At 40.1% G+C, this 72089-nt stretch overlaps 1 pseudogene; it reads right to left on the bottom strand.

Moving 5' to 3' along the window:
• Positions 1–39998: 39998 nt before the first annotated feature.
• Positions 39999–69655, bottom strand: LOC143680939 (myb-related protein B pseudogene; annotated as a pseudogene).
• Positions 69656–72089: the final 2434 nt, after the last annotated feature.

Here is a 72089-nt window from a genome sequence, read left to right as displayed (position 1 = left end):
CAGCTTGAGGGGACCCTGTGGCTCCTTTATTAATTCCCCTATTGGTGTTTGGTTGGACCCAGTCCCTGCCACTGTTGGAAATTCCCTCCTCTCCCTGGAAGGGTGTCAGTCGCCGGCTGCCGCGGCCTGGGGAATTCGCCACTGGACCAGGAAGCCACCCGCGGTGGAGGGGCGCTGGTTGCTGGCCACTGTGGCTTGGGTAGCCCTCTGATCCGAGACTCGTAGCCCGTCCAGGAAGCTGCCCGCAAAAGAGGGGTGCCGGCCGCCGCGGCTTGGGAAACTTGCCTCTCCGAGACTCTCAGCCGGCCCGGGAAGGAGGGAGGGAGGAGCTCCAGCCGCCACAGCTGCCGCGGCTCGGGGAATCGTGTGCCACTCGGGGATCTCACCGCAGCAGAGTCTCGCAGTCAGACTAGCCAGTCCAGACTGGGGTACGCTGTGTGTCCATTCCCTGCCGTGGCCCCGGGAGCTGTTCTGCACTGTTTCTGTTCACCTACTAGTTTCTCTGGAGGAGGAACTAAGACACACGTACCTTACTAAGCTGCCATCTTGGCCCCTCCCCTGGCCTGAGGTTTCTTGACTTCAGACCCCAGCTGCCACGGTTCTGCCTTGGTTCAAGAAGGCTGATGAAGATCAGGGTTCCTCTCTACAACGGGAAAGCCATATGGAGAACATGGTGATATCTGATTGCTTTCTCTCCAGGCCTCTCATTTCATGAAGCTCTCCTGGAGGCATATTCCTTCTTCACTTCTAAAGGTCTCTGGTTGCATAGGCTCTGGCTCTCGTCATTCTCAAAAAATGTCCCTTAACTTAAAAATTTTTTTTTGCATTGAGAAATCTTCACACACATATATTCCATACATGGTGTACAATAGTGGCTCACAATATCATCACATAGTTGTGCATTCATCACCATGATCTTTTTTTTTTAAGAACATTCGCATCGCTCCAGAAAAAGAAATAAAAAGAAAAAGAAAAAACTCATATATACCATACATCTTACTCTTCCCTCTTATTGACCACTAGTATTTCCATCTACCCATTTTTTTTTACCCTTTGTAAAAAGGGTACCTTTTTTTTCACCCTCTACTACCTATTTATTCTTTAACCCATATTTTTTTACTCATCTGCCCATACCCTGGATAAAAGGAGCATCAGACACAAGGTTTTCACAATCGCAGTCACATTATAAATGTTATATCTTTTAACATTAATCATGTTCAAGAATCAAGGCTACTGGAATATAGCTCAGCAGTTTCAGGTACTTCCTCCAACCACTCTAATACACCATAAACTAAAAAGAGATATCTATATAATACATAAGAACCTCCAGGATAATCTCTCGACTCTGTTTGAAATCTCTCAGTCACTGAAAATTTATTTTGTCTCATTTCTCTTTTCCCCCATTTGGTCAAGAAGGCTTTCTTAATCCCTTGATGCCAGGCCCCGACTCATCCCAGGATTTCTGTCTCATGTTAGCAGGGAGATTTACATCCCTGGGAGTCATGTCTCATGTAGGAGGGAGGGCAGTGAGTTCAGCTACCGAGTTGGCTTAGAGAGAGAGGCCACATCTGAGCAACAAAAGAGGTTCTCTGGGGGTAACTCTTAGGCCTGGTTTTAACTAGGCTTAGCCTATCTTTTGCAAGAATAAGTTCCATAGGGGTGACCCCCAAGATTGAGGGCTCGGCCTATTGATTTGGTTGTCTCCACTGCTTGTGAGAATATCAAAAATTCTCCAAATGGGAAAGTTGAATATTTCCTCTTTCCTCCCTAACTCCCTTTACTTTTGAAGATACATCTCATTTTTAAAATATTTTTGGTGACAAAACAACATACAAACACAAATATTTTTAACATATGAACATTCCATACTTGGTATACAATCAATGGCTCACAATATCATCACATAGTTGTATATTCATCACCATGATCATTTCTTAGAACATTTGCATTATTCCAGAAAAAGATATAAAAAGAAAAAAGAAAAAATGCATACATACCATACCCCTTACCCCTCCCTCTCATTGACCTCTAGTATTTCCATCTACCCAATGTATTTTAACTTTTGTTCCCCCATTATTTGTTTTTTTAGTCCATGTTTTTTACTCATCTGTTCATACTGTAAATAAAAGGAGCATCAGACACAAGGTTTTGACAATCATACAGTCACATTGCCAAAGCTATATCATAATACAATCATCTTCAAGAAATATGGCTACTGGAACACAGCTCTACAGTTTCAGGCACTTCCCTCTAGCCACTCTAATACACCTTAAACTAAAAAGGGATTATCTATATAATGCATACAAATAACCTCCAGGATAACCTCTTAACTTTGTTGGAAATCTCTCAGCCACTGACACCTTATTTTGTCTCATTTCTTTCTTCCCCTTTTCAGTCAACAACATTTTCTCAATTCCTTGATGCTGAGTCCCAGCTTATTCTAAGATTTCTGTCCCACATTACCAGGGACGTTTATACCGTTGGGAGTCATGTCTCACATAGACAGGGGGTGGGCAGTGAGTTTGCTTTCCATGTCAGCTGAGAGAGAGGCTGCATCTGAGCAACAAAAGAGGTTCTCTGGTGGTGACTCTTAGGCCTAATTTTAATTAGGTTTAGCCTATCCTTTGCAGGGATAGGTTGCATAGGAAAAAACCCCAAGACTGAACTTGGCCTATTGTTATGATTATCCCCAATATATCTCATTTTTGATCACATTAAAAAATAATTAGAAGGCTGATGTCTTTCAAATATTTAATGACCACTAGCAATTAATTTTATGTTATGCTTTATTGGTTCACGACATTCTTTTAAAAGATGATTTTGCTTACATGAAAAAGGAGGCTAAGTAATTTGGACCAACTATTCCGCTAAAGCCAATGAGAAAATAAGCCAAAACTATCTCAGCATCAGAAAGCTAATAATGCAGTGTGACACTGGGCCAGGATTCAGCACACGAGTACAGCTGACTAGGTGAGCCTGGCATTTAGGTGTCTCTATCTCAGAAGGTGTTTGCTGGTTCCAGAAGGGACAGCTAAGGGACTGAGTTGCATTTTGAACAGCCTCATAGGGATAAAGGATCCAAGAGCTTTAAGAGGAAAGGGGAATCTTCTGAGAGTAAGGGTGAATCTGATGAAACACTTGCTATTTTCCCTTCCTTCCTTCCTTCCTTCCTTCCCTCCTTCCTTCTCTTCTTCCTTTCCTCCTTCCTTCCCTCCCTCCCTCCTTCCCTCCTTCCCTCCTTCCTTCCCTCCCTCCCTCCTTCCTTCCTTCTTTCCTTTTTTGGCTTAAACATCAGGTATTTATTGGCTCATGGTTTGGAGGCTGAAGTCCAATATCAAGGTCAAACAGCCTGTGCTTTTCACTTAGTCTGTAGCATTCCAGTGCCGGCTTGCCAGAGGTCCTTGAGGCTCCCCAGCCTGTAGATGCATCTCTCTCTCCCTCTTTCGCTTCTCCTCAACCTCTCACTTTTAATTGAAATGATGAAAAACTGATTCCAAGCAGTGTACTAAAAACATCAGTAGGTCTTCCTGGGAACTGCATTGCAGCTGGGAATCACCTCAATTACTGACATTGGATTAAGGTCATCTCAAGGTGCCAGTGCCTCCAAGTGTCTAGCAAAAACAAATGAAGTCCTGGCACGCTCCCAGCCCTGGGAGGGTGTGCGGCGGGGACCGGACCACAGGCCTGGGGCCCTGTCCCGGGGCGACGTGGGACCTGGAGGGCACAGCCGACCTCGTGGCCCAGCCTGGCCCTGGCAAGATGACAATTATGTGTAATAAGAAGACACTAAAGACTCTACAAAAAAGCAATTAGAACTAATGAGTGTGATCAGAAAGGAATGGGAGACAAGGCCAAGGTGACAAACAACACCTGGAAACTGAAGTGTGAAGGAAACCATTCGATCTGTATCAGCAACCGAAACATGAGATTTAACAAATGCCAGTACACGTAACAGGACATAAGACCTGTATGCTGAAAACTGCGCATCGCTGTTGGGAAAAATTAAAGGAGACCTTGCTAAATAGCGGTCCACGCTTCCTGGATGGGAAGACATTGTTAAATCATTGGTTCTCCCCAAGCCAATCTATAGACTCAATGGATTCTCAAACACGATCCCAGACTTTTTAAAAATTTAATAAGCCAACTCTAAAATGTATACCGAAATGCATGGGAAGAACAAATAAGCACATTCATAGTTGATTTTCACACTTACTTGTGGAGCTCGTTTTCAAGAGCGTAAGGGAGGCATGAGGATAGGTAACGTAGTGAATCAGAACAGAGAGCACTGCATGCTGCCAGCGAAATCCACACGGGCAGGTACAGTCTTCAACAGACGCTCTGGAAAAACTGCATGTACCTACGGGACAGCGGACCCCAGCCCTTACCTAACACCTTGTGCAAATACAAACTTGAAATGCACCATGGATCTAAAACTATAAAACCGGGAGAAAACAGAATCTTTATGAATTTGAGGGAGGCAAGAATTTCTGAGATATAAGGACAACAAGGGAGCAGTAATCATAAAAGGAAAAAATAAAGGACAGATTGGACATCATCAAAATCTAAAACCTCTGCTCTTTTAAAGGCACCATTAAGAATGGGGCAATACTCAGCTCATGTATCTCACAAGGAACTTAGAACCCAATACCAAAGAAAAACAACCTGTTTTAGTTAGTAAAAGCTGCCAGAATGCAGCATACCAAAAATGGAATGGCTTTTTCAAAAGGGAATTTATTAAGTTGCAGGTTTACAGTTCTAAGGTTGTGAAAATGTCCAAATTAAGGCAAGTCTATAAAAATGTCCAGACTAAGGCATCCAGGGAAAGGTACCTTGGTTCAAGAAGGCTGATGATGTGCATGGTTTCTTTCTCAGCAGGGAAGGCACATGGTGACATCTGATAGCCTTCTCTCAAGGCTTCTCCAATGGCTTCCCTGGGGACGTTTCTTTATGCATCTCTAAAGGTCTCTGGCTGTGTGAAGTCTCTTGGCTCTGTTGGTTCTAAAGCTTTTTCCAAAACAGTTCCCTCATAAAGCTCCTCAGGAGGTCCATTTGACCTGAGCACCAGAAGTCCCTAGCATGGCCTTCTTGACAAATGCCCTTGTATTGATGATCCCTCTTTTCCTGTTTCATTCCTCCTATCCTTCATTTCTGCTTCCTGGGATCACTTTCCAAACAAAAAGTACCAGCATGCAAGCCTTTGTCTCCAGCTCTCCTTTAGGGGAAATTTAAACTAAGACAGTTGGTATCAAAAGGAACCATAGAAAGCAGATACAGAGTTTGGAATTCTACAGCTGGATCACTCACTGTTTGAATGGAAACAAGGGCATAATTTCTGGTTGTGAGTAGAATGTTGACTAGCCCTGACATGCATAGTTAATATGACCATTCTCCATGAGAGATTGCACTGAGGTGATTGGAAAGGGAAATATTGGGTTATGTTGTAGCTACAGCACTTGGATTGTATAAGGAATATGATAATTAAAATCTGGCTTTTGTTAACTGCATTGAAAGCCTTGAAAAATAAAAAGACATGCTCAATTTGAAAGACACTATGAAACTTCAAGGATTTATGAGGCAGTATTTGTGCAATTTATATCCTACAGTCACAAGGGCTCAGCTGCAAAAAAGAACAAATGAATGAATGCTCAGCCTTAAAGGTCTTAAAAGATACAGTGAGTGTCTTGATAGGAATATAGTGGAATCTGGGACATGGGATGGTGATATTTATATGAATGACCTTAGAACCTGGGCCCCCAGAAGGAGTATTCTTTCCCTCTTGGCTAGAGGGGAACAGACTCAATTTGCTTCTACAGTCTTACAAAGATCTCACCTGAGAGTTGCCTCTCAAGATGACATTTGTCTGCTCTTAGATCCAATCCCATCACCCTTCATGCCCTTCAAAATTATTATAAAATCTTGTCACAGTCTGAGCAGAGAAATCTAATCCCTGCTCTATGAGGAAATGATTTATAGACAAAAAGAATTTCCTCTGAGTTATAGATACTGTCCAGAACTGAGAGAACACCTGTGGAGTGGATTGTGAGAAAGTATACTGGTAGAGATGGCAGAATATAATGCTAAATGGAGGAAAATTCATTTGCATGACAGCACTCACCCATGACTTAGGTTCAACGACCTTTCAAGGACAACTGCAGCCAATCCTTATATTATCCTGGGAACTTGGATAGAACAAATGAGATGGAGTTGCCAAAACTGCATCAGCATAGCACTGAGGAAGGAAGTAGAAGATTCAAGGAGATGGAAAGGATAGTGAATTCATTGTATACAACCAGAGTACCTAGGAACTTACTAGGCTTTCCCGGAGGGACTTGAAGACATCCGCTTCACCTGGGCAAGGAGGAATATTCTGTGAGTGGATGAAGAAACATCTTTGAAAATCTTTGTGATGCTTACTTATCTTGTGTATGCTGCCACAGAGTGAGGCTCTGTAGTATCAGTAGGGATGAGAGTATTGTGGAATGGCACAGTCAGGTGTTGGCACTTAGCCACAAGAGGCAAGCTGACTATTGCTACTGTAATTACGGTTTTTGGAATCAATGCTGGGGTGCAATTTAGGGTGTCCTGCTTGCCAGGATGTGTTTTGATAAGTAAAAAAGGTGAACAGCTTTCTAGGATGTTGCTTGACTTTCCCCAAACTAGAAACGATCCCACATATCCATCAAACATCAAATGGATAAATAATTTGTGGTACAATCATATAATGGTATTCTATTCAGCAATGAAAATGAACATAGCAGCTATATGTGATATGACGAATGAATCTCACAAACTTAATATTGAGTAAAAGAAGCCAGACACAAAGAGTAATTATTACATGATTCCACGTATATAAAGTTAAAAAAATAAAGCTAAACTGTAACAAAATAAAGAAGAAACATCATACAATCATCTTTATAAATGTGAAAACAATGGATGAAATTCAATATTTCTTAGCATACTAGAAACAAAATGGATTCCAACTCAACGAACATGTATATTAGTAAAATACCAAAAATTTTCTTTTTAAATTGGAAACTAGACAAAGTGACCACTACTGGAAGTCCCTAGTCAATGCAATAAACAAGATAAATAAATAAAATATGTAAGGATTGGAAGAGAGGAAGTAAAACTGGCATTATTTGCAGACAGCGCTATTGTGAATATAGAAAATTTTACAAATTTACAGGTAAACTGTGAAAATTAATGAGTGAATTTAGCAAGATTTTTGGCTACAAAACAAAAATTTACTTATATATATATATATATATATCAGGAAAAATTTAAAAATGAAATTGAAAGTGATGCTATTCATAATAGCATCATAAAACATCAAATACCTAGGTATAAATGTAATATAAAATGCACAATTCCATCTTAATTTCACAGCTGCTGTGACAAATATCACACAATGGGTTGGTTTAAGCAATGGGGATATATTGGCTCAGGGTTTTAGAAGTTAGAAGACTTGCTTCCTTCTGGGGTTGATAGTGCAAAGATATGCTCAGCAGCCATCTCCCAGCCCTCTCCTATCCTCTTTTTCTTTGTGGGAAGATGTTGAAATATGTTTCCATTTTCCAGCTCACGAGAGACATTAGGTCTAATGAAATAGCCTGGCTGTACCATGAGCCCAAAACTGCCCTGCTCATCATGGTGGGAACTCTGCACAGAAGTTGCTTGATATAAGCTTTTTGCTCAGTGGCAAGGCCCTCTCCCTTGGGGTATAAAAACCTAATTCTTGGGAGCTCGGTTTAGTCTCTTTAATGTGAAGAGGGGAATGTGGAGCTGCCATACACTGAGTTATTGGCCTCCCTGGTCTTTTGGCTTATTGTGCTGTGTAACTAATAAAGTGGTCATTTTCTCAAAGACTTGGTCACGTTTTGGCCTGCGTTACCATGATGCACTGTATAGCAACTTGCTCCACAGGTTGCATTTTGGTTGTCAGGAAATCCCTGGGTGGTTTCCTTGGCTTTCCCATCACATGGCAATGTCCTCTCCTTTTTCTTCCAGGTTGCATTGACTTTGGCTTCCTGCCCCTTCCCGTGGCTTTCTTTCCATGTCCTTTGCATGTAAGGACTCCAGTCTTATTGGATTAAGGTCCACCCTCTTTGAGTTTGGGCACATCTTAACTAAATAACATCTTCGAGGTCTTACTTACAAATGGATTCACATCCACAGGACCATGCCATTTATAGAGGACATGATTCAATCCCCAACCCTTTCAATACTGTAAACTTTAAAACACATTAAGAAAAGCAAAAAGAAACAAGAAATGGTAGCTAGAAAAATTAAAGAAAACCTATGCAAATAAAGGTACATGCCTTGTTCTTGGATTGGAAGTTTCAATATTATGAAGATGCCAATTTTCTGGGAATTGATTCAATTGATACAATCCTTATAAAAAAACAGCAGGTGTTGTATCTCTGCATATGTATTAATTATGCTAGAGTTAGTAAAATACTGCATTGGTGCTATTGATACAAGGATAGACAAATAGAGCGAGTGATCTGTGTACAGAGTTCAGAAACAGGCCTACATATATACTGTAATTTGATTCATGACAAAGATACTTTTGTGGAACAATGGGGAAAAGACAAGTGATAAAACAATGCTCTATCAGGTATATAGTTATAAGAAAAAGACTGCATCTTAATCCTTAATTTACACTCTGCACAAAAAGAACATGCCGATAAATTATAGATTTAAATGTGAAAAGTAAATCAAATTTTCTAATAGATAACAGGAGAATTTTTATGTCTTTAGGGTTAGGGAAAGTTTTCTAGGTTCCTTAAGCAGACCATAATAAAGGTATCAACCATTAAGAAAAAAGATGATTTTAGATTCTCTCTAAAATGCGGTTTTAATAGACTGTATTAAAACTAAGACATATTAAGTGAATGAAAAGGTAAGCCACTGAGCCGGAGAAGATATTTGCAACATATACAACTGACAAAGATCTTGCATCAAAAAATAAAGAATTCTTAAAAATCCGTACAAAAATGGCAAACAACTTAACAAAAAAAAATGCACAAGAGATTTTAATAGGAACTTCACCAAGAGCATTTACATATTATGATCAATAAACTTGTGGAAAGTACTCATATTCAGTCATCTAGGAAATGCAAATGAAAACCACAATGATGTTATCCTTCACAGAATGGGCAAAATTAAACTGGCTAGCAATATCAAGTACCTACAATCTCTAATTCACTGCTGGAAGGAGTATAAACTGGTGCGGTCACTTTGGGAAACGATTCCCATCATTTACTAAAGCAGAATTTATGTATTCTTTAAGTCCCTGCATTTCCACTTCCAGGTTTAACTCAACCCAATAGCAGTGCATAAATATGTCAAAAGATGTGTTCAACAATGTTCATAGTAGCATTACTTTTAAGAGCCAGAAGCTGACAATAAATCAGAATTCCATAAACATTATGGAACATTAGGATGATTAAATAAGTTCATACAATGACATACTGTGTGGCTGAACATATTGCCACAATATATAGTGAGTGAAATAAGCCAGTCACATGTAAGGTATGCTGTGCGATGCCATTATATGCAGGTCAAATACAGATAAATCTAACCCATGATATTAGAAATTGGGATAATGGTTGCCTTTGGAGATAAGCAGAGGAGCAGCAACTGCAAAAGGATTAAAGGGGGGTGTCTGGCATGCTGGCATGTTCTAACTCTTGACCTGGGTTCCAGTTTCATAATGTGTTCCTTTGTGATAATTCACCATGTTGTGGCCTTCCAAACTCTACTTTTCTGAGTATATGTTATTGTTCAATAAATATGTCCTTTAGGAAGAAAAGAGGTAATTGACCGATACAGAAAACTTAAACTGTCAGGGAAAGAACAACAAGCTCAACCTTATCTTGTTGCTAATAAATCCTTATCAAATATGCAATTGTAATATTGGCAGCGGTGTTAGGATGAGGAGTCAAGATTTGGCTCATTTATGCAGCCGTTTCTCCCATCTTGGTCTTCCTTGCTTCCAGCTCACACTTCGTGGGAAACCTCATCCAAGCCTACAGAGTTAACTACATCCATATGGCTAAGTCTGTACCATGTGTATCGATTGAGCAGTTAGAACAATTCTTTTAGTCCTATAATCACATCTAGTCAAGATAACACTTTCTACCTTACGGGAAATCACTTGGTGTATTCCACATGAAATTTCATAAGAGCTACTGTTTGGATTATCCGTGGCCTCACGAAGTGCAATTTGGTTGTGATGAACTCTGCCCACTGCCTCTCAGTATCAGTCATAGATATTCCTATAACCATTTAAGGATCATTCTAGGGATTTAGTGTCTGGGCTACGGTTTCAAGAATGTTTGTGTAGCAAATAGCTTGAGAGGCTAGAGAAAGTTTTTTTTTTAACCTCTGGAGCAGTGAGCAGATTTATTTGCTGTCCAGTGTGATAAAGATAATGTTTCCCTCTGAAGTGGTCTTTCTAAAATGCAGAAGTGACCATGTCATTCTTCTCCTTACAGATTTCAGTGACTCTTCATCAGTCATAAGTTAAAGTGACTTTTAGCAGATCATTTAATGTCCTTCACAGTCTAGGTCCAATTTGTTTCCAGCCAGCCTCTTCTCCTGACCGCACCCCCCCAACCCTGCACTGTACCCCACAGTTCATGCCCAGTGTCCCTGAACCTTTTCTCCTAACCAGCCAATTCCATGCCTCTGTGGCTTTATTCTATTGCTGGATGCTGTGCTCTCCCTTCCTCAGTTACAAACTATCACGGAAGACCCTTTAAGGCTCAAATCAAATGTTACATCTCATCTAGGCAGTCCCTGTCACCCCCAAGGAAGAAGAAGTTGCTCCAATCCTTTAGTCTCCCTTGAAACTTTGCATTTCCTTCTAGCAAAGCATACGTCACATAGCATTGTTGTAATTTGCAATTGTTTGTATCACGATTTGTTTGTTTCCCTCTAGTCCACAGTCTGTGTCCTAGGAAGAAGTTTGTGTTTCTTGTTCCTAAGGTATAACTTTGTTTTTATACAAAAATTTTAATCAGGTATCATAATGTCACTTAATAAATGTTACCTGGCAGGTTTATTTTTCAATCATTCTTCTGCCACTTAATAGGTCTATAACTTGGTCAAGTTCTCTCAGATGTCTGGGTATATGGTTTGCTCATCTCTAAAAATAGCTACCTAGATAAACAAATGGGTAAACTATTGTAGGGCATCTAGTCCTGGGCTTGATAAATCAAGGGAAGCCACAGAAGCTATGTTAGAATTCAAGTTTGTAGTCAGAAGGAAAATTGTAAGAGTTTGAATGATGAATGAAGTACAAAGTATGGCCAGAAGCATGGGTGGAGGTAAAGGAAGATGCTGAAATTGCCTAGGGGCAATGGCAGAATGCAGAGCAAGAAAAAGCAAACAAGCAAAAATAATTAAAAATTGGGTCTTTTTTTGGTGTGTGTGGTGCCCCTAGCCTCCATCACCTCGTGTTGCCCTCCGGCTCCGGGGCCAGGAGGCCCTGAGGACCGGACACTGCGGCGGACCCCGCTGGCTTGGTGGGGCGGTGGGCTGCCTTTCCCTTCTGTCCAATAAAGCTGTTCATAGGAAAAAAAAAAAAAAATTGGGTCTTTTCAGTGTCTGGATGCATATCCAAGAGACCAAAAGTTTTTAATGCACTTATGTCTCTGCCAAAAATTGGTAGTTTCAAAAAAATGCTGTTTTCCTTCACTTAATTTTCATTAACATGTATCTTCATTGTTTCAGTTTCAACTTACTCTTTAACATAAACTAAATTATTAACCGTGTTTATTTTGAAATCGATGGTTTGTGAATGACACAAGCAATTTCTTTTGCAGAATTAGATAATCTTGCACTTATATGTAGTCAGATTTTGTTACACAATTATAAGGCATAGAAGTGTAAAAACTGATGGTAGATTTTGTAAGAAATAGCAAATCATGTTGAAGTTACAGGTGCATGGAATTAAAATAAATAATGTTATATATTTTATTATTCTTTGTAAATTATGTACAGCACATCCTTTGTATTTGTAAAATTTCTAATTAGCATTTGTAAATATATACCCGTAAACATTTTCATTCCTGAAGAGCTGGCTGCTAAACATCCCAGCACACCACTGCTTTGGGCCCTGAGTAGACCTCTCCAAAAAAACACACAATAGGCCACCTATAAAAGCTCATTTCTCTACGTAGCGCTACCTCAAGGACATTTTGCAAGCATGAGCTCCATAATCTGATTCTTGCTTTCTGTAGACCTCTGAGGACAGTCCATGTTGCCTTACTCCACACACTCTAAAGTTCATTTGCTTTAAATCCGTAGGGACCACCAAGCACTACCCTCTCCTGGGTCCTGCCTAAGCCCAACCAGCTAGGAGTAGAAGGAGGTCAAATTCCTTTTCTGTTTCTTGATCTGAGAATCCAAAGTTCCTTCTCCTAAACTGGTAGTGTGCAACATGACACTCTGAGTTCAAATAAAATTTACATGTGCAGTGAACAAAAAATAAATGGGAACCAAGTTGCTCTGGTTGATGTGGAGAGGAGTGGATTTCCACTCTCTTAGCACAACTTTACCTAAGGGTGGCAGTCCCCAAAGTGACTCTGTAGAACCCCAAAATGCCCCTGTGAATGGTGGAATCATCATGCTTCCTATTGAGCACTCTCTGAAGCTCTTTAAGTTTAGAGATGGTATCTAATGGGCTATGGAGTTCACTCTGCTATACTCGCTGACTGACAAACCTGTTCCAAGCTTCAGTTTCCTTATCTGTACAATATGGGTAAAAGTATCTAGTTTGCAGAATTATTGCCAGGATGATAAAGAGGATAATGTATGAAAATTTTTTAGGACTGTGCATGACACATAAAATGGTCATAGTAAGTATTAACTATTATTATAATTCTGTTTTGAAGGTTTGTGTTTTATATTCACTGGGAAGTTATCAAAAATAATTTTACCATCATACGAATATGAATATAATGTTGAGGAAATCATTCAACCTGATTCTTTTTTATTGTGAAAAATAGGATATATACAAAAAAACAATACATTTCAAAGCACACCACAACAACTAGTTATAGAACAGATTTCAGAGTTTGGTATGGGTTACAGTTCCACAATTTTAGGTTTTTCCTTCTAGCTGCTCCAAGACACTGGAGACTAAAAGAAATATCAAAATAATGATTCAGCAATCATACTGATTTGGTGAATCCTTTCTTCTCTGTTATAGCTCCACCTTCTCCTTTGAGCTTTCTCCCAATCTTTAGGGATATTTGGGCTATGCCTATTATAACTTTTTCACGTTAGAAAGGCATGTCGACAATATAGGATTGGGGGCTGGAACTAGTTGATGCTCTGGAGAGGCTGGTGCCCCCTGGGTTTCAGGACTTATATGACCTAGGAAACATCTGGAGGTTGTAGGTATCTGGAAAGCAATCATAGTGCATGGATCCTTATAGAATCTCAGATAGAGCCCTAGGTATTCTTTAGGGTTGGCAGGAATGGTTTACTTACAGAGTGGACTTAGAGAGAGAGAGGTCACATCTGAGCAGCAAAAGAGGTTCTCTGGAAGTAACTCTTAGACATAACTGTAGGTAGGCTAAGTTTCTCCACTACATAAATAAGCTTCACGAAAACAAGCCTCAAGATCAAGGGCTTCAACCTCATTTTAAATTCCTCTACCAGAATTTTCAATTTTTTAAAAAATTATATAACTCATCTGGAAAACATCTGAACACAAGCCCAATACATGACTGTATATTTAATTATAAACCACATGGATATTCTACTTAAATACATGCATTATAAAACATAAGTAGAAATAAGAATTAAAGCCAATAAGACAAAAATGGAATAATATTTTAGATTAATATGAAAATGTTATTTCCTAACAATAAAAATCAACCTTTTGGCTTTCATCCCAGTTACTGGTAGCACTTTCCTCCAAACACCAATCTATCCTATCCTACACACTCTTCCTACCGGTAATGCTGACACTGCATCTATGAGAGGGGGAATCTGTGTTCTCTCTTCTTGAGTCTGGTAGACCTTGACTGTACCATAAGGAATGCTGTGTGACTTTCAAGACTAGGTCTTAAAAGATCACAGAGCTTCCATTCTGCGCTCTCTTAGGAAATATGTCTTGGAAGCCCTAAGGTGATATGTAAATTGTCTGCCAATATGCTGGTAAGACTACACGGAAAGCCACATAGGAAAGCCAGCATCACACATCAGAAATATAAATAAATGAACTCTCAGATCATTTCCATCGCCAGCCTTTGAGCCACCAAAGCTAATATGGAGCATAGCAAAAATGAGCTGTCCCCATGAAGCCTTGTCAAATTGCAGATTTGTGAGCAGAGTGAATGTTGTTATAGACACTAAGGGTTGTTGTGAGCTGCTATGCATGGATAGATAACCAATGCAACCCTCCATAATTATATATAGAGAGAGAGATGTGACATTTGAGCCATGACCTGCTCATGCCTTCCACCCAGCAGCTCAGCATGATGGAGGCTCCACTCTGGGTGAGCGTGGCCAAGAAAAAAGGGCCTCTTTTCCCATCAGCTCCCAGTCAAAGGTTATGGCATCTTTGTGGGAGGGGCAGGCTGCCAGCTCACTGTTGCAGAGGCTCTATGCAGGCAAAAGCAGTGAGAGGTCTGGGGCTCTTTCTCTTCCTCTACCCAGACCCTACTCACAGGGCAGTAGCTTTAGCATGGGCCAAGAATACTAGGATTCCAGTTATCCTTAGTCCATCTCATAAGGTAAAGGTTCCATGCAGGAACAGGCAAGGTGAGGAGGCCAGAGGCTGTTGACCCAACCCAATATCCTGTTCATGAAGCAGGGATGACTCTCTCAAAGGGGCCACTGTCCCAGTCCCTAAGTCCAAGCAATGGCATGGAGGTTTTGCCCATAGGAAATGTAGTCCATAAAACAGAGAGCTTTGGAACTTTAATTAAGGGAATGGCTTTATTTGGAACAGAGTGTGAAATTTCAAGTTCTTGAAAACAATGGAGATTGTAGTGGTAAGCAATTAAGAGGAAGGTAGTAGCTCCATGAGGGCAAGTACACTATAAACAATGAAGAAGTTTATCAGAGAAAGCCAGTAAAGGAAACAGCTAAAATTATCCCTCCTGGGGGCCAATGAATGTCCCAAAGTGATGTCAAATATTACTACTGCAGAAACTTTGTGTATGAAGGGATAGGAAAATCTCTGTACTTTCTATGCAATTTTTTTGTAAACCTAAATTGCTCTAAAAAATAAAGCTTATTATTAAAAGACTTTCTTCAACCTAAGATTTCATATATACATGTATATGTGTGTGTGTGTGCATAGAATCTCTGCAAAGGGACCCATATTTAACTGGATCCACGCAATTTATGCCCTAAGGAAGCACTCAGCCAAAAATTAATGGAAGCTATTATAAATATGTTCAAAGAACTAAAAGAAGCCATGCTAAAAAATAAAAGAAGGTGTAATGTCAATACACCATCAAATGGAGGATATCAAATTATTAAAAAAACAACTAAGTAGATATTCTGGAGTTGAAAATACAATCATTGAAATAAAAATTCACTTCATGGACTCAATGGTATATTTCAGTTGGCAGATGAGTTGATGGATTTGAAGATAGAAAGTGAATGAGATTATCTGAATAACAGAGGAAAAAAAGAATGAATAAAATGAACATAGCCTCAGAGAGGGTAAGACACCTTTATGCACACCATTATGCATAATGGGAGTGCCAGAAGGAAAAAATATTCAAAGAAGTAATGTTTGAAAACCGTTCATAAGCTTTCCTTTTCAAAAGACATTTTAAAGAAAATGAAAAGACAAGCCATCACTGGAGGAAAAATTTCTAAAAGCACATACATGGTAAAATACCTGCATCTAGAATATATAAAGAATAACTTACAATTTGATAACAAGGGACAAAACAACAACCTAATTTTCTAAATGGGTAAAGATTTGGACACTGCACTAAATAGTATATATGAATGGTGAGTAAGTAAACAAAAGGATGCTGAATATCATCCATCATTAAAGAAATACAAATTAAGTTCACAGCTACTACATACATATTAGGTTACCCAATATAAAAAGCATCATCAATGACAATTGCTGACAAGAATGTGGAGCAACTGGGACTCTCATACATTGTTTATGGAAAGAGAGTTTGGGAAACAATTTGGCAGTTTCTTACAAAGTTAATATGGTTAGCATATGACCCAGGAAACTGTATTCTAGGTATTTACTCAAGAGAAATAAAACATATATCTACAAAAGGCTGTGTATAGTCATGTTTGCTTTAGTTTTATTCATGTTTGTACCAAACTGGAAACAACCCAAATATTTTCCCAGTGGTGAATGGATAAACAACTTGAAGCACAACCATCAATGTACTCAGTAATAAAAATAAAGGAATATTCCAAGAAGTTACAGAAGATGGATTTTAAATTTTTGAAATGTTGTATTTTGTTTCCTTTTCATATCACATATGTATTTTAATTTTACTACTGCCAACTTGTTATGGTATTAATTATATGTATGTGTTTATATATGCATATAATATATGTATATGTATATGAAGAATAAAGCTAAGATTTGGTCAAACTGCATTTTCCCACTCAAGTACAAAAAACGTTTTTAAGACTGCGGGAAGTATACAGTTGTTAAACAAGTTGTAAGTAAAGACTTGCATAAAAAAGGAATACTAATACAAGCAACAACAAGAATAAATTTCAAAACAGTATGCTAATGGTTAAGCCAGACACAAAAGATTATATAGTCTATGATTTATATCATATGATCCCATTTATATCACATTCTGGAATGGGCACTATTTTAGGGACAGAAATCAAATTGGTGGTTTCCAGAGGCTGGGACAGTGGGCGAAGAATTATTGCAAAATGAGCATGACGGAGATTTCTGGTGCAATGAAATATTCTATATATTGATCATAAGGATGGTGTATTAGTTAGGGTTCTCTAGAGAAACAAAACCAACAGGGAACACTTGCAAATATAAAATTTATGAAAGTGTCTCACGTGACCGTAGGAACGCAGAGTCCAAAATCCACAGGGCAGGCTGCGAAGTCGACAACTCCAATGGATGGCCTGGATGAACTCCACAGGAGAGGCTCACCAGCCAAAGCAGGAATGGAACCTGTCTCCTCTGAGTCCTCCTTAAAAGGCTTCCCATGATTGGATTTAGCATCACTAATTGCAGGAGACACTCCCCTTTGGCTGATTACAAATGGAATCAGCTGTGGATGTAGCTGACGTGATCATGACCTAATCCTATGAAATGTCCTCATTGCAACAGACAGGCCAGCGCTTGCCCAATCATATGAACAGGTACCACAACTTGGCCAAGTTGACACCTGTCCCTAACCATGACAGTCCACCCCTTGTCAACTTGGCACATATATATATATATGTATATATATCACCTTAGACCATACTTAATTTCCAAATGAAAACAAATAAGCACACATTTTTTCTTTTACCTGACAATACTCAACTGTCCTGCATATAACTGGAAACACATTAAATCTCTCCAGAATAGCTTGCAAATCCTTGGGCAACATTCATCCTTAAACTTGATATCTTACAACTTAAATAGTATAACAAAAACAAAACAGCATTACAGTCCTAGTTTCTGTAACTGATCACGTGGTCGAAGTTCATATTTATCACTACCTTCTTCCACTACCCATTCCATGTTCCCTTTCCCCTCAGCAAGCACTTCAGCTGGCCGTGGTTCTTTGCCTGGTGGGGTGACCCAAACCTTCATTCCTGAAGTCTCAGAGCCATTAGTGGTCCTGCCTGGATTGTGTTGTTGCAGTTTTCCATTGATTTTAATCACAGGGCATGGTAGTACTAATAGATGCCCCAGGGGATCTCCTATATTCCAAGAAAACTCTTCTTTACTTCCATTATGTAGCTGCAGTCCTACTTCCTTCTGATAGTCAGGGTCAATTACCCCAGACAATAATGTAATCCCCTTCTTGGTGTGTTGATCCAAAGGCATAAGTAGCCCAAAGTGGCCAGGTGGCAATCTTAACTTCCAGTTCAGTGGTATCACTGTTGTTTCTCCTGGAGAAAGCACACCCCGTTTTGGAACTAAAACCTGTAGACCAGCAGAACTCAGGGTAGCAGGGACAGGAAGCAAAAATTTTCCTAGTGGATCACTAGGAGTAATAGTGAGTGGCACCACACCCATTTCCACTCCTTGGTTCCTGGACCCATGGATCCTGGCTATGGGAGAAACAGCACCATACAGTGGACGCTGATTCAGAGCATACACAGCTTCCTGGAGAACATTACCCCAGCCTTTCAAGTTTTTGCCACCTAGTTGGCACCGTAATTGAGTTTTCAAAAGGCCATTCCACCGTTCTATCAATCCAGCAGCTTCTGGATGATGGGGAACATGGTAAGACCAGAGAATTCCATGAGCATGTGCCCATTCCCGCACTTCATTTGCTGTGAAGTGTGTTCCTTGATCCGAAGCAATGCTATGTGGAATACCATGACGATGGATAAGGCATTCTGTAAGCCCACGAATAGTAGTTTTGGCAGAAGCATTGCGTGCAGGGAAAGCAAACCCATATCCAGAGTATGTGTCTATTCCAGTTAGAACAAATCGCTGCCCCTTCCATGAAGGGAGTGGTCCAATGTAATCAACCTGCCACCATGTAGCTGGCTGGTCACCTCGGGGAATGGTGCCATATAGGGGGCTGAGTGTGGGTCTCTGCTGCTGGCAGATTGGGCACTCAGCAGTGGCTGTAGCCAGGTCAGCCTTGGTGAGTGGAAGTCCATGTTGCTGAGCCCATGCATAACCTCCATCCCTACCACCATGACCACTTTGTTCATGAGCCCATTGGGCAACAACAGGAGTTGCTGGGGAAACAGGCTGACTGGTATCCATAGAACGGGTCATCTTATCCACTTGATTATTAAAATCTTCCTCTGCTGAAGTCACCCTCTGGTGTGCATTCACATGGGACACAAATATCTTCATGTTTTTAGCCCACTCAGAAAGGTCTATCCACATACTTCTTCCCCAGACCTCTTTGTCACCAATTTTCCAATTATGGTCTTTCCAAGTCCCTGACCATTCAGCCAAACCATTAGCAACAGCCCATGAGTCAGTATACAAACGCACCTCTGGCCAGTTTTCCTTCCAAGCAAAATGAACAACCAGGTGCACTGCTCGAAGTTGTGCCCACTGGGAGGATTTCCCCTCACCACTGTCCTTCAAGGACACCCCAGAAAGGGGTTGTAATGCTGCAGCTGTCCACTTTCGGGTGGTACCTGCATATCGTGCTGAACCATCTGTAAACCAGGCCCGAGTTTTCTCTTCCTCAGTCAATTCACTGTAAGGAACTCCCCAAGAGGCCATAGCTCTGGTCTGGGAAAGAGAAGGTAATGTGGCAGCAGGAGTGGAAACCATGGGCATTTGTGCCACTTCTTCATGTAACTTACTTGTGCCTTCAGGACCTGCTCTGGCTCTATCTTGTATATACCATTTCCACTTTACAATAGAGTGCTGCTGTGCACGCCCAACTTTATGGCTTGGTGGGTCAGACAACACCCAACTCATGATAGGCAACTCAGGTCTCATGGTAACTTGGTGGCCCATGGTTAAGCGTTCAGTCTCTACTAAGGCCCAGTAGCAGGCCAAAAGCTGTTTCTCAAAAGGAGAGTAGTTATCTGCAGCAGATGGTAAGGCTTTGCTCCAAAATCCTAAAGGTCTGCGTTGTGATTCTCCTATAGGGGCCTGCCAAAGGCTCCAGACAGCATCTCTATTTGCCACTGACACTTCCAGCACCATTGGATCTGCTGGATCATATGGCCCAAGTGGCAGAGCAGCTTGCACAGCAGCCTGGACCTGTCGCAGAGCCTCCTCTTGTTCAGGTCCCCACTCAAAATTAGCAGCTTTTCTGGTCACTCGATAAATGGGCCGGAGTAGCACACCCAAATGAGGAATATGTTGTCGCCAAAATCCAAAAAGACCCACTAGGCGTTGTGCCTCTTTTTTGGTTGTGGGAGGGGCCAGATGCAGCAATTTATCCTTCACCTTAGAAGGGATATCTCGACATGCCCCACACCACTGGACACCTAGAAATTTTACTGAGGTGGAAGGCCCCTGTATTTTTGTTGGATTTATCTCCCATCCTCTGACACGCAAATGCCTTACCAGTAAATCTAGAGTAGTTGCTACTTCTTGCTCACTAGGTCCAATCAACATGATATCATCAATATAATGGACCAGTGTGATGTCTTGTGGGAGGGAGAAACGATCAAGTTCTCTGCAAACAAGATTATGACATAGGGCTGGAGAGTTGATATACCCCTGAGGTAAGACAGTGAAAGTATATTGCTGACCTTGCCAGCTGAAAGCAAACTGTTTCTGGTGGTCCTTACTAATAGCTATTGAGAAAAAAGCATTTGCCAGATCAATAGCTGCATACCAGGTACCAGGGGATGTATTGATTTGCTCAAGCAATGATACTACATCTGGAACAGCAGCTGCAATTGGAGTTACCACCTGGTTGAGTTTACGATAATCCACTGTCATTCTCCAAGACCCATCTGTTTTCTGCACAGGCCAAATAGGAGAGTTGAATGGGGATGTGGTGGGAATCACCACCCCTGCATCTTTCAAGTCCTTAAGAGTGGCAGTAATCTCTGCAATCCCTCCAGGAATACGGTATTGCTTTTGATTTACTATTTTGCTTGGTAGGGGCAGTTCTAGTGGCTTCCATTTGGCCTTTCCCACCATAATAGCCCTCACTGCACGAGTTAGAGAACCAACGTGGGGATTCTGCCAGTTGCTCAGTATGTCTATGCCAATTATACATTCCGGAACTGGGGAAATAACTACAGGATGGGTCCGGGGGCCCACTGGACCCACTGTGAGACGGACCTGAGCTAAAACTCCATTGATCACCTGGCCTCCATAAGCCCCCACTCTGACTGGTGGTCCAGAGTGACGTTTTGGGTCCCCTGGAATTAATGTCACTTCTGAACCAGTGTCTAATAATCCCCGAAATATCTGATCATTTCCTTTTCCCCAATGCACAGTTACCCTGGTAAAAGGCCGTCGGTCTCCTTGGGGAAGACTTAGAGGAAGGTTAACAGTATAAATTTGTGGCAGTGTAACAGGTTTCTTCCCCATAGGGACCTGGCCTCCCCTTCATTCAAGGGGCTCAGGGTCTGTAAACTGTTTCAAGTCTGGAAATTGGTTAAGGGGCCGTGACTCTGTGTTTTTGTAATTCAGGTTAGACTTCTGTTCCCTTGACCTAGAACTCTTTTGTTTATACAGCTCCAACAAGAATTTAGTAGGCTGCCCTTCTATTGTATTTCTAGGCACCCCATGATTTACTAGCCAATGCCACAAATCTCTGCGTGTCATATAATTTTGATGCCTCCTTTGAGTTTGTTGTCTATTATAATACCCACGTCTACCCTGTCTTTGGTGATTAAGTGCTGCCACCTGGCTTCTGCCAACTCGGGATCCTGTCATCCCCATTGTGTTTAAGGATTCCAGCTCAGTGACAGCAGTTCCTACAGTAATATCTGACCTACAGAGAAGTGCAACCACAGAGCTCTTGAGGGATGATGGTGCTAGTCTCACAAATTTATTTCTCACTGTTCTGGTAAAAGGTGCATCCTCTGGACATTCCTGGGGTGTAAGAGCAGGCTTTGCATGATAAATCCACTCTAACTTCCCAATCTCTCTAAGCCTCTGGATCCCCTCATCTACATTATACCAGGGCAGTTCTGGCATTTCAACCTCAGGTGATGTTGGCCACCTTTTGATCCATGTTTCAACCAACCACCCAAACAAGCTGTTAACACCTTTTCTAACTGCTCTAGCTATAACATTGAATGCAGAATCTCTGCTTAGTGGGCCCATATCAATAAATTCAGCCTGATCCAGCCTTATATTCCTCCCACCATTATCCCACACTCTTAAAATCCATTGCCACACATATTCCCCTGATTTCTGTCTATATAAATTGGAAAACTCACACAGTTCTTTTGGAGTATAACGTACCTCCTCATGTGTGATACTTTGTACCTCACCTTTAGGGGCCTGTTGGGACTTTAGTCTAGTTATAGGTCTAGAAGAAATGAGGGGTGGTGGGGGTGGGTCATGAAAAGAATTAGAAATATCTTCCAAGCCATTTGCTTCAGGGCTTTCATTTGCAGTTTCATCTGGTGAAACAGGATTAATAACTCTAGGGCTAATCCCTTCAGGAGGAGGTTGGGTGGCCAATTCCTCAAGGCAAGCTGGAGGTGGGGCGGCTATGTCCTCAGGGCAGACTATTACAGGGTTATCTAAAGAAGGCTCAGCATGGTCTAGGGTTTCAACCTCACCCCCAACATCATTATCAATCCATATGTCACCATCCCATTTTTCAGGGTCCCACTCCTTTCCAATCAATGCCCTCACTTTAACAGCAGACACCATGCAAGACTGAGATTTCAATTTACGTTGTAAAGTTGCTACTCTAACAATAAGATTCTGAGTCTGATTTTCAGAGATCTCAAGTCTACGGCTACAGGAAATAAAATTTTCCTTCAGGATACTCATAGAAACCTCTACATCTTTCAGACGGCACTTAAGCTTCTTGTTTGAAGCCTTAAGCCCATCCCTTTCATCCTTTAATGTAGACAGTGTATCTAACAACAACCAACCAACATCTCTATAACTCTTATTTCTACAAAACTCTGTAAAGGTGTCAAAAAGATTATCCCCCAGAGTCTGGCTTCGTACAAGCGAAGCATTAGGAGAATCGAATGATGATATTTTGACTATCTCCTTTGCCAACTCAGTCCATGGATTGGGAGTGTCATTCTGATTACAGGAATCAGAGTCCTTAGTGTCTCTGAGCCCAGTCAGAGTAGAAAACCATTCATAAAAACCCATTTTTAAGATTCTGTTCCTTAAGAACCATTCCCGGTACCAAGATGTATTAGTTAGGGTTCTCTAGAGAAACAGAACCAACAGGGAACACTTGCAAATATAAAATTTATGAAAGTGTCTCACGTGACCATAGGAACGCAGAGTCCAAAATCCACAGGGCAGGCTGCGAAGCCGACGACTCCAATGGATGGCCTGGATGAACTCCACAGGAGAGGCTCACCAGCCAAAGCAGGAATGGAACCTGTCTCCTCTGAGTCCTCCTTAAAAGGCTTCCCATGATTGGATTTAGCATCACTAATTGCAGGAGACACTCCCCTTTGGCTGATTACAAATGGAATCAGCTGTGGATGTAGCTGACGTGATCATGACCTAATCCTATGAAATGTCCTCATTGCAACAGACAGGCCAGTGCTTGCCCAATCATATGAACAGGTACTACAACTTGGCCAAGTTGACACCTGTCCCTAACCATGACAGATGGTTACATGATCAAAACTCCATTTAGAAGTTTTTGAAAAATAAATTTTACCTGTAGGAACAATTTTAGATTTACATAAAAATTGTGAAGCTAGTACAAATGGTTCCCATATATCCTGTATCCAGTGTCCTCTATTATTGACAGTTTACATTAAAATGGCACTTTGTTATGATTAATGAACTGATTATTATACATCATCATTATATTATATATCAGGTATTATTATTAATTATCACAAATAATTGTTAATTATTAACAACATTATTAATAGATTATGATACTATTGTTAATAACTAAACTATACATTTTATTCATAGTTACTTAATTTTTACCTCATATACTTTTCTGTTTCAGTATTCCAGCCAGGATGCCACATTTAATTTATTTATTATTTCTCACTAAATCCCTCTTGGCTGCAACCACTATTAGAAGTTTTCTTAAACAAGTAATACATTGTTTCCAAGGTTTAAACTATTGTGACATGATTATTTTAACAGATAGCACATTTTCAGAAAAATTTGTAACAATAGCAATATGTGCAAGAATTCCCTGTTCTTAGTGTTGCACAAGCTTCATAAGATAGCTTTTCATTCATTTAAAAAATGTCACTTTTTCTTGAATGAGCTGGTTTGTATATACTTTTTTAATTATTGAGTAGACAGCATGCCACTTACAACTATTTATTTAAAAATGCTAGCGATACATAACTAATTGCAAATATGCAGTTTTTAGAAATACATTGGCATGAGGTAACTAGCTCATATCTGTGTTGTGTAAACATTTTTATTGTCTCTCTTCATATAATTATATAACAATGTAAAGATTCTTCTATAGACTAAAGGTCTAATTTTTATAAAAATGATACCCTTCTTGGTATCTTATCAAATTTTATGTATTTCTGGATACAATTAGTTTGCTGCAATACTTTGCTTAAAAAGGAAGTAATTAATGCATTTCATGAATGATATTATTTCTATAACCTTACCCTGCGATCCTTTTTTTTAATTCTAGTAAAACAAGTAGCTACTAATACTGGTTATATCATAAAGATTTTTCATAAAATATTGTTTTTTGTTTTTTTTTTTTTTGTTTTTTTTTTGCATGGGCAGGCACAGGGAAACAATCCCAGGTCTCTGGTATGAGCCACTGTGGCCCAAAATATTATGTATTAGCTAAGATTCTCTAGAGAAACAGAATCAGTAGGAAATATCCATAAATATAAAATTCATAAAAGTGTCTCATGTAACTGTGGGAACCTAGAGTCTAAAATCTGTAGGGCAGGATGTGAAGCTGACGATTCTGATGAAGGGTCTGGAAGAACTCCACAGGAGAGGTTTGCCAGCTGAAGCAGAAAGAGAAACTGTCTCTTCTGAATCCTCCTTAAAAGGCTTCCAGTGATTAGATTAAACATCACTCAAGCAGAAGACACTCCTCTTGACTGATGACAAATTCAAGCAGCTATGGATATAGCTGACATGGTCATGATTTAATTCTATGAAATGTTCTCATAGCAACAGACTAGCACTTGTCCAACCAGACAAATGGGTACCACCACCTGACCAAGTTGACACATGAACCTGACCATGACAGTCCACCCTTTGTCAACTTGGCAGCTATACACATCACCTTAAACCATACTTAATCTCTGAATAGAAAACAATAAAAGACACATTTTTTCCTTACCTAACAATATTCAACTGTCCCATGTACAACTGGAAATGCATTAAATCTCCTCAGAATAGGATGCAAGCCTTTGGATAATATTCATTCTTAAACCTGAATGTAACAGCTTAAATACTACAACATAAGCAAAACAGCATTACAGTCTTCATTTCTATAACAATAACATGGCTGTAGTTCATATTTATAACTACCTTCTTCCGCTACCCATTCCATTCTCCATTTACCCTCACTCAGCAAGAACTTCATCTGGCCATGGTTCTTTGCCTGGTGGGGTGACCCAAACCTTCATTCCTGAAGTTTCAGATCCATTGGTAGTCCTGCCTGGATTGGGTTGTTGCAGTTTTCCATTGATTTTAATCATGGGGCATGGTAGTACTGTAAGACATCCTACAGGATCTCCTATATTCCAGGAAAACACTTCTTCACCTCCAGTGTGTAGTTGCAGTCCTATTTTCCCCTGATAGTCAGGGTCAATCACCCCAGCCAGTAAAATAATCCCCTTCTTAGTTTGTTGATCCAGGGGCATGAGTAGCCCAAAGTGAACAGGTGGCAGCCTTAGATCCCAGTTCGTTGGAATCATTGTTGTTTCTCCTGGTGGAAGCACTCTCCTTTTTGGAACTAAAACCTGTAGACCAGCAGAGTTCAAGGTCGCAGGGACAGGAAGCAAAAATTTTCTAGTGGATGCCTAGGGGTAATAGTGATTGGTGCCACTCCCATTGCCACCCCTTGGTTCCTGGACCCATGGATCCTCACCATGGCAGAAACAACACCATACAGTGGACACTGATTCAGAGCATATACAGCTTCCTGGAGAACATCACCCCAGCCCTGCAAGGTATTGCCACCTAATTGGCACCATAATTGAGTTTTCAAAAGGCCATTTCACCATTCTGTCAATCAGCTGCCTCAGGAGGATGGGGAACATGGTAAGACCAGAAAATTCCCTCAGCATGTGCCCATTCCCGCACTTCATTTGCTGTAAAGTGTTTTCCTTGATCAGAAACAATGCAGTGTGGAATACCATGATGATGGATAAGGTATTCTGTAAGTCCACAGATGGTAGTTTTGACAGAAGCATTGTATGCAGGGAAAGCAAACCCATATCCAGAGTCTGTATCTATTCCAGTTAGAACAAATAATTGCCCCTTCATGAAGGAAGTGGTCCAATGTAATCTACCTGCCACCATGTAACCAGCTGGTTACCTCTGGGTCAGGTCAAGCCAGGTCAGCCTTGGTGACCTTGGTGAGTGGAAGCCCATGTTGCTGAGCCTGTACATAACGTCCACTCCTACCATCATGACCACTTTGTTCTTGAACCCATTGGGCAATGACAGGAGTTGCTGGGTAAAGAGCCTGACTGGTATCCATGGAAGGGTCACCTTATCCACTTGATTATTAAAATCTTCCTCTGCTGAAGTCACCTTCTGGTGTGCATTCACATGGGACACAAATATCTTCATGTTTTTAGCCCACTCAGAAAAGTCTATCCACATACCTCTTCCCCAGACCTCTTTGTCATTAATTTTCCAGTTACAGTCTTTCGAAGTCCCTGCTCATCCAGCCAAAACATTAGCAATAGCCCGTGAGTCAGTATACAACACATTTCTGGCCAGTTCTCCTTCTAAACAAAATGAACAATCAGGGGAACTGCTCAAAATTCTGCCCACTGGGAGGATTTCCCCTCATCACTGTCCTTCAGAGACATCCCAGAAAGGGGTTGTAGTGCTGCAGCTGTCCACTTTCAGGTGGTACCTGCATATCATGCAGAACCATCTTTAAATCAGGCCTGAATTTTCTCTTCTTCAGTCAATTCACTGTAAGAAACTCCCCAAGAGGCAATAGCTCTGGTTTGGGAAAGAGAAAGTAGTGTGACAGGAGTGGGGGCCATACATTTGGGCATTTGGGCCACTTCCTCAAGTAACTTACTTGTGCCTTCAGGACCTGCTCTGACCCCATCTCATATATACCATTTGCATTTTATGATGGAGTGCTGCTGTGCACACCCAATTTTATGGCTTGGTGGGTCAAACAACATTCAGCTGATGATAGACAACTCAAGTGTCATGGTAACTTGGTGGCCCATGATTAAGCATTCAGTCTCTATTAAGGCCCAGTAGCAGACCTAAAGCTGTTTCTCAAAAGGGGAACAGTTATCTGCAGCTGATGGTAAGGCTTTGCTCCAAAATCCTAAGGGTCTGCATTGTGAGTTTTCTATAGGGGCCTGTCAAAGGCTCCAGACAGCATCTCTATTTGCCACTGACACTTTCGGCACCATTGGATCTGCTGGATCATATCGTCCAAGTGGCAGAGCAGCTTATACAGCAGCCTGGACCTGTCACAGAGCTTCTTCTTGCTCAGGTCCCCACTCAAAATTAGCAGCTTTTCTGTTCATTCGATAAATGGGCTGGAGCAGCACATCCAAATGAGGAATATACTGTCACCAAAATCCAAAGAGACCGACTAGGCATTGTGCCTCTTTTTTGGTCATAGGAGGGGCCAGATGCACCAACATATCCTTCACCTTAGAAGAGATATCTTGACATGCCCCACACCACTGAACACCTAGAAATTTCACTGAGGTGGAAGGCCCCTGTATTTTTGTTAGATTTATCTCCCATCTTCTGAAACACAAATGCATTACCAATAAGTCTAGAGTAGTTGCTACTTCTTGCTGTCTAGGTCCAATCAACATGGTATCGTCAATATAATGGACCAGTGTGATGTCTTGTGGGAGGGAGAAATGAGCAAGTTCCCTGCTGACAAGATTATGACGTAGGACTGGAGAGTTTATATACCACTGAGGTAGGACAATGAAAGTATATTGCTGACCTTACCAGCTAAAAGCAAACTGTTTCTGGTGTTCTTTCTAACAGCTATAGAGAAAAAAGCATTTGCTAGATCAAACGCTGCATACCAGGTACCAGGGGATATACTAACTTGCTCAAGCAATGATACCACATCCAGAACAGCAGCTGCAATTGAAGTTACCATTGGGTTGAGCTTACAATAATCCACTGTCATCCTCAAGACCCATCTGTTTTCTGTACAGGCTACATAGGAGAGTTGAATGGGGATGTGGAGGGAATCACCACCCTTGCATTCTTCAAGTCCTTAAGAGTGGCAGTAATCTCTGCAATGCCTCCAGAAATCTGGTATTGTTTCTGATTTACTATTTTGCTAGATAGGAGCAGTTCTAGTGGCTTTCACTTGGCATTTCCCACATAATAGCCCTCACTCCATGAATTAGAGAACCAATGTGGGGATTCTGCCAGTTGCTCAGTATGTCTATTCCAATAATGCATTCTGGAACTGGGGAAATAACTGCAGAATGGGTCCAGGGACCCACTAGACTCACTGTAAGATGAACCCCAGCTAAAACTCCATTGATTCCCTGACCTCCATAAGTCCCCATTCTGACTGGTAGACCAGAGTGATGTTTTGGGTCCCCTGGAATTAATGTCACTTCTGAACCAGTGTCTAATAACTCCCAAAATATCTGATTATTTCCTTTTCCCCAATGTACAGTTACCCTGGTAAAAGGTTGTCAGTCTCCTTGGGGAAGGCTTGGAGGAAGATTAACCATATAAATTTATGGCAGTATAACAGGGTCCTCCCCCAAAGGGACCCAGCCTGCCCCTCATTCAAGGGGCTCTGTGTCTGTACACTGTCTCAAGTCTGGAAATTTATTAAGTGGCCATGACTCTCTGTTTTTATAATTCAAGTTATACTTCTGTTCACTTGACCTAGAACTCTTTTGTTTATACAGCTCAAACAAGAATTTAGTAGACTGCCCATCTATTATACTTCTAGGTACCCCATGATTTACTAGCCAACACCACAAGTCTCTGTATGTCAGATTATTTTGACTCCTGCTTTAAGTCTGCTGTCTATTATGATAGCCACATCCACCTTGTCTTTGGCGATTAAGTGCTGCCACCTGGCTTCTGCCAACTTGAGATCCAGTCATCCCAATCATGTTTAAGGATTCCAGCTCAGTGACAGCAGTTCCCACAGCCAAATCTGACCTACAGAGAGGCGAAAGTACAGAGCTCTTCAGGGATGATGGTGCTAATCTCACAAATTTATTTCTCACAGTTATGGTAAAAGGTCACAGAAATTCCTGGGGTGTAACAGCAGGCTTTCCATGATAAATAAACTCTAACATTCTGATCTCTCTAAGCCTCTGGATCCCCTCATCTACATTACACCAGGGCAATTCTGGCATTTCAACCTCAGGTTATGTTGGCCACCCTTTGATCTATATATTAGCCAACCATTCAAACAAACTATTAATGCCTTTTCCAACCCCTCAAGCTATAATATTGAATGCAGAATCTCTACTTAGTGGGCCCATATCAATAAATTCAGCTTGATCCAGCTTTATATTCCTTCCACCATCATCCCACACCTTTAAAATCCATTGCCACACATATTCCCCTGATTTCTGTTTATATAAAATTAGAAGACTCACACAGTTCTTTTGAAGTATAACATACCCCCTTATGGATGATACTTTGTACCTTACCTTTTGGGGCTTGTTGGGACTTTAGTCTAGTTATAGGTCTGGAAGAAATGAGGGGTGGTGAGGGTGGGTCATGAAAAGATTTAGAGGTATCTTCCGAGCCATTTGCTTCAGGGCATTCATTTGCAGTTTCATCTGATGAAACAGGATTAATCACTCTAGGTTGGGAGACCAACTGCTCAGGGCAGGCTGGAGATGGGGCGGCTATATCCTCAGGGCAGACTATTACAGGTTATCTAGAGAAGACTCAGCATGACCTAGGGTTTCAACCTTGCCACTGACATCATTATCAATTCATATGTCACCATCCCATTTTTCAGGGTCCCACTCCTTTCCAATCAATGCCCCCACTTTAATGGCAGATGCCATGCAAGATTGAGATTTCAGTTTATGTTGTAAAGTTGCTACTCTAACAACAAGATACCGAGTCTGATTTTCAGAGATCTCAAGTCTACGGCTACAGGAAATAAGATTTTCCTTCAGAATACTCATAGAAACTTCTACATCTGTCAGACAGTGCTTAAGCTTCTCATTTGAAGCCTTGAGCCCATCCCTTTCACTCATTAATGTGTACAGTGTATCTAACAACAACCAACTAACATCTCTATACCTCCCATTTTCACAAAATCCCATAAAGGTGTCAAAAACATTATCCCCTAGAACCTGGCTTCATACATTAGAAGAATCCAATGGTGGTATTTTGACTATCGCTTTTGCCAACTCGCCCAGTGGTATAGTAGTGCATTTGATTGTGGGAAACAGAGTCCTTATTGCCATTGAGTCCAGTCAGAGTAGAAAACCAATCATAAGAAACCATTTTTAAGATTCTGACTCTTAAGAACCATTCCCGGTACCAAACTGTATTAGCTTGGGTTCTCTAGAGAAACAGAATCAGCAGGAAACATCCATAGATATAAAATTTATAAAAGTGTCTCACATAACTGTGGGAACATAGAGTCCAAAATCTGTAGGGCAGGTTGTGAAGCTGATGACTCTGATGAAGGGTCTGGATGAACTCCAGAGGAGAGGCTCACTGGCCGAAGTAGGAAGAGAAATGGTCTCATCTGAATCCTCCTTAAAAGTCTTCAAGTGATTAGATTAAACATCACTCACTGCAGAAGACACTCCTCTTGGCTAATGACAAATGCAATCAGCTGTGGATGCAGCTGATGTGATCATGATTTAATTCTATGAAATGTCTTCATAGCAACAGACAGGCCAGCACTTGCCCAACCAGAAAAATGGGCACCACCACCTGGCCAAGTTGACCCACAAACTTGACCATGACACATTGAGAATATACTTTTTTCTAACCATTTTTTCTTTTTGGCTCACAAAAGTAGCTCCTCATGTATCATATTTTTGAAAAAAAATCCCATATTTATCATCAATATATGCTAACATAAGTACACCTTAAAGCATCTGCACATTGTCAACAAATTGTACAATAAACATGTTACAATCTTTTTGTTTTAATAATTGATTATTTATATTTTCAGCGATATTATATGTTTTCCACATATTTTTGCTGACAAAGATGAGTATTTGGCTCATTGCCCTATCATTATCACATTATTTTAACTGTATTTTACTACTGTAGTAAATTAAGATCAACTCAAGACTATGTGGCCCTTTTGTCTTTCATTATTAAATAAGAAGCTTTGAAAGAGACTTCTAAGCTTTTATCAGAATGTAGTGAAATTACAAAACTACTGGATTGAATTAAGCTGTGTTTGAAAACAAACAGAAGAGACTTTTCCACATTATCAATGCCTAGTTTTGAAGTGTCTAACAAATCATAATGGCCAATATCTTGAAATCACTTAGGATGAACCACTAAGGGTGTATTTCATTTTTAAGGTAACTAGATGAAGATTTCTCCTAGGAACAAAAGTCTTGTCATTTTCAAGCTGCTTGTGCTGCTAATTAGTATTCTCTTCAATATTCATTTACTTTGCAGGAATGTTTTTACATCACTTGCACATTTTGTGAGTGTTAATTGAGTTAAAACCAGATTTTTAGAAATCCATAAATTCATCAAATGAGCATATTTAAATCGCAAGTTACAACTCAATCAAAGCAAATGACTGTCTGTAGTAGCTAAGAGTATCTAGGCATTGTGTTTAGGTGATTGGGGAAGGTCCTGTAGAGGAGATGGTATTGCCTGAATACATTTGTTCTAGAGGAAGTCATACCTGGCTGCTCTTAAAAGATAAGTGAGATTACTTGAATCCTATAAAAGAGGAAACATTTTGGAGAAAGTGAGAGATTCAGATAGAGCAGAGAATGCTGCAGCATCACGAAGCATACAGTCCACCAGCCAGTGACCTTTGGAGATGAAGAAGGAAAATCCCTCCTGGGGAGCTTCATGAAACCAGAAGCCAGGAGAGAAAGCTAGCAGATGACGCTGTGTTCGTCATGTGCCCTTCCAGCTGAGAGAGAAGCCCTGACTGTGTTCGCCATGTGCCTTTTCACTTGAGAGAGAAACCCTGAACTTCATCGACCTTCTTGAACCAAGGTATATTTCCCTGGATGAATGCCTTAGATTGGACATTTCTAAGGACTTGTTTTAATTGAGACATTTTCTCAGCCTTAGAACTGTAAACTAGCAACTCATTAAATTCCCCCTTTTAAAAGCCATTGTATTTCAGGTATATTGCATTCTGACAGCTAGCAGACTAGAACAGTAGTCTTTTAGAAAATTTCAATGGAAGCTACAAAGAAAGCTCCTAGAACTAATAATAAGTGAGTTCAGTAAATTTGTAGAATACAAGATCAAAATACAAAAATTAACTGTATTTGTATATAGTCATGTATTCATTATTTACTACCATGTAACTTACCCATAAAAGTAATGACTTAAGTCAATATACTTTTATTATCTCATAGTTTCAATAGGTTACCCCCCCCCATTATTTATTTATTTTTGCCCTTAGTTTTTCACTCATCTATCCATACCCTGGGTAAAAGGAGCATCAAACACAAGGTTTTCACAGTTACATGATTACATTGTAAAAGCTATATGGCTATATAATCGCCTCCAAGAATTGAGGCTATAATAGGTGGAATAAGAGGTAAAATAATTTGGGTAGTTTGAAGTATTACTGGTTAATGAGAGGGACGGGTGAGGGGTATGGGATGTATGAGTTTTTTCTTTATTTTTTAAATTTCTTTTTCTGGAGTGATCACAACTATGTGATGATATTGTGAGCCATTGATTATACGCCATATGTACTGTACGTGTGTGATGATTTATCAATAAAATATATGTGTATATAAAAGAATCAAGGCTACTGGAATACAGTTCAACAGTTTCAAGTACTTCTCTCTAACTGCTTCAATACACCATAAACTAAAAAGGGATATCCGTGTAATGCATAAGAATAACCTCCAGGATAAATTCTCAACTCTGATTGAATCTCTCAGGCACTGAAACTTTATTTTGACCATTTCTTTCTTCCCCCTTTGGTCAAGAAGTCTCCCTCAATCCTGTGATGTGGGTCCCAGTTCATCCCGGGAGACCTGTCCCACATTGCCAGAGAGATTTCCCTCCCTGGGAGTCAGATACCGCTTAGGAGGGAGGGCCGTTTACCCAATCAGCATCTTAGTGGAAGCTCTTTGTACATATTGACATGCAGATTCTAAAATTTAATTGACAAGGCAAAGGAGCCAGAATAACCAAAATAATTTTGAAAAATAACAAAGTTGGTAACTGACTATACCTGATTTCAGGGATTACTATAATGCTACAATAATCAGCAGAGTGTGTATTGGCAAAGGATAAACATAAATCAATGGAACAGAATGAATTTACTGTTGAAAATGGTACACATATTAGTCAGTGGAAAAATGGTATTCTTTACATCAAATTATGCTGAGAAAATTGGAAATCTATGTGCAAAACGATTCAACCCTTACTTCACAACTTATTAAAAAATTAACTCAAAATGGATCATAGAACTGAATGTAAAAGCTAAAACTGCTGTATTTTTACAATAGAATACTATTCATTAAAAAAACAAAAAGATTAACTGCAACAACATAGAACAATCTCAAATTCATTTTGTGAAGTGAAAGAAGTGAGACATAAAAGACTGCATGATTCCATTTATATAGCATTTTAAATAAGGCAAAATTATAGGAACAGAAAATAAGTTGAGTATTGCCAGGGTTTGGATTGGGAGGAGGGGGTGATTACAAGGGGGCAGCATGAGGGTTGTTTTGGGGGTAATGGAGCTGTTCTGTATCTTGGTTTTAACGGTGATACCTGACTGTGTGCCCTTGTCTACAGCCATAGAACTGTCCACCAGGAAGAGTGAATTTTACTGCATATAAATTTCTAAAAGTGAATAATAAATAAAATAAGTCATGGGGGAAGATGGAAAGTCCATTACTGATCCATGATGACTTTGATTAGATGCTTTACCAAAACCCAGAACTGGCCTTAATCTGATCTTTTGTTTTGTGAGACATTACATGCATTTGTTTAAGCTATGAAAAAAATAGTCTATTATAAATGTGCCACTGTTGGGGGAATGTGCCGTGAGGTGCAGGTTCTCCTGCATCAAGACTCATTTGTTGTAGAGATGGGGACATGGGTCAAAGGCACAGGAGATGTCATCAGTGAAGGTGGGAGGTGACAAGCCTTGTGGAGAATCTAGGAGCAGTATGGGGTGTGTTGGCGTGTGATAGGTGAAGTGGTATCCAGTCATTAAGCCGAATAGTGAAGGATGGATCCCAGAAAGTCTAAGAGGCTTTAATGTTCTGCTCTGACTGATGGGAGCCCAAGGTACAAAAATTCTGTCTATTCTGAAGTACTTGTTCTCTGGGCTATCCTTCAGCTGCGTTTTTCCACACTGAGCTAATAGGACTGCAGGGCCAAGGGGATGTGCTCGCTTTCTAGGCTATGCTCTGAGCATCCAAGGATACCTCCCAGGGCCTTCCCCCAAGGGTGGACGGCACGAATTGTGTGCACACCTGATGTCCAGAGATTACCGAGACCACTTGCCAAGAGCTTGGAACTGACACCTGTGTTGTTCACACTGATGCCTGAGAGTTGGGACAGTGGTGGGAAGAGAAGGGGCGCAGGACAAAGGCAGACTCTGCTCTCCCTGGGCTCTCAATTCCTGCCCACGCAGTTTAAGGACCCTGAGCTGTCTTCTAGCTCTAAATGTCATCCTGGCCTTTGGATAATCACCGAGGCGTATCTGTCAAGGTAGGAGAATAGAGCATATTTATTCAAGAGTTAGTCTGGTTTCTAACTTTAAAACATTTAGACATATGATATGTGAACCTCTATTTGTTCTCTTGCCCTAGACCTCTTTATATGTGGCCTTACAATTCTGTATAGGTCTTAGGGTATATTAAATGTGCTATGCCTTTAGTTTGTCAATTTAATAATTGTACTGAACAGCTCTAGGTTTTATGGAACATGTCTCCACTGTGAGGCTCTCTACTGGAATTGAATTCTGTTTGATATAGGAGCAAGTTACTGGACCTTCTTACTTACTGTTCTTACCTTCAGCAGCAAAGGCTGGAATTAAATTTTTTTAATATCTGATTTTTTCTTGGTTCTAAAAGTAATCCACTCTAACTTGAATTTCAGAAATATAAATAGAAGTAAATTAAAATCAGCCATAAATTCATAGTCCAGAGACTAAATATTCACAGTATGGGGCATTTTCTTTTGGGGACTATTTTTATGTACCTATCCACATATACACATAGAGATACAGTAGCCAAGCTCTCCTCAATGAAAATCTGCTATATATATTTATCAAATCAGCTTTGTAACTACAATAATTTTTTAGTTGACGTTTTGCGTCCAAATATCCTTACTTGCTCAACATAAAGATTTTCTTATGTCATTATCTGTATTTAAAGGCAACCTTTCTATATAGCTGCTTAAGAAAATATCATCTTATTCATGAATAATTGTACGGCTGGTTATTTAGGGTGTTTCCAATACATCATTATTACATAATTCTGTCACATCCCTAAAATTGGGACTTAAGTTTAAAGAATCTCCTCATGCAGCAGCTTTCGACAAAGAAAGCATCACCGATCTGCCCTGGAAGACCTTGCAAGCCACAAAAAGGCTTTCCTGTGTAACTTTACTTCATCTAAAAGGAGAAATGAAAGTGGAATGTGCTGATTTCTTTTCGCCTTACTTGAAGAGCCATCTGCCTAAAAGTGAAGGTTTTTCAAGATCAAGACTTCTTTTCCCAGGCCAAAGTCAGCTATGTGTTCCAGTCTGTGGTACCAACTCAGCCCTAATAGAGCTGCCCAGAAATTATCCAGCCACACTCTGCAATTTATTTTAAAATTAAATCACAGAAAAATATGTTTGCTAAAATTACCATTTGAACTAGGAAAGTAAACTGCAAAGTAATTTGTGAACTATGATTACAACCATGTAAAATGTGTTTTCATATAAACCAGGATTAAAAGGAAAAACTGAAAAATATAAAATGGCTGTTCTCTTAGGGTAGAGAAATCATGAGTAATTTTTTAAATTACTAGTCCAATAATATGATTTAAAATGAATACAGTATATATATATATATCATTATATATATATATAATGATGACATATTGTTATATTTTTGGTAAAGTGATTTTCTGTCTTAATAGGAAACAATCTGGTTCTCCCTTTTTCTGTTGCAACCATCAGTTGATGAAGTGCCTCTGTCCTCCAGGGGTAGCCTTTTAGTTTAAAGGAAACCACATATTGACTTTTAATGATACATGGTTTATGTAACAATGCAATCTAGCCTTGTATCCATGCTTTGGTCCTAGCAGCTGTGTGTACAGAATCAATTAGTCATTTGTCAATAGTAGGTCAGTTAGATCACTGCAGAGTCTAAGTCAGCCCCTTTCCTGCTCTCAGAGCTTTGCTGTCTTCAAAATATTTGCAGTGACCTTGAAATCTACTCTATTTTGCTTAAATACTGAAACCCAAGATGCCTGAAGTTGTCAGTAAATAAGGAAAGAAATTCCAGCGTGTGACTCAAAATAAGGTTCTGATTCAAGTTTGCCAATTCACTTGAAGGCATTGTTTCAAATTCATCCATCTGCCAGGGTTATCTAAAATGAACAGTGCACTTATTTCAGGGCCTGAGAATTTGCCACTTTGAACCTGCCTCTGCCCTGTTCACTGAAGGAAGCCATGTGGTGTAAAGAGGGTTGGAGTGGTGAACCAAGAATCAAGTAGAAGGTCTGATTTTTGGTCTGTGAAGAGAATGCTGTGAGATCTTGGAGGATTTCTCACCTTGAAAACCCTCAATATTTCTCTAGAGCATAAATGCTAGTTGCTTTAGGTAGCCTCTAAGAGTGGAGCCATTTTGTGCTGGCTCATCTGTTTGTCAAGAATGGCACCAGAAAAATCTAAATATAGTCTCCAGCAAGAGACCATCAGTTTTCTTGCCACCAGTTCCTTCAGTCATCTCTGTCACAAGTGTACATACACCCTTGGGTAGAGGGTGAGACAACAAGAAACCATGAGCCCATGCCCTTACAATACTGAATTAATAGCTGTCCTTACAGATGAGGGTAGGGTTGGTTTGTTTGAAGCACTGCCTTAAAGGGACTTTGTTACTTTTCTTTAAAGATGGGAGAAATGAAGCACAGGGATAAATCCAGAAGAAATTTACTTCAAGAGTACATTTTAAATAGCACATTGAGGGAGTGCAAGAGTAGTTCAGTGGTAGAATCCTTGCCTGCCATGTAGGAGACTGGGGTTTGATTCCGGCTCATGCACTCCTCCCTCCCCCAACACACACAAAATTCAACAAATGGTGTTGCAATAATGGGATAGTCACAATGAAAAATAATTAAATTTGACCCCGCCATACAGCATACAAAAAAAAATAGCTTATTCAACTTAGAAAAGAAGAAAGAAGAAAGATTCATCCCACTAGACATTAGCATAGGATTAAAACACAGCAGTATTGGGTTAAGAACAGAGAAGAAGACAAATGATAGAGAATAGAGACCTGGGAGAGAGGAGTTTCTCATAGACTAAGTGAAATGAGAAAGAATGGATTGGCTCATAGATTCTATCAAGTAAACTGGCTCACTTGATGGAGAAGCACAAAACTGAACCACTCCTTAATACCATACGAAAAGGTGGGTTCCAAATGGATCAAATATCCAAATGTGAAAAGTAAAATTATAAAGTTAATAGAAACAAATATTGGAGAATATCTTTGTCAACTAAGGAGAGGAAAAGCTTCTTGAACAAATTTTAAAAGGACAAACCCAAAGGTAAACATACTGACTTTTTTTAACCTAACCTAATTGAAGGATAATTAGGTAATTGGCTCATGACAGAAAGAGAAAAGATATTTTTTTTATGTCTAAAAGTGAAACACAATTGCAGTTTAGAATATAAAAGAAACTCATGCAAATCAGTAATAAAAATAATAATAATAACACAGCAATCTTTATATTTAAGAAACAGGCAAATAATAGGAAGAAGCTTAAGAGAAAAACCAAAGACTAACAACACATAAAGTAATTGCTCAAACCTACCAGTACTCACTAAATTCAACTTAAAAAATGAAATATCATTTAATACTTAGTAGATTAGCAAAAATTAAAAAGGTGCATAATGCCAAGTGTTGACAAAGATGTGGGGATATAGAATGCTCATGTGCTGGTGAATGGAGAGCAGATGGGCATACCCATTGCAGAGCGAGATCTGGCAATGAGTAGTCAAGTTAAGAGTATGTATATTTTCTGATGTGTTTATGCTTTTACATCCCAAATAAATTATTGCAAAGGTAAATGGGGAGGGTAAATGTGTGAAGAAATTCATTGTGACATTATTGTGACACAAGGATTAGAAGGCACCTTCAGTTACCATTACCAAAAAGTAGATTGGAAAACTGTCATCTACATGCCATGGAGAACTGAGTCAAACAAACAAACAAAAAAGGATGAACTATATAACAAAATACCAATTATTTGATTTAAAAAATCATACAAAAAATATACATTTTTCAAGAACATGTACAGATAAAAATGTACACCCTAAACCAATTAGAATAGTTGATAAGAGAAAAGGAGAACGTTGGCAGTGGAAAATAGAGATAAAAAAGAATTTAAAAAAATAACTTCAAAAGAGGACTTGCATGGATCAAGGATAATAATGTGGGCTGCCCTTTGTATCTGCACTTAGAAATATAAAAACTAACAAAATGTTCATACTCAGAGTCAATGAGTGTGGGAAAGCCTATGCAAATTACTGGGCTCTGTAGTCTGAAGTAGAGACTGGGTCCAGCCATGTGTGCATCAATTCATATCTCCCTCCCCATTTTTTTTTTTAGTGGGCCAAATATATTCTCAGTGATTGTACTGAGAAAAGGAAAAGATTCAAAATCCCTAAAACCCAGCTGTTAAAGTGATTCAATTTAAGTTTGTCTGTGCTCCAAACATATAATCCCAAGAACTTATTGGAAGTGATTGTATGGATGTCCTAAAAGAACCTTAAGTACAGTGTGCCTGAAATCAAATACATTGTCGGGCTCCTGTGCTTTGGTATGGCCCTCTTCACTCAATCTTACCTATTCCTTTCCCGATGCAATCTCCTTCCTAAAGGTCATGGAAATCCACCCCCTTTCTCTCTCTCCCCATTACCCTTCACTGAATTAGCCCCCCCATAGCTTCTTTTCTGGAAAATTAAAAGATAGTCCATGTAGGTTTCCTAACCATGCTTTTATGAAACACAGATTTCCTTATATCACCCCTCTGCTTAAAAAAGTCTCAGTGAAGCTCTGTTGCTTGCTGGTTAGGCACCTTTACCAGGAAAGACTCTGTAATATGATATTCCAATCCCACCTCTCTGATCTTTCACCATTGCGGTACATCACATAACCCATCCACCAGTCACAGGGATGGGCAGGGGGAGGCGGGGAGCCCTGCAAATACCATACTCTTCCAAGTCTCTGTGCCTTCTGTTTTGCATGGTGTATCAATCAGGATAGATTAGGAAGCTAGGCTATGCTAGGGTAAAAAATATTAATGACTTTTCCCTCACGGCTCAGCAACTGCTCTGGTTCACATCATCTTCATGCTGGAAGGTAGGCTAATAGAGCTGCGTCTCTGGATCCACACTAACCATTAGAGCAGAGAAAGTGCAAACCCCAGGCAGCCTATGAAAGCTTCCTTCAGAAGTGATATATGCCATTCTATTCACATTCCACATGGTCATATCTGACTTTAATGAGACAGGGAAGTAAAATCATTCCCCAGGGAGGGGTGGCAAGCATTTGAGATAATAATAATAGTCCGTCACACATGGGTTACTTCCTTCTGATTGGAATGTTCTTTCATGTTTATCTTTGCCTCCTGGATACTTAGGTACTCGTTAAAGCATATCTTGACCTTTACTTCCTCTGCTGATATACCTCCAACTTTCCCAGGTAATTCGTTGTTTTATAACTCTGCATTCCTCTAGCACTTGGGACACACTTCTGCTGCTTGAGCACCAAGGGTGGTGTACCAATGCCTCACCTCTGGCTCCCACATCAGTGCTAAGGGAAAAGGGGATCAACTCACCTGGCTGCTTCAACTCAGGGCTGAGCTGTGGTCCTCAGTCATGCTGGGCACCAGGACAGCAGGCTTGCAGGGTGCCAATGCCTGTTGCGGATGTGGAGCATGTGGCTGCACTAGGCTACTGTTGACACTATTCTGTAGAGATCAGATTTATTCAGGTCACACCGGACATCAGGGTTCAACTCTATCAAGTCCAGGGCTTGGGAAAGACTGACCCCCACAGCAGACCTTGAGGAGGTTGGCAGCCTCCACCACCCACTTGCAGGGCAGGTTCCTCTCTGGTAGGTTTTCCCCCTTGGGAAACTCCTCCATGGGCTCTGGCATCTGAAGTCCATCCAACCCTGCAGAGAGAAGCTCCTGCTTCTTAGGGCAGTGCCATGTCTCTTACTCACTCCTTTCTTCTTCCTTTATGACCAGGGGTGCCGGAGGCCAAGTGGCCACAAGACTTCCCTTCCATGGGGTAGACACTGTGGCAGCCATCTCATCCTTGAGCTCCAGCAGCAAGTTACACAAGGAACTTACAGCCATTGGACTCCTTCAGGAAGCCTCCTGTGCCCACCTTTGTTTTGATGGCAGAGGTCCAGTGATTCTTCAGTGTTATCTGTTCTCCTGGGCATCATCTTGGCTATTTCAGCCCACAGGTTGCCCAGCACCCTGTGGGTCTCACAGGCCATGTATCCTCCACCTCAGTCCTGTAAGTCTTCTTCACCTCAAAGTTGAGGCTGTTGTGCCAGCGCTCATGGCACCGCTTCCCCAGCCAGTCCTTCAGATGCTTGGCCATCAACATCTACCTTTTCTACCATGCTTCTTGACTAGCTCGGGGATCCTCCTCTTTGGTCCATGGCCCCTTGACAAGGTCTGGATTCAACACCCTCAGCCACTGGTACTGGCATTGCTTGTCAGTGCAGTTAGGAAAGTGGCTGGCTAGGAACTTCTAGTCTTGCTGTCCAAACTGCCTGACCAGCGTCCTCACAGCTGCTCATCCTCCTCATGGGTCCACTTGCCCTTGCGCTTGCTGTCCTATTGCTCTGGCGTCTCTGAATATCTGTCCTGGTAGTGCAACTCATCCAGCTCCTCTCCATGAGTCTGCTGAGATATCCACCTGGCCCAGAGCTATGCCGTACCCACCTGCCCATGGGCAGAGCCCAGAGCTGGAGTGGGAGCTGGGCCACTCATGGGGGATGTGGCAGTGCCAGTGTGCACAGAAGTACTTTCTATAAATCTTCATATTCTAATTATTTCCTGTAAGTGAGATACTATGATATTTGTCCTTTCATATGAGGCTTATGTCATGCCACGTGATATCTTCAAGGTTCAGGTAAAGAGGTGGTCTTTATTGTTTTTGTATTCTGAGCATGTATACTTTATGGAGTTATCATGCTACTTGATATCTCATTGTTCAATAATTGTTGAGTTAATATTTATTGAACCCTGTGGCCGCCATGAGAATGTGCCTCACAAGCCTCCAAATACAGAGTGTAATTGATCATGGGCCTTAGCTGCTGTGCCCTGAAGTTAATGGCTGAGTTTTTACAGAGGCCATACCTCCCAGGGGCTACTTCCAGCCAGTGATTTAGACAGCAAGGATTACAAGGCAGGCCTTTGGACTCCCTGTATAGTTTTCTGGAACCTTCCTTAGACCACAAACTATACAAGGACGCTTGCAGTCCCTCTTTCCCTATCTCCTTTACTAAAAGCAAGAACTGTATTATGGTCTGACCACACTCCCAGTTTCCCTGGCCCCCTCACCGTCTTCTCAAGATGTTTCCCTTAATAAAATCCTTGCATATGTAATCCTTTCTTAGCATCTGGTTCTTTGAGGACACAGACTGACACAAGGAAATTTTATTACTATAATCGATACTGGCAGAATATGGTAAAACTTCTTAGGGACTTTTGTTTTAAAAAAAGAGATGTAACAATTGGTTATGAAAGTCAGGAAATGAGTTCATGACAGAGGTGGCTTTGAATGAGAACTTGTAACATCTGCATATTAGTGATGTTGGTAGGAGCTCTACTGGAGGAGAAGGTGGAATACTAGTGAAAGAAGGGATTAATAAACTGCATTAAAAAAAAGGATGGGGAAAGGAATCCTTTTGGATTTATGTCTCATTTCATGCATGACATAGTCATTTTATTTTTTAAATCCCAGACTCAGATTTGTTTTTAATATTTTAACAAGGAGTTAGGAAGGAAGGGTGAAAAGCCTATAGGACACATATCAGAGAAATCAGATCAAAAAACAGCAAAAGATTTTCCTTTACACAATATTTTATTTATTTACTTTCCCTTGAATTTTTATCCTGCTCCTTGTGTTTGGCTTTCTTCTTTGGCTTCCCATTCACAATTTGGTTCATGCAAACTTTATTCTCTATCTAGTATCCTTGTCTGCCATTATTTTCATCCATTCACCACCTATTCTGGGATTACTTCTCAAGTCCCACCCCCTCCCCCATATCAACGGTATGGCAGCCTGCAGTGTTAGATATGTTACTTTCTCTCACCCACCCAAAAAAATATTTTAATTCAGCTCTTGTAGTTTTGGTTTTCCCACAGTTGCTTATTGCCTAAGCTCAAATTTGTCTCAACTGATAGCAATATAATCTTATTATAGCTCATTAAGAGTGCAGAACAAATACATTTTAAATTTTCTTCTGTTTCCTGCAACAAATGTATTTTAGAGAAAGTATTGTCTTTTAACACCTTAAGCCTCATTCTCCTCCTCTTGTGTTGTGGGTCTTTTAAGTTTGCTCTGTATTGTCCTGTCTCCACCTCACCAGTCATTGGGTCTGTGGCCCTAGATTCAGGATAAGATGCAGACAGGAGCCTGTGGAAATCTCTGGGATGAAGACCCTTTGTTCCCAGACTACAGTGCATGAAGCCAAAGGAAGCAATCTGGGAGAAAACATTTAAGCAATCAAAAAAAAAAAAAACCCCACCTTCATTAAATGATGAAATACAAGGAGTTAGGAAGGAGGGGTATGTTTATGAGCCTATGGGACAGATATCAGAGAAATCAGATGAAAGAGCGGCAAAGAGGGAGGCAGGACTGGAGAGTTCTCCTGAGCCAAAGAGTTTGTCAGCAGTGGTTTTTCATGGAGGGTTGGCAGCCTGGGATACAGGCAGGAAGGAAGCTATTAGGAATACCAGTCTGGTCTAGACATGCATGTTGATTATTTAGGTTTATTCATCCCAGAGTGAAGAGAAACTCTTCTAGGCCCTTTTTCTTTTTTTTTCTTTTCAGAAACAGTCATCATGCACTGAGTCTCCTTAGCTCTCTCACAGATCACGTAGGTGTGGCAAAGGCCCTGGCAAATATTAATCAAATGTTGAAATATCCTTCCAGCCATGCAGACAGGTCCACTCAGGTCTAGAGAAGAGAGAAAACTCACTGCAATTGAGCTGAGCTTCAGAGAGACAAGAAGGCAGGGGAACATTTTATCATGGCTGGGTTATATAATAATGTGCTAGCAGGAGCCTAAACCCTCAGGTGCATGCAGGCACAGGTGAGCTAAAGGATGTCCCTGGGTCCTTTGCTCCACTGGTCTCCCACATCCACCTTTTATGTCCCATTTGGAATACTTCAATAATCTAAATTGAGGTAGCTCTTTGCACACACTACTTAGTTCTCAGATTGCTACAGCTCCTTCTGTTTTAAGGGAGCTCCCCAAATTTAATTTTTTTAAATGCACTACATTTATCTTGATGGCAGAGTTTTAATGGCGCTGGTTCAGAGAGACAAAGGGAAGCCCCAGAAGAGGTGTGGAATAGAGCCCTTCACACGCCTATGTCGCCTGCTTCCCAGGCTGGAAATAATGTTGGGGAGCAGTGGGATTAGTTAAGGCCTCCTCTTATTTCCTGATTTCGCTGCTTTGGCTCGGGAAGTAAGGCACATGTTGTCCATTAATGGTGTTTTAAAATCTGGGCCAACTGGTGATTTATTTCACAGTATACCCTAAATATACCCTAACATTCGTGGACTAGTATCCTTAGTCTCCAACACTGATGCAGACCTTGACCTATCTGAGTGTTTTCATGAATATTTGAATGAAAGATTGTGACAACTTTGACTTTTGTTTCCTAGGACTTTTTGTTTTTTAATGATGACTTAAGGTAAAAAAAAAACAAAACACTGCTTTGAATTGTGGAGTATATGTTTTTCAAAGATCTCTCAGTGCTTCATATGAATAATCTATTTGAAGGCAAGGATCAAATCCTGGATAACTGATGTGTGGTGGAAAGATTCCTGCTCATTAAGTCAGGAGGATGAATTCTAATCTTTACTTTAAAACTCACTTTCATTAGTTGAAAGAGTAAAAGAGTTCGGTAAAGGCCTATGAGCCCATCTTTAAAACTTTTCTATCTACTAGATTGACTGTGAAAATAACAAGGTGTTAGAAAAGATGTCTAAATGAATGTTATGGAATTTTCTATTTTTATTATAATCCTCCAGAAGAAAAAAACCTAGTGACTCTCAAAGTGTGTTCCTGGGAAATCAAGGGATCTCTCAGACACTTTCGGGGAATCCACAAAGTCAAAATAATTTTCATAATAATACTAAGATGTTGTTTGTATTATTCAATCTCATTGTGTTAAGAGTGTGCAACAGAATTTTGCAGAGACTGCATGATGCACGATATCACAACAGATTGAATGCAAGGGCAGATAAAATAATTCAGCTGTTCCCTGTTAAGTCAGACATTGAAGAGATCTGAAGACCTGATAATAATGCTACTTTTTTCACTATTTTTTTAGAAAATGTAGTTATTTTTTTAATAAAATATGTTTTTATTTTAATATGCAAAGGATTTTTATTATTTTAAAATGAATTAATACATCATTTTAACGGTTCTCAGTTTTTATTTTGAATATGGCAAATATCAATAGGTATAAAACACATAAACAAAGGCTCTTTCTGATCTTTAATAATTTTTGAGAATATAAAGTAACCCTGATACCAAAAGGCTTTAGGGCTGCTGATGAAGGTGATAAGGCTTGGTATGGACTAATAATAGATGGTTAGGTTATTTCCATCTCTGAAATTCTAAAAGACCAAAGGCCAATTCTTGCCCATGTTTTTACAACTAATATTCATCAAGCATCATTGATTCAAAACTAATTGTTTAGGAACGTTATCGGCCATAGAAAGGAATGAGGTTCTGTTACAGGCTATAATATGAATGAACCTTCAAGATATCATGCTGAGTAAAATAAGCCAGACACTAAAGGACAGCTTTGTAGAATTTTGTTTATATGAAATACGTAGAATATGTAAAATCATAAATTCCTAAGTAGATTATATGTTACCAGGGGTGGGGAATGGAGGCATAGGGAGTTACTGTGTAATGAGTGCAGAGCTCCCATTTGAAGTGATGAAAAATGTTTTATAATGGTTAGTGGTGATAGTAATACAACCTTTCAAATGTAGTCGTTGCCACTGCTTTGTATAACTAAAGATGGTTAAAAATGGCAACTTTTATACTATATACATGTTAGCACATTAAAAATTTTTTAAAAGAGAGACTTAAGAGGCATATAAAATTGTTTATAATAAATAAGAGGGGGATGTTTTTAGAGGGGGATGTTTTTGTTTTCAGATGTTTCTAAGGATCTCTATAGATTTTTTACAATTGTTATATTTATTATTACTACTGTTAGTAGTTAGCATTTATTGAGCACTTATTTTAAGTGTTTTCCAGTGATGAACTCATTTAATCTTCACAATAACCCTATGAAGTAGCCACCATGGTTTTCTCTATTTCACACGTGAGAGAACTGAGGGTTAGAACGTTAAAGTGACTTGCCCAAGGTCACCTGGTTGGTAAGTGAGGGAACAGGGATGCTAACTGAGGCTTCATCAATTTCAGAGTCAAGACCATTCCCACAACCGTATCCTACCAATAAACGTTTTTTATTGTTTAATATAACATATATATATATATATATATATATATATATATAAAGAAAAGGAAAAAAAAGCAATGATTTTCAAAGTACACTTCAATAAATAGATACAGAACAGAAGTCAGAGTTTGTTATGGGTTACGGTGACAGTATTTCAGATTTTTCCTTCTAGCAGCTTCATAACACTGGAGACAAGAAGAGATATTTTTTGTGTGTGGAAAATAACATATGTACAAAAAAGCAATACATTTCAGAGCACACTGCAACAATTAGTTGTAGAACAGATTTCAGAGTATGGGTTACAATTCCACCATTTTAGGTTTTTACTTCTAGCTGCTCTAAGGTACTGGAGACTAAAAGAAGTATCAATATAATGATTCTGCAATCATACTTATTTGTTAAACCCTATCTTCTCTGTATAACTCCATCATCACTTTTGATCTTTCTCCTACCCTTTAGGGGTATTTGGGCTATGCCTATTCTAACTTTTTCATGTTGGAAGGGGCTGTTGATAATATAGGTTGGGGGATGGAACTAGTTGATGTTCTGAAGAGGATGGCCCTTCTAGGTTTCAGGACTTATCTGGCCCAGGGACCCATCTGGAGATTGTAGGTTTATGGAAAGTTACCCTAACACAGGGAACCCATGTAGAATCCTATACAATGCCCTAGGTATTCTTTAGGATTGGTAGGATTGGTTTTGATTGGGGTTTGGCAAGTTATGATAGGTAGCAATGTCTAACTGAAGTATGCATAAGAGTGACATCCAGAGTAGCCTCTCAACTCTATTTGAGCTCTCTCAGCCACTGATACCTTATTTGTTACATTTATTTCCCCCCTTTTGTTCAGTTATTTATGTTTGGGCAGGATGGCACTGTCGATCCCACAGTGCCAGTGCCAGACTCATCCTTGGGAGTCATCTCCCATGCTGCCAGGGAGACTTTCACCCCTAGCTGTCATGCCCCCCATAAGGGGGAAGGCAATGATTTCTCTTGCAGTGTTGGGCTTAGAGAGTGAGGCCACACCTGAGCAAAAGAATAGGTCCTCCAAAAGAAACTCTTAGACATAGCTATAGGCAGGCTAAGCTTTTCTGTTACATATATAAGTTTCACAAGAGCAAGCTTCAAGATCAAAGGCTTGGCCTATTGATTTGGGTGTCCCTAATGTGACACAGTATCAAGGGTTTCCCAGGTGGCAAAATTTAATAGTTCCATATTTTTTCTCCCATTCCTCAAGGGACTTTGCCACTACTTCATGATTATCTGCTTAATATACTCTAGGATGTATCCAGGCAATACATTAAGCCATCCAGGATTAAACACTCTTGTTCTTATTCTGGCCTCCTTGTGTTTGGATTATTTAAATGTGCTATCCAGACAGGTTGAGTTAGATTATGTGCTACCAAAAATTTAAGTTCTGGACAAAATAAATCTCTCTTCCTTTGATCTCAAAGAGTATGTGTGATTCTAAAATATAGACAATGTCTTTCTTACCCTTGTATTCTAAATTACCTTAATCCCTACCTGTTTGGCTTCATTTTTAAGTCTAAATGCCAGGTTCTCTATATATATTTATAATAGCCTCTCAAAATCCAGAAATAATAATTACCACTCCAGACTAAATGTGACTGCTATAAATGCTTACAGTTTAGGCCCCTGCTTTCTTGTAAGTATTTTCTAACTAAGACCATACAATAATTGCTCTTTGTTTCTAGCTTATTATGCCTCACCCCAAATGTCCCACATGTTCATTCACAATGAATGCATGCCTCATGACTTCACTCCTTTTTATTGCAGCACAATATTTGATCATATGTATATACCATCATTCACCAATCTACTTCTCAGTCAGTGTATTCTTCAGCCATCTCCATTCATCAGGCACCATGTATAATGTCCAAAGTCAACAATCCATCAACACTCTTAATTTTATATAATTTCATTGTCCCCAAGAGAAAGATAACCAATAAACACACCTTCACCAAATAGAAAATCTAAACCTCCCCTTAACATTTGCCCCTCCCCCCATTATTTACCCCAGTGCTGCCGAGGTGCTGTGATGGTTTCTTGTTAAGCATATCCTATAGTATGCAATAGCAGTTTTCCCCCTATACTCTTAACTTATACACTCTTTGTACAAGATTCATAACTTTGAAGTGGTTCATGTAGGAAGTTATTTATATTTGTAGTGTTAATCAGTTGGACACCTGGGTCTATGCAACCCCTTTTATCATGTTCACCTTCAATATTGTAATATTGCTTATAGATCTAATAGTGAACTGCCTTCACCTCTATCTATTCCCTTACATTTGAGTCAAATCTCATTAGCTAACTGTTCACCTGTCTCAAGCTTCCGGGTAGCTTTGGATCTCCTATATTTTATAGTATAAGCCTCTGATTTTACCTATTCCATGGTCACAAAAGTGGAATCATATAGTATCTATCCTTTTGTATCTGGCTTATTTCACTTAGCATTATGCCCTCAAGGCTCATCCATCCTGTTACGTGCCTCAGAATGTCATTTCATCTTACTGCTGCATAATATTCCATCTTATGTACATATCACATTTTGTTAATCCACTCATCTGTTGATGGGCACTTGAATTGCTTCCATCTTTTGTGATTGTGAATAATACTGCTATGTATATCAGTGTGAAAATGTCTGTTTGGGTCACTGGTTACAGCTCTTCTGGCTATATACCAAGTAGTGGTATTCCCAACTAGATATTTGGCTTCCTAAGGAACCACTGAACTGTCTTCCATAGTGGCTGTACCATTATACATTCCCACCAGCAGTGCATAAGTGTCCCAATTTCTCCACATCTTCTCCAACATTTGTAGTTTCCTGTTTGTTTAATAGCAGCCATTCTTATAGGTGTGAGGTGGTATCTCATTGTAGTCTTCATTTGCATTTCCATTATAGCTAATAAGGGAACTGAGCATTTGTTCATGTGCTTTTGAGTCATGTGTATTTGCTCTTCAGAAAAATGTCTATTCATATCTTTAGCCCATTTTATAATTTGGTTGTTTGTTGAGTTATATGATTTCTTTATGTACGCAGGATATCAAACCTTTTTCTGATGTGTGATTTCCAAATATTTTCTCCCATTGAGTTGGCTGCCTCTTCACCTTTTTGACAAAGTCTTTTGAAGCACAAAAGCATTGAATTTTGAGGAATTCCCATTTATCTATTTTTTCTTTTGTTATTTGTGCTTTGAAGGTAAAGTTTAGGAAGCTATCTCCTATTACTAGGTCTTGAAGATGTTTCCTTACATTTTCTTCTAGGAGCTTTGTGGCACCTTCCTTATATTTAGGTGTTTGATCCATTTTGAGTTAATTTTTGTACAGGGTATAAGGTAAGGGTCCTCTTTCATTCTTCTGGCTATTGATATCCATTTCTCCCTTGTCCACTTATTGAAAAAGACTATTTGATTTGGGGGCCTTGTTGAAGATCAGTTGACCAAAGATTTGGTGGTCTATTTCTGCACTCTCAATTCTATTCCTTTGGTCAATACTACTATCTTTGTGCCAGTACCATGCTGTTTTGACCACTGTGGCTTTATAATAAGCTTTAAAATCAGGAAATGTTAATTGTTCCACTTTGTTCTTCTTATTTAGGATGCCTTTAGCAATTTGAGCTCTCTTTCTCTTCCAGATGTATTTGGTAACTAGCATTCCGAAGTCTTCAGAGTAGGTTGTTGGAATTTTGATTGCTGCTGCATTGAATCTGTAGATCAATCTGTGTAGAATTGATGTCTTAACTATATTTAACCTTCCTATCTATGAGCAGGGAATGTCTTTCCACCTATTTAGGTCTTCTTTGATTTCTTTTAGCAATGTTATGTAGTTTTCTGTGTACAAGTCCTTTATGTCTCTGGTTAAGTTCATTCCTAGATACTTGATTCTTTTAGTTGCTATTTTGAATGGAAATTTTTTCCTTAATTGATTTCTCAGTTAGGTCATTGTTTGGGTATAAAAGCACTACTGATTTTTGCACGTTGATTTTACATCCTGTTACCTTGCTGAATTTGTTTATTAGCTCAAGTAACTCTGTTGTAGATTTCTCAGGATTTTCCATAAGAATGACAGAGGGCATTCTTATCTTGTTCCCAATCTTATGATGCTGGCTATGGGTTTTCCATATATGCCCTTTATCATATTAAATAAGTTACCTTTGACTCCTACCTTTTGAAGTGTTTTCATCAGAAAAGGCTGTTGAATTTTGTCAAGTGCTTTTTCAGTATCAATTGAGATGGCCATGTGATTTTTCCCTTTTGTTTTGTTAATGTGCTGTAATACACTAATCAATTTTCTTGTGTTGAACCATCCTTGCATTCCTGGTATAAATACAACTTGATTGTGGTGTATAATTCTTTTAATGTGCTATTGGATTCTATTTGCTAATATTTTGTTGAGAGCTTTTGCATCTATGTTCATTAAGGAGATTCATTTGTAGTTTTCCTTTCTTGTGGCATCTTTATCCAGTTTTGTTATTAAAGTGATGTTAGCTTCATAAAGTGAGTTAGGTAATATTCCTTTTTCCTCAACTTTTCGGAAAAGTTTGAGCAGGATTGGGATTAGTTCTTTTTTGAATGTTTGATAAAACTCGCCTGTGAAGCCACCTGGCCCTGGGCTTTTATTTTTTGGAAGATTTTTGATGACTGGTTGAATCTTACTACTTGTGCTTGGTTTTTTGAGAATTTCTATAACTTCTTGAGTTAGTGTAGCTTGTTTGTGTGTTTCCATGAATTTGTCCATTTCAATTAAGTTGTCTAGTTTGTTGGCATATAGTTGTTTATATTATCATCTTAAATTATTCAGTCTGTGGTAATGAGTGCCCTCTCATTTCTGATTTTGTTTATTTCCATCCTCTCTCTTTTTTTCTTTGTCAGCTTTGCTAGTTGTCCATCAATTTTATTGATTTTCCCAAAGAACCAACTTCTGGTTTTATTGATTCTTTCTATTTTTCATTTGGTCTCACATTTATTTAACTATGCTTTAATCTTTGTTATTCTCTTCTTCTATTTGCTTTCGGGTTAATTTGCTGTTCTTTCTCAAGTTCCTCCAGGTTTGCTGTTAAGTTCTTGATTTTGCTCTTTCTTCTTTTTTAATATAAGCATTAGGGTAATAAATTTTCCTCTCAGCACAACCTTTGTCACATCTCATGAGTTCTGATATGTTTATTCTTGCTTTCATTCATCTTCAGATAGCTACTGATTTCTCTAGCAATTTCTTCTTTGACCCGCTAGCTGTTTAAGAGTGTATTAGCTCATGTCCATATATTTGTGAAAGTTCTCATTCTTTGGTGGTTACTGATTACAAATTTCTTTCCACTATTATCGGAGAAAGTGTTTTGAATAATTTCAATGTTTTTTATTTATAAAGACCTGTGTTGTACCCCAGTATATGATCTATCCTGGAGAATGTTCTATGAGCACTAGAGAAGAATATATATCCTAGAGTGTAATGACCTATATATGTCTGTCAGGTTTAATTCATTTATCAAATTGTTTTAACTTCTCTATTTTCTTGCTGATCCTCTGTCTGGCTGCTCTGTCTATAGAAGAGAGTGGTGTATTGAAATCTCCTACCATTATTGTTGAAATATTTGTTGCTCCTTTAGTTTTTCCAATATCTGTCTCATGTACTTTGGAGTTCCTAAATTGGAGGCACAAACATTTATGATTGTTATTTCTTCTTGTTGAATTGTCTCTTTTATTAATATATAGTGTCCTTCTTTGCCCCTTGTGATGTTACGTTTATGCCTCTTATGATGTTACATTTAAAGTCTATTTTGTCTGAAATTAGTATAGCTGCTCCTGCTTTATTTTGTTTACAACTTGCATGGAGCATCTTTTTCCATCCTTTCACTTTCAATCTATTTGTATTCTTGTGTCTAAGATGAGTCCCTTGTAAACAGCATACAGCTGGGTTATATTTCTTAATCCATTCTGCCAAGCTGTATCTTTTAATTGGTAAGTTTAGTCCATTAACACTCAAAGTTATTACTGAAAAGGTGTTTCTTGATTCCACCATCTTCTTTAGATTTTGCTCATCAAATCTTTTTGTTCTTTTCCCTCTTTCTCTTTATAATCTTTAAATTACCCTTACTGGTACTCTTCAATTCTGTGCCCTTCTCCAGACCTCCCTCTCCTGTCTTTTCTTTTTCAACTGGCAGAACTCCCTTCAGTATTTCTTGTAGGGCTGGTCTCTTGTTGACCAATTCTTTCAGGATTTGTTTGTCTGTGAAAATTTTAACCTATCCTTCAGTATTTTTTTTTTTTTTTTGGCATGGGTAGGCTCCGAGAATTGAACCTGGAACTCTGGTCCTTCAGTTTTGAGGGACATTTTGGCTGGGTACAGAATTCTTAGCTGGATGTCTTTTTCTTTCAGGATCTTAAATATATCATGCCACTGCCTTCTCACCTCCATAGTGCCAGTTGAGTAGTCCAAACTAGGTCTTATATTTGGTTTCCCTTGTATGTAGTAGATTGTTTTTCTCTTGCCACTTTCAAGATTTTCTGCTTCTCTTCAACATTTGCCAGACTGATTAGTATGTGTCTTAGGGAAGGCCTACTTGGATTTACTTCATTTGGATTTTGTTGGGCTTCTTTGATTTGCATATTTATGTCCTTTATAAGGGTTGGGAAGTTTTCCTCCATTATATTTTCAACTAATCTTCTTAGCCCTTTACTCACCTCTTCTCTTTTTAGACACTGGTGATTCTTATATTTGTGCACTTTGTTTTGTCCATCCTTTCCCTGAGACTCAATTCAAGTTTCCCTTACTTTTTGCTATTTGCACTTTTATGTGTTTGAAATCAATTGTCCTGCCCTCTAGCTCACTTATTCTTTATTCTGCCTCTTCAAATCTGCTGTTGTGTGTCTATAGTATATTTTTGATTTGGTCTAGAGTAATTTTGATCTCTGCGATATTTATAGCTTTTCTAGTTATTCTTTCAAATTCCTCTTTATGCTCTTCTAGTGTCTTCTTGATCTCTTTTATGTCATTAGCCATCCCACTGATTTTCCTTAGTAGAATTATATGAACATCATTGATTAGTTGTTCCAAAGTCTGTCTCCTCTGGTGTCTTAATTTGGCCATTAGGCTGGGCTATATCTGTCTGCATATGCTTAGTAATCTTCTGTGGCTTTTGAGGCATGTAAATATATTGATGGGGTTACTTTGGAAGTTGATTTCCTTCACTAGTCTAAAGCTTTGTATTTGCAAGATGAATGTGGAAGAGGATGAGGGACACAACAGTGTGGTGAAGGGTTACAGCGCAGGTATAGGTACGAGTTGGGGATGCTGTGTTGGTGCTTGTGAACCTGAAGTGTGGGACACAGAGTTGTGGAGGTGTCATGCTGGGGCCATGATGGTGGAGTGCAGCTCAGGCAAGCCTTGGAGTGCAGGAGCATGGTGCTGGTTGAGGACACAGAGGTAGGGCATGGCAAGAGGTGGATGAGGAAGGCTTAGTGGATGTATGAGGACTGGTGCACAAGCAGGATGTGGGTGGGCGCATGGAGTGTGGAGTTGTGGGTATCAGGGTGTGGGGTAGGTGGCACAGAGGTTGGGGCACAGGGAAGGCAGGGTGCAGTTGTGTTCTTGTGTAAGGGGAGGCCTCCAGGGGGCCCAGGATGCAGATATGCTAGTGTGTAGGGGTGAGGGGCAGTTCGTGGTGGAGTGGGGAATGAGGGATATGGGTCAGGTATGTGTGTATGCGTGTGTGTGTGTGTGTGGGTGATGTCGGGTGGGCATGGTCCTGGTGCGAGTTACCAGATGTGTCTGTGTGGATGAGGCAAGGATGCATGTGTGTGCAGGGTGGTGGTGGTGGGGCTATGCTATGTGCACCCACCAGATGTGGGAACAGGGCACTTGTGCTAGGGAAGTTCTGTACATATGTGGGGAAGGGGGTTGTGGTGCAGGGATTAAGAGGTTAATGCACGGATGCATGGGCACTCTGTGGGGATGATGAGGCTGTGTGGGTGAGTGGGTCTGTGGGGCAGGGCCTTGGTGTGTGTGGGTCTAGGGGGTGTGCACAGAGCTCAGGGGCAGCAGACCCACATAAGTGGTCTGGGGGTGGGTGTGGCCCAGATGTGCAGGTCAGTGTTTGCCCAGAGCTGGGGGTATGGCAGGGGTGTGCAAATGCGCAGATCTGGGAGGGTCTTACACTGATGTAAACATGCGCATAGCTCAGATAGGGTGGGGAGGGGTTGAGTTATAAGGTGGGTATGGGTGTGCTCTGGGAATGAAGTTGGGCACTCACAGCCTGGAAGTGCAGGTGACCACCTGCAGAGGGTGGGGGAGGGGGAGGTGGTGGTTGAGGGGTTGGGTGCTGGTGTGGGTCTCAGGAGGGGAGGGGCAAGAATACGCACTTGTTCAGGTGAGGTGACTCAGGCTGGGGGAGCGAGTGTGTGCGTGAGGAGTGGGGATGAATGGGGTGGGGTGTGGGACATACCAAGGGCAGGGTGCTTGAAGCACATTGCGGCGTGAGAGTGATGGGGTGCAGATGTATTGGATATGGGGGGACTAGCGTGTCACAGCGTGTGGGCAGTGCATAAGGGCAGTACCTTCCTTTCTTACTTCCTCATCCCTGTCTTCCTGTCTGTGCACTTCTGAGGGCTCTGGGCTTCCCTTTCAAAAAGGGTGCTAGACTGTTTGCACTAACTGGACAGTCTCCAATTCTCTACATCTCAGTTTTTCAGCTTTTGCAACCAGGGCCTCCCTACATGGAGTAGAAGACCCTCCCAGTCACTTACACCCTGGAAATGCTGTTCCAGTCGCTTTCCCATCCCTTCTCTAGCTGTTTCTTGGAGCAGGAGTGAATTTGACCTATCCTATTGCACCATCATCCGGGAACTCACTCAATAACATTGACTTTTAGTGCTAATTCCTTGTGGATGGTCATCATACCTTGAGACCAATGCTTTACACAAGTATTGATTAAACTGAATAGATTAACATCATGTTCCACCATAGAAGCATGGCCCAGCTATTAGCATGAAATCTTTCATTCATTTATTCATTCATTCATTAAACATCTAGTGAGTGCCTACAATTTGCCAGGTACTGTTCTGTTTTGTTCTTGCAAGGTAGACAAAAATCAGGCGAGACAGACAAGAAACTTAAAATAAAAATATAAATTATAGAGGAGTTGGAGGTTATGAATTCTATGGAATAGCAGAGTAGGCTGAAGTTATGGTTATGGGTAGGGGTGGGTGGGTGATGAAGTTCACCTGAGATGCCAGCGTGGCTGGAAGGGAGTGTGCTGGGAGGAGTGTGAGAAGAAACAAAGTCAGAGATATAACATTACTTTCTGTGAGGTAAGAATAGGGTTTTGAGGAAGAGAATGATGTTAGATGATTTATCTTTTATGAGGATCATTCCAAGTGCCAGTTTTAGAATAATGTGTAGAGGGACAAAGTGGAACCCAAGAGACCTTGTAGGGGGCTATTGCTGCAATCCAAGTGAGAAATGGTGATGGCTTGACTCAGAGTCAGCAGTTTCACAGTGACAAGAAGTGGATGAATAGAGGGTATGTGTTAAAAGTAGAAGAAATGACAATGAGTCTCACCAAGGGACAACCTCAAGAATCATAGAGTAGTTTCCACAAAAGTCACCCTTATATTATGTCCTCTACCCAAAAATTGAAGTGAATTCATCTTATTGCTTGTATTGTTTTATTGTTAGAAGTGCTCCACTAAGAATCACCTACAGTAGCAGATCTGGAAAAGATAGGAACTAATAAATAGCTGTCAATGAGTAATCACTGCAGTATTCACAGATTTAAATCAGTGTGTGCCTTTGGGCAATTGAAGCTAGATGGTAAATGGCTGCATACATGTGATTGCCAAGTGATTTAGGAGACACTTCAATCTAATAAAATACTTTTCTGAGAACTTTAAATTGAGTGTTCAGCAATCCCTGTATCTACTCAAATGCAAGTACAGTTGTAGCCCTGTCTAGAGAAAGATAAGATGCTCAATGTCAAAGACAAGTGAATGGCAGAATTAAATATTTAATGTAATTATTCATCTTTGCTCTGAATGTCTTTATTAGAGAGCCCTATATTTATATTTGGATTAGTTTAATCAGTGTTTTCACTTTAAGGCAGTACCTATCATAGTGAAGTTAATGGTTAAGGCCATCAAAACATCAGTTTGAATCTTTACACCATTCTTACTTATAGTAACATTAACGCAATCACCAACAACTTACTTAACTTCTGTCTTGATTTCTTCCTCTGAGAAATGGAGATGGTAACAATAAGTATGTCTCCATAGGCTTTGAGCTGAAGTGAGCTTATCCCTGTACAGTGTTAAGCACAGAAAATGGCTTATAGTAAATAACATAAATACTGCTATTTTAGGGCCATATTGGAAATTGCAAGGAAAGTATTCTTGTTAATGCATAACATCTAGGGTAGATAACCTCTCTGAATTACTGTTTGTGTCAAAGAGTCTGACTAAGTAAGCAACCTTTTGACTAAGACAAGGAAATGAACATTTTGGTATGTGCAATTCATCCATTGATATCTGAAAAATTTCCCTGTCATTCATACTATTTCATACATATATTGGATAAAAAGTGCTGTTCCAGTTATAACTAAACTGCATGCTAAGGCTAGTATCTTTTTTATGGGCAGGTGGGGGCAGGGAATAAAGTATTTATGGAACCCAGTCAATAGAAAAAAAATACAGAAAAAACTTGCACATGCCACATCATTTCCAAAGTCATTCTTTTTTACCTAGTTCTCTATTAGTCTTCTCTTTGAAAGTACTCTGGATTTAAATCCTTGCCAACTCAAAGCAATATTTCTATGGAAAAGCTATCATCACAAAGCAGAAACAGATTCCAATTCTATTGGAATTAGTTATAATTTTGAAAGTTATTTTTTCTGATTGCATAAATATTGCTCACCCAAGATAACAGAGAAAACTCCTAAGGAGACCATATATTTACATATGTTTGAAAATTTGAAATTCCTTGGAATTTCCTAAATATATGTTTTTGACTGTTGTAAATAGTCAGGTACAACAAAAGTTATATACGTTCATTATGCAGACAGGTTTATACATGAGGTGTCATTATATGTGTAGCTATATTACTGAACTTATTTTTTTTAAAGACAAAAAAGCCTAATAGCAAAAAAATGATGACTACGAATGATAAATTTGCTCACATGGAACCAAAGAAAATTGCAGCACAGTAAAATCATGATCATGAAAGAAAAACACATTCCTCTTGAGGAGTTCTGTTAATGCAGAACATCATGGGTAGATATATCTTCTTTCAATTACTGCTGGTGCCACGAGCCAAAAGATTTCAAGTTTGTTTGAACAAAGCCACAGAGGAACTGCTGGTGGGAATCAATTTCAGGCTTTGGAGAAAGCCCTTCAAAAGTCAAAGAATTTGGTCTCATTGCAGGGTATGAGATTTTAAAGGCATATTTTGTAGTGTGGGAATGGCTTTATTCTGACATGAAGGAAATGGAGAGTAAAAAGGAAAGTATTTTTCTTATGTGACAGCTAAAACTCTGTAACCTGATACTTTCACAGTCAATCAGAGACAGTATCCTGTTTCTTCACATGACTGTTGCTTTTAGGTGATTAGCCTCCTTATCCAATGGATCTGAATTTTGAAATGCAGTAAATTCTAAGTCAACCCTGTTACAACAAGCAGACATTGTGCCTGTCCTGAACCTTTCAAAACAGTCTTGGTTCCGTGTTCATTTTGTCACGGCCAAGTTCTCATTGTGAAAGACTAGCAATTTGGTGTTGGGAAGTTCAGACTGTATTTTCTTTTGCCTAAGAGGTTAGCCTTTGAAAAAGTAATTCTTGTTTCTAAGAATAACCATTTTCTCCAGGAAAGTCTGTAGTTTTTGAGATCTTCCTAGTTTCCTTTAAGTTTGGGCAGACATCTTTGTTTTCTTTGAGTCCTCAGTACTTTCAAGAAATAAAGCAAAGAGAGAATCAAGTGCCGCTGCTAAAGTCACAGCAAACTAAGGCCTAAGACTCATTAAATTGATTCTGCAGTCCTCCCGTGAATGTGAGATGTGCAGATTTCAGTGTTAATGACTGAATTGTAGTGCATATAATCTAAAATCCCCAAGCGCACATAACAGGTATAAAAAATAACTTGAAAGGGAGTGACAGCAATTGAGATATTCGAAGTAAACCTCTCAATGTTTTCAAAGATTCTCTTTTTCCCTCTGGCTGTTTTACATACCAAGAGTAAAATCTAGTAATTTAGTATTTCCTGTAGTGTGATCCATTGGAGTTATTTTGAATAAAGTTTCTGAGAAAAAAAATTGTGATATTATTAAGGGGTTAGCTATTCTTTTCCTCTCTAGGAGTTCTCAGATATTGAAAATAACCAGAGCAGGATTTGCAGGATTTACCCAAACTTTTTAAAGCATAGAGCCCTTTTTCTGACGCACACCATGATGGCCTAATCTAATGTTATTAATGCTCTGACATTCTTTGGGAAACTCTATTAGCAGAATTCATGCACTAAAATGCAAATGAATACCAGTGTAAAAATGTTTCGCTAAGTTAATCTTTCAGCAATTTAGAGAAAATCTTCAAGTGTAATGATCAAAGCAAAATGTATAACAAGAAACACTGAACAAACCCTCACTTAAAATATCTCTATTTCCCTTGTGAACCACCTAAAGAATTTAACAATTCATAGGCCGATGGTAGGTCTACCAATTTTTTGATAGATCCTTCCTATAATATCATAAACTCTTTGTAACTTTTTATTCTTATTTCAGGTAAAAGATAGAAAATTATTGAATGTTGGAAGCTTGAGCAGCTTCTCAGCGTGTCTTCACACAAACCCCACTGAAAAACAAAGTCAAATATTTGAACTACCTGTAGGTACATCTTCCTCAATAATAAAAAAACACAAATTAAAAATATGAATGTGAAAAAGTGAATCAAGAATTTTATGCTTTGATTAGACATTCCTCCAAAGAAGTTATGTAAAAGGTCAAGAAGCACACAAAAAAATGTTCAGCATCATTAGTCATTTGGTAAATGCAAGTGAAAACCACAATGAGATACCACTTCACACACGGAAGCTATTATTTAAAAAAAAAAAGATAAAAACGAAGTGCTGGCAAGGATGCAGAGAAATTAGAATCCTTATGCAATGGTGTGGGAATGTGAAATCGTGCAGCCACTGGGAGAACAGTTTGGCAGTTCCTCAAAAAGTTAAACATAAAATTACCATATGATCGGCAATTCCATTCCTACATACATATCCAAAAGACCCGAAAGCAAGAACTCAAATAGATATTTGTATGCTAGTGCTCATAGCAGCATTATTCAAAATAGCCAAAAGATAGACACAACTCAAATGTCCATCAATAGAAGAATGGATAAACAAAATGTGGCATATATGTACAAAGAAATATTAAAGATATGAAGTTCTAATACATACTACAACATGGATAAATCTTGAGAACACTATGCTTAGTGAAATAAGCCAGACACAAAATAACATATATTGTATGAGTCCTCTTAAATATTTAGAATAAGCAAATTCATAGAGACAGATACAGATTAGAGTTTACCAGGGGTTGGGGGGAGAGTTGCTTAATGGGTTGAGAGTTTATGAGGGGTGAAGAAAGTGTTTTAGTAATAGATGGCATTGAGGGTAGCACAACATTGTAAATGTAATTAATTCCACTGAATTGTATGTTTAAAGTGACAGATTTTTGTTATACAAATATACTGCCTTAAAAAAATGAATTCTATGCAGTCTCAATGTTCCAATTGGATGTTTTAAAATGAAACATGATAAGCCACTTAAAAACACTGAAAAAAGATGGGGTGCAAGGTTAGTTCAGTGGTAGAATTCTCACCTGCCATGTGGGAGACCCGGTTTCAATTCCCAGCCCCTGCATTTGCCAAAACAAACAAACAAGCAAAGAAGGACAAAACAAACAAAAATTCAACAAATGGTGCTGCAATAACGGGATACTTACATGGAAAAAGAATGAAATATGACCCCCGCCACATCACATACAGCAAATAAATAAATAAATGAAATAATTAAAAGAAAAAAAATACTGAGGAGAGAAATATGCAAGAATATCAAGAAATTTGGGGGAGTTAAAAAAAAAAAACAATGAGGTAGGTACTTGTTCTTTGCCCTGCCCACCTCACTATGCTAAATGTCCTACTGATAGGAGAAAGGGATACAGGAAGGGGGTATGAGAGCAAACGAGTAGCCTGTCTGGAAGGAGCCTTTTAGCGAGTATGAGGAAGACAAAGCAATGTCATGTCTGGATTGCTGACAAAGGCCAGCGAGAATGCAAACGTTTCCATGAATGTCAGCATGGAGACAACGCACCTGTTCACATTCTCTTGCATCCACACAGACGTTCTTAAATTGTCACTGAATTCTCATAATCCTTGAACTATGAATTTATAATCTCTCAAACTCCTGAATGATTTTTTTTGCTTTTATTTACTTTACTCTATTTTTTCAATGAACATGCATTTTTTAAAAATCATATGCAGAATATGTTTCTAAGCATGTTTATATAAAATGCATATTACAACATTGTATATATCTCAATTAGGCAACATATATTTGTCCCAAAAAAGGTTAATATTCCAAATATTAAAAAGTGCTTCTCTGTGTGTAGGGAATACGGCTGAATTTTTCTTGTCGTTCTATTTTTAAACTTCTATACATTTGTTTATATTACTTTTTAATGAAAAAAACATGTTTTACTTTTAAAATATATCACAATCATTGAACAACATGTGGGCTTTGGAGCCAGACTGCTGAAGTGTGAATCTTTGTTTTTCCCTCTCCTTCTCATATGCAAGTTGTTAACCCTTCTGCATCTCAGCTTCACATCTGCAAAATGGAGAAAACAGGAGGAACTTCCTTGAGAGATTATGGTGTGGAATAAATGTATTAATTCATTGAAAGGGCCTGGAACATGGTCAACAGCCCCAAAAAAGGTTAGTTATGGTGATGGTGATTATTTTAAAATAGTGTAAGTGTTTTACTGGTGTACTGGTGATTTCTGGGAGGATTTTTCCTAAATTAAACACAAATTTTAAAGTTGTCTAGTCCCTCAGAAATGTTTATATGTGACTTGATGTTCCAATCTGGCTTAGACTATGTTCTTTTGCCTTATTAATATTTTTATAGGGCAGAGTTCTTTCTTTAGTCAAGTTCTCCATATTATGTTACATTGCATTCTACCTGGAGTGTTTTTTTTGTTTGTTGGTTGGTTTTTTCAATACTGTGAAATATAAGATTACCACAATCCAATCCTCATGAGTGCACCTGGAAAATTCCTTGTTCTTTGGATCTTAATTTAGAAATTACTTCCCAGTGGAAGCTATTTCTGACTCCCAAGATTGGATTAGGTGTCCTTCCTTGTGGCTTCATTGCTTTCCTGATAGGAGCACCCATCGAATGCACTGTAATAGCCTACTTGCTTACCTGAGCTCTGTCTGACTGACAGGGTCTGACTCTTGCTCCTCACTGAGTTAGCACTTAGCATTGCATATGGAACAAGTACTTGTTAAATGAATAGGAGCCCTTAGCTTTGCCCTTGGAGAATCCTAGGCTCCTTAGTCCATTGCTTACATAACAGTGGCTTTGGTCTCTGCCTACTAGTGCCTAAATCTTCACATACCTGGACCTTCTTTCCGCTGATGGTCCAGGGCAGTGGTTTTCATAGGTCCCCTGGTCATATCAGCTTCACCTAAGAACACATTAGAAATGCAGACTTTCAGTCCCCATCCCTGACTGACTGCACTAGAGATCTGTGTTTGAACAAGCCCTGCAGGGAATTCTGATCCTCCTTAAGAGATTGATTCAGCAGGTCTGCTTCTGGACTTGATTGAGCCCAGCTGCCAGGGATGGACCCCTGCACCCAGCAGAGGGAAGCAGAGGGCAGCAGAGCTGAGGAGGGCCGACTGGGAAAGATGGACGCTCAGGGAGGCTCTGGCCAAAGTACCATCCCAAGCCAAATGCAGATGCAATTCACAGATGGAAGGCAATTCCCAGGGTGGAGGCCCAAATTACTCCTGGAAGCCGGGTCAAGCTGGAGGCGTAGGGTGTGGGTGGACAAGTGGAAGCAGAGGCCTGGGTGAAGGATGAGGAGTGGAAGAAGAAACCGAATGGGATATAGCTGCCAGCCAAGAAAGCAAAACATAATAATGATCGAAGGATGCATTTGGGATCCAAATCAGATATGCCTAAATTTTCTCCTTGGCAATCACCTTACGAAGGTCATAAGGCAGCTGCAGGACTTGAATTTCTACCCCTTAAATTTATAGGAATATCAGAGCAGTGTCTTGCAGTTAGGTTCTGTCTTTTGTTCCCTGTCTCTGAGTCCTTTTCTTGTTCCTTAGTTTTTCAGCACTGGGAGCGTTGTGCAGAATAAAGAGTACTGGGCTAGTAATGTGAAATTCTGTATTCTATGCTTTAGCAAGTCACTTAAAGTCAAGATAAAAATGCTGTTATTATTGTTGTGCTTATCAAATGATGTAATGGATGTGAAAGTCTTTGTAAACTGGGCACCCTATACAAATGTAATCTACTATTTCTACTATGGCTTTCTGTGACTAGATTTTGTGTCCCTATTTCCCCAAACTTGCACCATCAATTCTTCTGATGGATTCATTCATTTATAAAATAAAATATCCATGTAAGGGATTGCCAGGCTCTGAGATTGCAGACATGAATAAGACATAGTTCCTGACTTCAAAGAGCTCTCAGACTTCTGAGTAAACCACAGGGAACAATGAAATGTGCAGTCACATCCCTTGAATTCCCACAACAACCCCATGAAGTGGCCACTAGTATTTCCATTTTGTAAAAGGCAGTGTGGTTATTGGAACCAGCCTGGCCTTTGAAATATAACAGATTTGGTTCAACTCTAGCTCAGCTAATTACTAGCTACGTGTCTCTGTGCATGTTATTTAACCTCTTTGGTGTGATACTGGGATCATAAAAGCCATTACCAGGATTGAATGGGATGTTGTACGTCACAGGTTTGACAATACCACGGGCACACAACCACATCAGCTGGCTTTCCTGTTTAAAGATAAGACAGTGAGGCCAAGAAAGGGCTCAACAAAGAAGGCAGAGTAGCCAGGTAAAAAATCTGTGCCATTCTATCGTCCAGCTTCCTCTAGTGATGTCCCATCTCACTCAGAAAAAGAGCCAAAGCCCTTAAAATACCCTGTAAGGCCATTCCCTTACATTGTTTGGACTGTCTAACCACCCATCCCTCCCCCTGCTGGTCTCATCTTCCTCTTTCTCCCCTCATGTACCTGGCTTCAGCTACCCTGGCCTCCTCCACTTCTCTCCACCATGGCAGGCCCTCTTGGTCTTCTGCTTGCTTCAAATGTTCTCCCCCCACTTTCTTCACATCTTTACTCAAATGTCACCTTCTGGGGAAGGTGTTCCCCAGCTAGTGTAGCTGTAATTCCAGCCCTCTTCATACTGTGTACCCCTCTTTCTTGCTTTATTTTTCTTCCTGCATTCTCATTTATTTAACATAGTTATTGTGCATGCTTTTCAGCTTGTTCATTTTCTTGCTTTCTTGCTGGAAGCTCCACAAGGTTAGGGATATTGTCTCATTTGCTCACTGCTCTATCCCAGAACACTGCTTGGCATGTGGTAGACACTGTGAATTATTTGCTGGATGAAAGAATGAAAAGCAGCTCTTATGACTCAAGCCTAGAGCTCTGCTAATGATACTATAATAATAACTAAGATTTATATAACTCTGCTTCGACAAGTGTTTCACAGGCCTTATCTTGTTTTATCCAAGGCTCGGTATAAAATGACTCTGTAAAACTGTGGGCTAATGAAGTCTGCATTTTTCCCAAGAGACTTCCTAGGGATACATTTTTCCCAAGAGACTTCCTAGGGATAGCTGGCATTATAGGAGGAACACATTTGAAAGTTCGGGGTGTATTCGCAATGACTCCTGGTGCCTTAACTTGTACTGTAGAACAGGGCAGGGTCCATCGGGGATGTCTGTGTCAACTAAGGACATTATAGTGAAATGGACATCCTGGAACTGATTGGGGAATCAGGGTTCATTCAAGGGCGGGTCCAGTTCAGCCTGATTCCAGATCCCTAGCTCTGTAGTACTCAGTGAAACATCTGGAATACACCAAAGTGTGAGGGAGCTCAAAAGCACCCGCTCCTAAAAGCCTTCTGACAACTAATGAAACTCTACTTGACACCAATCATGTAATTTTGCTATTGGAAACTTCAACTTGGCCTGGATGCTGATTCCATTCACTCAGAATTTATGACACCCACTCCGTGATGGGAGCACAGTGCAGGACTGTTCTGCTGAGAAGCACAGCCTTCAGGCGATGGGACAAACAAGCTCACTTTCAACCCACATAAAGTGATTATATTTACTTTTTTGCTCTGACGCTTAAAAATTTGTCTAATCAAAATATCCCCAGATATCTGATTAGCTTTCGTCTTTGGCCTTATAAAAAAAGGCAAAGAAAACAACCACCCAGAGCATGGCAGACCATAACTTTGACCCTGCTGGTGCACATGGTATCATAAACTCAAAAGTTATCATGTGCCGGGTGAAGTTTTGCAAGATTCCTAAATTAGGGTTCCCTTGGCAGGGGCTGTTTCTTGAGAAGCATTTTTCAATATTTCCACTGCTTATTCCTATTTGTAAAGTCCTATAGTGTGCTGGTCATCCGAAGGATGGCTCTGAATATATTCTGGGTCATCTCTCACATGGTGTCCTGTGCAAAATGAACATTTCCAGTCAGGCCAGAGGAGTCAGCTGTCCTCATTAAAAGGCACAAGTCTGGGGCCCACTTCTCCCACTCACTCCAGGCCCTGGGTCAGGGGGAGTGTGGGGACATGGAACTTTGCATCAAGCTCCCTGTTCACTTTTCTGCAGGTCAAAGTGAAGGAGGGCTGGTGTGTGTACATTTGTGCGTGTGTGTCTAGAAGAGAGAGTGTGGTAGATTGAATCATGTCCCCCATAAAAATATGTTCAAGTCCTAACTCCCTGCCCTGTGGGTATGGACTCATTTGTAAATAGGATCTTTGAGGATCTTATTAAGGTGAGGCCAAAATGAATCAGGGCAGGCCTTATCCTGTGTCATTGGTGTCTTTATAAGCAGAGGAAATTTGGACACAGTGGTAGAAACCATAGGAGGAGACAGACAGATCTGCCATGTGACAGAGGCAGAGACTGATTGCCAGCAAATTGCCACCAGAATACTGCAGGCCTCGGAGGAGGCACGGCCAGCTGATACCTTGATTTTGGCCTTCTAGCCTCCGAGACTGTTGAGCCAACTAATTTGTTATATCTGTTATAGTGGTACTGCAAATTAAGACAGAGAGAAAAGAGGAAGAGAGAGGAACTTTACATATAAGATGCAGTAATTTATTTCAGATGAGAACAGTCACAGAATGTAAGATTCCCAAATCTTCCTTTACCTTTCTCTGATGTCAGAGTGTTGCTGGTCCCTGGGGAAGTCTTATCTAGGAATAGACATTATTTTTCACCGAAGACGTTCCCAGCACTGTGCCTCTGCCTTGCTGCTGGCAACCATTCCCTTCACTTCACCACATACTACCCCACGGATTTCTCACAAGTAGGAAGAGGAGACAGAAAAAGCTTCTTCAACACTCCCAAGGAGGCCTTGTCTCTAACAGGCAAATAGTCCCTCATCATCCCTTTTCCCTGTCCATCCTGCATCCTCCACTAAGAAGAGAGGTATTTTGTGTTCCCAACTGAAATCATTAACAGTCTTTGGGAGATGTTAACCCTTTCACTTCCTCTTGTCCATTCACATCCCCACCTGCTCAAGAAAAACCCAACATGGTTTGTATTGCTTTCTTGTGGTCCATAATTGTGCCAGGAGTCTAATCAGCCTAGAGTTTTTACTGGATATAATGGTTGTGTCTACTTTTATTACCTATCAGTCTCAGATATTAATCCATCATTTTAAATTTATTTATCATTATATTTATGGAAAATGCAAGAGACTGAAGTTACATAAAGCATAAAACGCAGTCCAACCCTTGAGAGTCATCATGATTTGGTTAATTTTCCTAGTCATTTTCTATACATTTTATGCATAGTTGAAATCATTTGGCATACAGAGTATTTAGTGGTTTGAAGCTGTATGTCCCTAGAAAAACATGTTTTTAAAAATCAATTTCAGTCCTGTGGATGTGAACCTGCATGAAGCAGAACTTCTTAATGAGGTTAGTTCAGTTAGGGTATGACCCATCTCATCAAGATGGGTTTTAATCCTATTCCTGGAGTCCTTTATACGAATGAAATTCAGAGGAAGAGGAAGAAGGCCACAAAAACAAGAAGTTGAAGTCAATGAAAGCCAGAACACAAGGGAGAGACCAGCAGACACTGCTATGTGCCTTGCCATGTGTCAGAGGAGCCAAGAATTGCTGGCTCCTTGATTTGGAGACTCCTATCCTCAAAACTGTGAGCAAATAAATTCCCATTGGTTAACCTGATCCATTTCATGATATCTACTTAGAGCAGCCTAGGAAACTAAAAGATATTTTCCCCTTTATCCTCATAATATAAAATGTCTCCAATGTAAAAACAAATTCACAGATATTATTTTAATAGCATCATAATATTCCATCAAAGGCTGTTGTTGTGTCAGAAGGGATAGACCTTGTTTAGGAGCCTGGAAGTAAGAGCAAAAATCAAAAGCTGGGGCAACTGCTTAGGCAGGACAAATGGCTATAGTAGTTAGGTTCAGGTGTCAACTTGGCTAGGTGAAGGTGCCTAGTTCTATTGCTGCGGACATGAGCCAATGGCATGTGACGCTCAACTGCCACTGATTACATCTGCAGTTGGCTAGGAGGTTGTGCCTGCTGTAAGAATGATGTTTGACTTAATTGGCTGGTGTTTAAATGAGAGAGCACAATGTAGAACAACTCAAGCTGCTCAGCATACCTCATCTCAGGACTCACAGCTCAGTCTATGCAGAAAGGAATCACCCCGGGGAAAGATGTTGGAACCCAGAGCCCTGGAAAGAAGGCCAGCAGAGATCACTCTGTGCCTTCTCATGTAAGAAAGAACCTCAGCTGAAAGTTAGCTGCCTTTCCGCTGAAGAACTATATGTTTTTAACTAAATAAATCCCCTTTTATTAAAAGCCAATCCATCTCTGTTGTGTTGCATTCTGGCAGCTTTGGTAGACTAGAACAGTGGGATAGGAGAAAAATGCAGTCACAGGCAATGAGAAGACAAAGCAAAGATTGAGCCAAAGTGACAGGGCAGTTGGGGACTGAGATCCTGAAGCAACATGTTCCTTTTATGGAGAATTTGGTGCCCAGGCAAAAGGCAGAGGACTTAAAGGAAATGCTTTGAAGTGGGTTCCAGTTATACAAGACTCCACCAGAATGTAGTCATATCGTCTGAATTGGAGCTGAAGGAGTTAGAGATGGAAGTGTGTCTTGTTAACTATTTGCTGAATGATAAGTTTTTAACAAGTTATGAAGATTAAAGCAAGCACTTGGTAGAAATCAAAGAGAAGTGTGAGCTTTCCAAACAACCTAATGAGTCTCAGCCAAAGGAAGATGGAACTTCTCAGGCTCCATCCTCAACTACTCAGTCCAAATTCATTGAGTGGACGTTATTGTGTGTGTGCTGGGCACTGCTATCAGCACTCGGGTTTCATCAGTGAACAAAAGAGGCAAAGATCCTTATTCTCACACAGGTTATATTCTAGCAAGATGAAAATATGGCCAGCCTGGAGGGTGTACCAGTGGTTCAGTGGTTATGCCTTTTATTCCGGAGATCTGGGTTCGATTCCCAGACCATACACCACCACCACCCCTTCCCCCCCCCCCGCCCCAAAGAATGACCTTCCTTTAAAAAATACACTTTGTAGAGAAGGAGTCGTGCTTTGTGCAAGTTCCTTTTGACAAGTATTTTTAAGGCGCTACATTGTGCCAGGTGTGGTATGGATGCTGGGGATATGAGGCAAGAAAAGGGAGACAGTGGATAGCTCTTGAAATTGACAGCTAGTAGAGAGAGCAGCCAAGAAATCTCATGAATACAATGTAAGCTTCATCAGTGATAAATACCAGGAGGAATCATTGCCTGGTGTTGTGAGACTTTATAATGGAGGGATTTAACTTTGTCAGAGAGGTCAGGAAGAGCTTCCTTTGGGAAGTGAGAATCAAAATCTGAAGGAGGAGGAGGGAGCGGAGATGAGGGGAGAGGTAAAGATGCAGATGGAAAGGCTCTGTGGATGTCAAGAACAGAGTGAACCTCAGGACTGAAAGAATGGCCACGGCGCTGCAGGCAGGGCTGAGACAGGGAGCGTAGGGCCAGCAGATAACCTACTGACAGAAGTGTGAACCGACGCCAAACACTGGGGGTGGGGCAGGGTGGGTGGATGTGTGTAATCAGATTTGTGTTCTTGAGTGACTAAAGAGAATTAAATCAGGTAAACCGGTTAGGAGATCCCACCAGTGTCTCAGCTCCAAAACCATCCCTTACCTGCTTTTGTGATTTTTTGGCAACGTAACTGCAAGCTCAATATCTCCTTTGCCGCCAATGAGATGACTCCTGCGTAGGTTCTGCCATTAGGGGGCACTAGAGGGCATGTAGGAAAGCAGGGGGAGGGCAGGAGGGACAGGTGTCAACCTAGTAATGGGACTCTGCCCCAGCAGCAGCAGTTGGCTTCAACCTTCAGCCCCTTTCTTCATTCCCCAAACCACCCTCACTGTGGCCCCTCCCTCAGAAATCTCAGCACTAACCAGAAGGGCTGAGCCCCAGTTCTGTGGGTTGACCAACAGGTGGCAGAAGTAGGGAGTTCAGCTATATTCAGAGTGACTTCAACACCAAAGGGCCAAGACTGTAAGGATGACAGGTCATAAGTCAAACTTAAGCAGCTCTGAAACATTCCAGGGCCCTGGTACTCAGATCCTAGGAAGGCAGGGAGCTGAGATTGAGAACCACTGAGGTTAGGAGTCAGAGCGGGAACAGGGAAGAGCCAATCAGAAACTCAGAAAGTCAATCAGGCCGGGCAGATACTTTCAGCCATTGACTGGGAAAGTTTCCTGAACGCATTTTGAACCGACAGCCTAGAAATACCTAACCCCTCGACTAGACCTGAATGTCCAGAAATCTTCACGGGGCTCTAACCAGGGATTGAGAGAAGTAAAAAGCCTGAGAGCGAAAAAGGAAAACAGAATTAACCAACATCTCTGTGCCATCAGCTTCCAGAAGCAAACCATTTTACCCACTCCCCGTGGCTGGTTAACCTGAAGTTTGTCACAAGGCAGCAAAGGTCTCAAAAAGAGCAGGTTATATTTACCGTATGCAGTTTACTGAAAGTTCAGCTGAGTTTAGGACTAAGGGTTCTTGCCCACTAATCTGTGATGGTTTGGCTGTACTGTGGCAGGTTCAAGTAAGAGTTGTGTTGTGTTTGGAAAAGTGAACACAAAGCAACGTGTCTGTAGCTCTCGGCTGTACCTTGGCTGCGCCGCCGGTGGGCGGCTGCGCGCTGGGAGGGCGATCTGGCAGCGCCCCTCTTGCGCAACCACCCCGTGCCTTGCATTCCTTACGCGGCTCTGCTAAGGTTTTCCTCCCGTGCGCTCACGCCAGCTGCCCTGGCTCATGGAAACTGCTCCGGATGAGAGCGCCCTGACCGGAGTCTGGCCTGCTGCTGACTCACTCTCCTCCTATGGAGAAGTCACTCAACGTCTTTGCACGCCTCGTTGCCCCTATTTATAAAGCGGCGGTAGCAATCCCAGCCTTCCTTACCCAGATGCAGCCGGCAAAACCCCGGGATGCTGGCTGGATACTTTCTTGTCTGGTGCTAATCCCCAAACCCAGGGAGGTGGAGTCTTTACCCTTTCAGGAAGATAATTAGCAATGATCACCCTAGTCTCTCTGAATTTCTGTAAAAGAAATGGACTTCAAATGGGGAGCTTTTTCTGTTGGGAATAGCATTAAGGCTTTCCTGGTTCTAAAAAGAATCCATTATCATTGCTAAAAACTCAAACTATTACAAAAATATGTATAAAGAGGAAAACGTTTTCTGCAATCCCACCTCCTCAAAAAAATCTCTAAAAATATTTTGTTATATTTCCTTTCAGATTTTTCTTTTAATATCTATATAGCTTGTCGTATTTTAAAAACAATTTGTGGTATAATTTTTTTTCACGATTTTTAATGGCTGTAAACTCTTCCTTCTGGTATGTTTTAAGTAGTGTTTTGTAAAAATATTCACCAAGATAGCCCATAATATCTTTGCTCCTTTGTACCTTTTGTGGATAATTTAAGTATTCAAAAGTTATGTGATGTATTTTGATGGATGTGAAGTAGACGATGTTTTTGAACAAGACTAGTGTTACCTGTAGATGAAGTGAACAGTGTTAGTTTAGGTCCCCCCAAAACCTGCCATGACCTCTCCTCGAGCATTTCTGTGGTATTTTGAACTGAAATCATCTTTCCAGAGTCCTCTTCTCTGGATGGCTCCAGGTTAAAGTTGGCCAAGAGAAATCCGTGTGAGATTTGGAAGGTGGGAGTGAACATTCACAATTACTCTTAGGATTTCATGATTAGATGCATGAGAGACAAATTCAGAGGGTCAGTGAGCTCCAGCTGTGAATGTCTTGGGCAACAGCAGCTCAGACATCCCCCTCCCCCGATACAGCTTGCTCCACCAGCTGCCCTTGGAAGGACCTGGCTTCCAGATTTCTTTGCAAGCTCCTACTGGACCACTCATGCCTGGGCATCAGGAGGATTGGCTAATTACTTTTCTTTGTTCTTCCAAAGTGCCTTTCTGGGCCTTACTTCCCCAGCTCCTCCCACAATTGTGTATAAGCTCTAATTTCTTAAAATAAATCCCTTACTCAGTAATACTCATAGTGGATCTGCTTCCCTTTATTTATAGACTTCTGACTGATATAACAGCTCCTTTCTGGTTTCGCCGGAAATTTCCTTAATAGAAGACATAGTTCTGTCCTTACAGGAACAGAGATAAGTCAGTGACTCTCAAACTTGCACATTAAAATCACCTAGAGTTAAAAAATACTGTTGCCCAGGCTTCATTCCAGAAAAACTAAATCAGAACATCTAGTGGTGGGGACTCAGACATAGGTATTTATTTCAGTGGTTCTTATATGATTCCAATGATCAGCCAGAGCTGAGAATTGCTTCTTTAGGTTAAATAGTTTTAAAACCTAAATCCCATGGAGTTAAACTCGTATGGAAGTAGAAATGATTAAAATAAAAATTTTGCTTTGAATTTAGGTTTTCTGGGTAAATTTGAAAGGAAAATCATGATATTAGGGACATGAAAGAATGTGGGTTGGGGACCAGGAAGTATAAAGTGAAGACTTGCCTATATTTTAGGAGAGGTTGCATATAGCAAGCCTGGGAGGAGATGAAAAGAAAACTTAAATTATTTTATTATTCAATAATTTTACGTTGGGGTAATTCTATTCCATGCATAAAAGATTACTTGAATGACAACAGTCAGTAAGTCAGAAGACGGAAAATACATCTCCTATATTTTTCAGAAAAGGAAGACAAGGGATAATTCCTAGGACACAATATTCAAAATGTATCAGACTGTTATTTAGTTCTTCATCAATACCTAAAGGTTACCACTGGAGAGAAGATCTAAGTTAGTTACAGAGGTTTATCTATTTCACTTGAAAAAAATAAAGATTTTGTTAAAGCCCTTAAGGTATAGCTCACAAGCAGTGGAACTTAGAAAACTGTATTCTGAAAAAAAATCTGTTTTTCTTTATTTTGGAGGAGGGAGGAGGACATGAAAATCAGTGTCCCCCCCCCCCCCCCCGCTCCGGTTTGTATGCTCAAAAAGTCACTTTGCTCTTTCCCAGAAAGAATGTTTCCCAGAAACATCTAAAATAAATTCTGCTTTTTCCCATATTCAGTAGATTCCTGCCTGATTGGAAATTGTTGCTGATAAACACAGTAAGTTCAAATGTGTAAATAATGTAACGTTATCTCAAATGAAA

Source organism: Tamandua tetradactyla, chromosome 1, assembly GCF_023851605.1.
Source record: "Tamandua tetradactyla isolate mTamTet1 chromosome 1, mTamTet1.pri, whole genome shotgun sequence".
NCBI lineage: Eukaryota > Metazoa > Chordata > Mammalia > Pilosa > Myrmecophagidae > Tamandua > Tamandua tetradactyla.
The sequence above is the reverse complement of the archived record's forward strand: the minus strand, read 5'-3'. Positions and strand labels throughout refer to the sequence as shown.